Genomic DNA, 72,089 nt, shown 5'->3' with positions numbered 1-72,089 from the left:
GACAGAGAAGCCGGGCCCTTTGCTCGGTAGCTGGAAGAATGTTTACTTAAACTACTAGACAGGAATGCATTGGATAGGGAGCGGAGCAGATAATCTCGAAGGTGAAATACAGTTTTTGGCAGGCAACAGGCTGGAGTCAGGCACCGTTAGCCGCGCAGGGAATAGGACAAAGTTCATGGATACAGATGCAAGCTCAGACTGGAGCTTTCAGAGGCAGAAGGCAGGAAAAGGCTTAATGGCAGAATCAGGGCCTACTCGCCTGGACTGTAAAATGGGATAAATGAACCATATAAAGCCGGTGGCTTTTCATACTTAGGAATGGAATATCCGACCCATTCATGGCGGATCTGAAAGAGGACATGTTGGCGGTGGACGCACATGTGTTTGCGTCTTCATAACTGGAACTGGAGGGAACATACATGTACTTGTGATTTATACATGAAACCGTTGGGGTCCAAGATAGGGGACATAACTGATCATAAAAATCCATATTTCCACACTACAGTAACTCATGATTCAAAACTCAGCAGCAAGATTGATACTTTATCTACCTAGATAGTGCCACATGCCCCAGTATTTATAGACTGGCTCCCAGTTTAGAAAAAAGTTTTGTTTAAAACTTTAGATTCAGCTTAATGGTCTTGACATTAAGTCTATGCTAGGAAAAGTTAATTCTTACTGCCCCACAGAGTAATCTTTATTCTGAAAATGCTGCACTGCTCGGCATTCCATTGATCTTTCACAGATGTTGAGGTGTTCATGTATTTTGGTATCTGATGGCTCTTCCCATCTTGTAGTACCAGATGATCTGTATGCCACTAGCACTGGGGCGCTTTGTCAGAAGTAGCTGTGTGCTGTAGAAATCAATTAATATTATTTATAATTAATGGTATAACCTGCTCACATCGCTTTTGTACCTCTGTGGTAGGTTCTCAACTTCTGGGAGACTGACCTGGTATGAAGAGCTAAATATTGGGTCAGGAAGATAGCTTAGTTAGGACACATGAAGGAGAAACTCTCCCAAACCGGTTTAGAGAAGGCAGCTCTTCGGATCCACATCCTCTGTTTGTGAAAACCATATAAAGGTTGGAGCTGTTTACCACTTGCCTTTCCAGTTGCAATTTCTGTTTGACCAAGGAAGGGGACTCCACAGAGTACCCAGAGGACTACTGTGACTGTGCAACCAAGGGCTTGTGTCCTTTTCACAGCCAACTCTCAAGAGGACTCTGATCTGAAGGAGAAATTGCTGAGTTTGCCTTTGAACTGCCTATGTGAAGAAAAAAGAAGTGTCAAGCCTGTAGGAGGATGCGACTGTTAGAAAAGGGGGTCTTTAGTTGGCAGTAACTTTCACCCTTATTTTAAGTAAGGGGATTGAACAGTTAAGATAACCCCTGCTCACTCCCTTGGTAGCTTGGCAAGAGCAGTCAGGCTTATCTCAGAGGCAATGTGTAAGAAATTGTACATAAACACACAGTAACACAGTGAAAACACTACAAATGGACACCACACCAGTTTAGAAAAATAATAAATATTGATATGAGTAACACAAGAACAAAATGACAAGAAAACCAACATACACAAACAAATATATCACTTTTGAAAGATTCAAAACACTTTTGTCCACAGGAAAACTATGGATGTGTCACTTTTATCACAAAGTACCTGGGATGCGTCAAAATCAAAAACAAAAACATGCGCAGGGGAGCTGAGATGCCGGAAATACAAAGCGATGCGTTGGTTACGTACTCTAAGGGGAAGGTGATTTGTCAGTTTCCGGACATGCGACCTCGGTTCCTTACTGCGGGGCAACGTCGAGGAAGAACTTGGTGCACAGGTGCGATGCATTGAACAGCTGGACATGCTGGGTCGATGCGATGGCAGTGAACCAGGCACTGTCTCAATTTTCCAGCCACGAGCAGGTGATAAGTTGATTCCAACAGTCGCATAGCAGGACCTGCATCAAAGTCGGAGCGGGGGCCACAGACGTCGGTGACACAGTGCTCGGTATTTGGGCTGCGCCGTTCTTCTAGCCTCACAACAGGCACTGCGCCAATTTTTCAGCCACACCGCGGTGATGCATTGGCTTTTCAACCGCACAGCAAGACTGTGGCAGGAAAAACAGGCACTGAAGGTTGATGGATGGATTTTTTTCACTTATTTGCAGCAAAGCCACCTCCAAGGCCCAGAACTTGAATTGGCACCACTTGGTAGGTCAGAACTCCCTACAAGGTGAAGTAGTTGATGGCGCTGAGACTTTGTAACAGGAGGAAAGCACACACAAGCCCTTGGAGAACTTTGGCAAGCAGGATACATAAAGAAAATGCCAGTCCTTTCACTTCCCAAGACAGAAGCAACAAGCAGTAGACCAGGATAACACAGCAACAAGAAGAGTGGAAGAATATCCTCTTAGTCCAGAAGTGTTTTGAAGTTATGGTGTCACGGTTTCAATAGTTATACCAGTTTCTGCCTTTAAAGTATGCAAACTTATAAGGAAAGTCTTTGTAGTGCACAAGACCTGCCTTTCCCTGACATTGCTCCAGGCACACTACAAAGGGGTGGAGACAGCTTTGTGAGATGACAGGCACAACCCAATTCAGGTGCCAGTGACATTCCTCCCACCACTTGGTTTCAGGAAGACCAATCAGCCTGGTGATGAGTCATCAGGATATGCAGCTCTCTTTGTGTGAATGCACAAATAGCCCAACTGTCAGCCGAAACCAGAAGTGGATTCTGCAGAGAAAGGTAAAGTAAGAAAATGCCCATTTTCTAAAAGTGGTATCTTCAAACATGCAATTTAAAGACCAACTTCACTAAAAGATGTATTTTTAAATTGGGAGTTCAGGGAACCCAAACACAAAATTTCCATCTCTTCCCAATTGTAAATTACACTTGTAAGAGGTTACAAACAAGGCTGCTCCAATGATAACCCATGGCAGAGATAGTAATAGTAAAAAAAGAAAATGGCAGTAGATCACTATCAGGACATGCAAAGCACAACAGCACATGTCATACCTTTCAAATACACTGCACCCTGACCATGGGGCTACCTCGGGCCTACATTTTTGGTGCCTTACATGTAGTAAATGGGAAGGTTTGGGAATGGCGAGAGGGTGCAATTCCCAAGTCGACATGGCAATTTAAAACTGCACTCACAGACAATGCAATGGTAGGTCTGAGACATGGTTGCCGGGCTACTCATGTGGATGACGCAATCAGTGCTGCAGGTCCACTAGTAGCATTTGACTTAGAGGCCCTGGGCACACACAGTGCACTCTACGAGGGACCTACCAGAAAATCAGATATGCCAATTGTTATACCTGGCTTTTTCTGCAGGTTTATCCCTAGAATATTTGCTTCTTGGCATTCTATTTTTGACCCTGTTTTTTTTGGTTTTAGGACTCTGGACACTGTACAGCTGCTATTCAGTAATAAAGTGCAGATGATCTCCTTGTAAATTATGTTTATGGATTGGTGTTTCTCTGTTTGGCTTATTAGATTTACTACTAAATCCCTAGTATAGTGCATTTTGTGTGCAAAGGGCCTGTAAATCAAATGGATTGAAACTGTTGCATTTGGTTGTTTTCAGTATCACGGTAGCCCCGGACAGAGCTACCGACATCAATGAACTGCATTTTTGCAAAGTGCATATTTTGATTATTGTATGTTGGATTTTTGTCGTTTTGGTCTTCTTTGTTTTAAATAAAGAATACTTATTTTTCTAAACTGGTGTGGTGTCCATTTGTAGTGTTTTCACTGTATTACTGTATGTGTGAACCAAAAACAAATGAAGGAGTAAACCCCGTGGATAGAGAATATCAACGAGATGAGAAGGTAAACATGGAAGAAAATGAAAGAGTTCCTTTTCTTAAAAGACCCCTCACTCACCAACCTAGTTGGTGACATGCTTCATCATTGGGTTCTTACCCGAGTAGCTGAATGCTACCCGGGTGTGCTTCAACATCTGTTTACAGTGGAGCAGGTTTATTCACAACAGTGGTGTAAGTGAGTGAAAAGGTGAAGTTAAAATTGTCCTTATTTAACCCCCTAAATGTTTGATATGGAGCAGTAAGACAATGGTTAAAAACGAAGTGAGACACCAAGTTAGGTTAGATTGACCTATGGTGTCTATATCTAAAATAGTGCTCGCGGTGGTCTACATGTTTCAACCTGTGGGTGATATTACCAGGTTTTTTTCAGGACCTTTTACAATGGCCCGAGCGGTATGCACACGCTAAGGTGCACTCTACTCTGGGTCAATCAAGATCCACACCGTGTACTTACAGTGTGGCACCCTTCCAGCCTTCAGTGAAAGGAACAATCTGAAAATAAGGGAAGAAGCACACAAAACGCATGTTATCCATGTGTGCTGACCTTGATGGACCTCTCATTCGTGGCTCCATTGTGAGGTATTTAGCATGGGACATACCGTGCTCTATACATACCATGCATGATGTTCCGGTGTGAATTCACATCTAAATGACGGCAGTGAGCCATTGTAAAAAGGGTGAGAAACCCACCCCATTTCACAGTAATCAACCCACAATATGCTAATCCACGTGTGTAGGTGTCAAAATGCTCATTGAAAATGAGCGTGTTTCCAAATAGTAGCTGAGCAAATACACAAGAGCATGCAATCAATTCTCCGCATGCATAGTCATTGCAAATATTACTGCTGAGACATATGGGAGGAAAATCAGGCTTACTAGAAACTAACTTTAGTCGTCCCTCATGGAGACCGTGGGGACACTCTGGGGGTGTAAAATACATAATCAAATTGCAATTCGTGAACGCATACCATCGTTGCTGGAACTCGTAATGAAGCAGAGCCCACTCGCATGAAATCTGTACTCACTGCATCAAACCATGCCACCCGCATTCAAACCTATATGATCGTCCTACACAGAGTCCTGAGGATCTCCATCTCTGCGTTCCAATGGTCTTTTAACCCAAAAACGGGACGTAGTTCTTCCTGACACGTGACGCATAATGCGGTCACGTGTTAGCGGGATGACGTAGAGGGGCGAGGTTGGTGATCCCTTTTTATGTCATTAGACACAAATGCTTTACACACTGCCTCTGAGATAAGCATGTCTGCTTGTGCCAAGCTACCAAGGGTGTGAGGATGGATTGTCTAAGGGCGTAACTCCCTTATCTTCACTAGAAGCAAGGGTCCCTACTTAGACAAAGGTGCAAACCATTGCCAACTGGAGACCCCCATTTCCAACCCCAATCATGAATAACCAATCATAATCACAATTTACACAGGCCGCACTTGCACTTTAGCACTAATAAGCAGTGGTAATGTGCCCAGAGTTCTATAACAAGCAAAAGCAAAATGCAGCACGCAGTCAAAAACAGGAGGTCAGAAGCAAAAATAGACGAGGTAAAACCCGAGAAAGCGGACAGGTCTAACACTGACTGACTGCAGTAAATAACCCTGGCATTGGGTTGCATCCAACAGAGACTCACCATCTAACAGACTGAGGAGATCAGGAATAGTTATCTGTCTTTGCAACTTTGTTTTAGGAGATTCAGCACTACCAGAATGTGTCAGTTGGTCTCCTTGCATTATTCCTGTCATGGCAACCAAGGTTCCTGATGAGTAGGCCCAGATACAGTCGGGATAATTTCTTGTTTGAGACACTTACTGTGTATCCAAGAATGTGGATAGTGTGACAGTGGGACTGCCAATCCATGCCATGCATCTCAACTGGTCCCACGAAGCAAGAATTGTCAAATCTGATGTGTCCTGGGATGCCCCATATTGAGAAAAAGACAATGAACTACCCAGAAACGTCCCAGGTTGCCCTGCTGGGAAGATTCAAGGATGTTGCTTCATGGCACTAAGTGTGGAAAAGAGTGTCTGTCAGTCAAGCTGCAGATGACCTCAGTCCCCTGAATGGGTGACTGGCATTACATCCAAGGACAGCACCTAGATGTTGTCAGAGTGGCCTGAACCCGTCACAGGTAGAGAACTGCCAGCTGCCTCTGCCTGGCGAGGCCTTAGTATGACTAACCCACAAGAGACTAATAGGAGACTCAGGACTGGACTTGCCAAAGCCTCCAGGCTTGCCCACATCCACTGGTGTCGGAGCCCAGAAGAGGGCCAACATCAGTAGTACCTGGTCCTGCCACAGCCTTCTGGAGGACTCTGCTGGTCAGTTGTCACCTACTTGCCTATCGCCGATGAATCTTTCCTCACAGGAAAAATAAACACGGCCACTGCGTCACCCCAACTAAGGATGAATGTGATACTACAATGCCTTAAAAGTAGGAGGGATTGTGCTGCACCTTATTAGAAACTATGCCTCAAACTCTGAAGGCTCTGCGAAAGAGACAGATGGGGTAGAGGATTTAGCACCTAGATGTAGTGAACTCACTTGAAGCCTCTAAGACTCACACTCGTGAACCAGGTTATGCCTCATGATGATAGCATGTAATATTTCTGTTTTCTCTGTAATAAAATACTTTTCTTTTATAAAGAGAAGTACAGGGCTAACATTGATCTTATTGCACTGCTGGGCATGGTTTTGAGTTCTGAGCCCGAGTACCCCCACACTATCCTCCCTCAGAAGCCTGTGACCCCTCGCCATTGCTAACATTGAAAGTAAAGTGATGCGACTATTGCATTTGGCACAGTTAGGAGAACTAGAGTAGGCCAGTCATTTAGAAAGTAGAGACTAGCAACACTCACTCCCACGGCTGTGGGGCCAGTAGCTCCTGTCTACCCCAAGACCTCCTAAACTGAGCATAACAGTGGTGGTGAAGATGGTCGTTGAAGCATTACCCGTTGTGAAGACGTTTACGAGCGAAACCTGTTACCGCGGACACAGCGCAGCACTCACCTGGGCTCCTGTCAGCAGCCTGCACATCCTTCTGGCCGTTTGTTTTCCCCGCCGCCTCCTGCCATCTGAGGCCGCAGTAGGGCGAAACTACAGGCCCCAGCATTCTCCTCCGCCCCGCCCACTTCCGCCGGACAACGCGCCCGGAGGCGCTATATAGAATGAGGCTCCCTCGGTGGAGCTGGGGGTCATTGCAGCGAAACCTGTTACCGCGGACACAGCGCAGCACTCACCTGGGCTCCTGTCAGCAGCCTGCACATCCTTCTGGCCGTTTGTTTTCCCTGCCGCCTCCTGCCGTCTGAGGCCGCAGTAGGGCGAAACTACAGGCCCCAGCATTCTCCTCCGCCCCACCCACTTCCGCCGGACAACGCGCCCGGAGACGCTATATAGAATGAGGCTCCCTCGGTGGAGCGGGGGGTCATTGCAGCGAAACCTGTTACCGCGGACACAGCGCAGCACTCACCTGGGCTCCTGTCAGCAGCCTGCACATCCTTCTGGCCGTTTGTTTTCCCCGCCGCCTCCTGCCATCTGAGGCCGCAGTAGGGCGAAAGTACAGGCCCCAGCATTCTCCTCCGCCCCGCCCACTTCCGCCGGACAACGCGCCCGGAGGCGCTATATAGAACGAGGCTCCCTCGGTGGAGCGGGTGGTCATTGCAGCGAAACCTGTTACAGCGGACACAGCGCAGCACTCACCTGGGCTCCTGTCAGCAGCCTGCACATCCTTCTGGCCGTTTGTTTTCCCCGCCGCCTCCTGCCATCTGAGGCCGCAGTAGGGCGAAACTACAGGCCCCAGCATTCTCCTCCGCCCCGCCCACTTCCGCCGGACAACGCGCCCGGAGGCGCTATATAGAACGAGGCTCCCTCCGCGTCGCGGGACGCGAGCCCGGGCAGAGGGCGGGCCGTCTGTGGCCGTCCGGGGCCGAGGGAGGCCGGGCCGGGCCACCCCTCGTGGGTCACGAATCCAAGACTGAATACACGACTAAGTGTAAGACATTTAACTTTCTGCATCATTAATAATATTTAATAGTGTTATTACCTTGCATATAGATTGTGTATAATTCTTCCCCCCAGCTAATCGTGTGTCAATAATGTCTGTCACGTCGCCAGTAAAATCAATTAAAGGCAAGAATACATCAATGGGAGGCCCACGCAAAGGGACATTAGATCACTTCCTGGCTAAAGCCGTTTCGAAGTTAGTTCACCAAATAGCGGACACTGAACGCCGCCTGTCTTCTGGCCTATTTTCCAACAAACGTTCATCTTTGGGCCTTATTCAAACGATCCCCTCCCCCACACCACAACTCATGGCTAACCTGCCTATTCAAACTAGTGACCCGGGCATCCCTTTACTACTACAAGATCAGTCGTTGATAATGGATACCCCAAGGGAACTTGCGACTAGTAACACTAACATGGACCCTTCCTCACATTCCATCTTGGAAGAGGTCCCACCAAATAGGTCACCTAAAGTAAAATCAAAGCTTAAGAAAAATAACAAACCCCATAAAAATCCAAGACCTGGGGCCATAGTCAAGAGAAAACGGGGGGGGGGGGTGAGGACATGAAAGGCAGCCGTCCAAAAACACCAAGATTACATTCTAGCCCAATACAAGATAAAAATGCCCAATCATCCATTGTGCCTGATCCAACGGACGGTTTAACTCAGAAAATTGAACATCTAGTTAAAACCCTATTATTACCGTTATCTGAGAGAATTAAAAGGCTAAGCGAACAATTAGATACCTTAGCAGCAGTATCTACTTCGAACACCATACTACTGAAAGATCTGGTCAGTCTTCAAACTACCGAAAGTCAGAAATCTTCTGGCACCAGCTCTCTAGGTGATCCTCTACTACCACCTAAAGTCAATACACAGCTTCCGCTTAAACCTGTTAGTGTGCTGACTCCCACAGGAGAGGGGAAAAAGTTAGACCCACCTAACATCTCAGGATATAAAACTACAAATAACATCAGGGCACTCTCTCCGAATAACGCCTTGAAAGGAATGGTTGAGCACATTGATCTACCACCTGAGGCGGCACCCTATGTTGTCATACTCACAGGAGTACCAGAATTGACCTCAGGAAAGAAAGAGGGGTTTACAGAACTTAAAAATGAAGTAATCTATTGGCTAAGTAAGAACAGACCTTTACCTGCTAATATTAACGGTGAGATTTTATTTGTGAGAAGGCTGTCTTGGTTAGGGTGTAGGCCTAGGATATAGAGGGTGATTTTGTAACTATTAATTTCAAAGACCGGAGAGTAGTTACTCATATAGCGGATTGGTTTCTTGAGAGAGGAGGGGAGGGAATATCTACTCGTCTCCTGAGTTATTTCTACCCCCAATCTCTCCTCATCCCCTGTAACAACAGACCCACTCGTAAAACAACTAGAAATGCCAGACATCTTCCATTGCCTCAACATCCTAGTACATTCAGTCATCGGATCGACTTCCTCCCTCTTCCATCCCTCCTAGACGGGCCTCACTTCTACCAACAGAAACACACATACAACATACCTCAGTACTCACCATGGTCTGTCCCTGTTACAAATCGCTTTGAGGTACTGACAGACCTAGATGATCTGGATTGACAGACGGAAATTAACCCGGAAGTCCATCCTCATGAATCCCCTATTGTGGCACCTAATTCTCATATTAAAATTGTAACTCCTGGTATTGCCGCTTACAACCACTGTGATCAGGGAACTCAAATCGATGAGGCAACCAATAACCAGGTTTATATCAATTTTGATAAATCTCATATTGGACCCCTCCCCCAATCTGATTCCCTTATTGATCTTAGTCCCCTTCCTACCTTAAATCCCATATGTAGAGACAAAATCACCGATGATCTCCCAATAAGGAAGACATTGGATGCCCAAAATATTATTTCATGGAATGTTGCAGGCCTTCTTAATAAAATATCGCATCAACCCTGGTTAGACATAGTGATTAATTATAGTATCATCTGCCTTCAAGAAACGTGGGCCGTAGATGAACTACATATACCAGGCTATCAGACTTTTCATGCACCTGCACAAATAAGCCCACAGGGGAGAAACAAAGGAGGCTTGACCATATGTCTCTATAACACAGGGCATAAAAGTTATAAGACATCTATTTACTGAGTACTACCAGATTTTAGCAATTAGTTGGGGCCATGTAAAATTTCTGACCCTCATTAATTTTTATAATAATATTCCAAGCAACAGCCTAGAAAGCCAGATCGATAAACTTACGCAGAGTGTTGACACTTTTAAGTCCCAGAAAGAAGATGAGCTGGTTCTGATTTGGTTGGGTGATTTTAACTGTACAATTTGCCCATATGGCTCCAAAGGCACTTGTGGCCTTGGTGAACATAAAGATGATAACCCAACCCACTTCGTCCACTCTAATCTGGGAAATTCTTTTAATAATATGCTTTTTTATTTTAATTTGTCTTACATCAATGAATCATGCACGCCAATTATCCCCTTCCAGCCAACTTTCCATGGGCGGGGTTGCAGCTCAATCATAGATTTCACCCTTATATCCTCATCCAGTGCAGGGTTAGTTTCTAATTGGGAAACACATGATGTTTTTTTCCTTAGCGAGCACTACCCAATTTCTTTCAATCTGAAAATTAAAAACACCCATCAGACTTTTATAGATAAGTTTAATTACCATCCTAACATTTACTTAGCCACAAAAAATGGCTATTCTATAAAATGGGACCGGGTAAATCCCCCAGATTTCATACACAACTTATTGGAAATCTCCCAACCTGATATACTTGTCTGTTTAACAGAAACTGAGGAGTCTTCAGAAATCATGACTTCCTTTTTAAAAATTCAACGTGACCTTAAAAAAACTGCTAACTAGAGAGCATCGACCTAACTCGAAAAATAACCCAGGTTGGTTCGATAAAAGCTGCACTAAAGCACTCCAAGCTCTCAAAAGGGCATTGCACGAAACTACAAAATCTCCAGTTGAGATTCGCAAAACCAGAAAATCTTACAATTTGGCTGTAAAAATGAGGAAACAAACACTAAGGAAAGAGGCCTGGCTGGCCCTAATTGAAGCCTCTAAATCTAAGAACAATACAGCCTTCTGGAAAGCGGTTAATGCCCCTTATTTACAGAATAATCAAACAGACATTATAGATACAGCCATAAATGGGGAAACCTGGGTGAAGCATTTTAGAAATCTATATGATAAAACTGAAAATTCCAACTATGGTAACCCTTTGCTGGATGGGGTATTTATTCAGCAGCCTACAATCTTATTGAATTCATTCCCGTTAGGCATAACTTTCTCCTGCCTGGAGATTAAAAAGACAGCCCCTCAGGCAAAGCACCTGGACCAGATGGTGTCCCGACAAATGTATATAAAGCTGAGATCGATCTCTGGGCTCCTTTGTTAACTAATGTTTTAAATCATTCTTATTGACATGGGTTTCTACCGTCCTGGTCTGAAGCCATAGTCGTTCCAATTTTTAAAAAAGGAGACAGAAACGACCCCACCTGCTACCGGCCAATATCACTTTTAGATGCATTAATGAAGGTAGCAGCCCGGGCAATTTTAAATAGAATACAACTTTGGGCAGAAGAAAATAAGGTAGTATCACATCTACAATATGGATTTAGCCCTGGCAAAGGCACCATAGAACAGAGCGAGCCTAAACTTGGCCTTAGTCCTATCAAAATATACCCAGGCAAAAAAGGGAAAACTATTCATTACTTTTGTGGACCTGAGTTCCGCTTTTGATTGCGCGAACCATGAGACATTATGGTCTATTTTGTGTGAGATGGGCATAGATTTTAATATTCTTCAATTTATAAAAGCATTTTATAGGGACGTAGGAGCTAGGGTACGCTTTGGAAATAAAGGGGAGTGTTCCGATAAATTTTCCATTCAGAGAGGGGTGCGGCAGGGGTGCATTTTAGCACCCCTGCTTTTTACCCTATATATAAACTCTATTGGCAAACACCTAACGGAATCACAGTATGATTATCCGATGATTCGGGGAACTCCGGCCCCATTACTCCTCTATGCTGATGATGCGGCCATCATGTCTCGAACTAAGATTGGCCTTCAGAGGGCTGTCCTGAAATTTGCAAATTATATGGAAGAACGAGGGCTAAAAATTAACATATTAAAAACATATACCATGGCCTGTGGTCCCGGAACAAAGAAAGCTCCTTGCTCAATCTTCTTAGACAACAAGAGGATCGAGACCACAGATCAATTTTCCTATCTTGGAATAAACTTCGATAGGAAGGGAAACTGGCACGTAGCTATTAATGCCAGAAATTTAGCCTTCATTCGAGAAATAGGCGCCCTGAAAAAGTTTTCAGCTAAACTAGATGGTAGACCAGTGAAAGAGCTGACCGAAATTTATAAAGCTAAATGCATTTCTACCGCCATCTATGGAGCTGGTCTCTGGGGCATTGAAAACTCACATCTGATACAAAAATCAGAAAATCAGTTCCTACGTTATCTATTAGGTGTATCCAAAACAACAGCAACATATTTTATACATATTGAATTGGGCATGCCGTATATCTCAGATGTTATCAAAATTGCGCCTATACTTTTGTGGCATAAAATCTGGGTTACGCTCGAGACTTCATTAAACAGAGACTTAATCATAGATTTTCTCAGTCTCGATGGATTAACTAACATTAAATGGCTCACCTACGTAAAAAATATGCTGACTGATCTTGGTCACCCTGAGTTCTTCGTGAGGCCATCAAGCTTGGAAATGGTGCCCAGAAAAACGCTAAGAGAAATGGCTCTCAACCATCTAACAACCAAAAGATGGAATCTGGAAAAAATTAAAACAACAGTAACCGATTTCCAAAAAATAACCACGCATGAAGGCCTCCAAAGGTACCTCTTAACCTCTTCAGTGCCCATGACGAGATAGTCTCGTCATGGAGCACAGTTGCGCTGTGCCCATGACGAGACTATCTCGTCATGAACCCCACCCACTAGTGCAACGCCCGGCACAGGAGGGGGAAAGGGCGTGGCACTGAAGGGGTTAATCCAGCCAAATTGCTATGCACGAATGCTATTGACCCGTCTCAGATTTGGTAACTTCTTCCGCATGATTACTTTTCCTGCCTGTAATACTTGGTCTAATGAAATTTTACTATGTCCCTGTGATGACACTTCTGCTCAATCAAATATCCATTGTATTTTATTTTGTAAATTTTATCAGTTGCCCAGGACAGCCTTTCTGAAACCAATCTTAAAGGCTTGGGGAATCCGCACTTGCAAACTAGCCATGATTAGGCTATTACAACTAGAAAATGAACATATTATTTTTGCAGTAACCAGCTTTTTAAAATTGGTCATCAAGTTTCGGAACTCAATGCAACCATCCTAAAGTGTACTATGTCTTTGATCATTTTAATGTTTTTTACCTGTTTTAACTTGTATTAAATATGCACTGTATATTCTTAAATGTATGCTTTTATGATTTTACTCTGAAAATCGAATAAAGCTTTCTTGACTGACTGACTGACTGAGCATAACAAGTTAAGAAAATAGGGGCATATTATCAAGAAACGGCTTTAAAATTATCGCCTCTTTAGCAGCAGAAAACTGCCGCTAAAGCGGCGATAATGGGCTTGATAATATGCCCTTGGGAATTCCAATAGAAGCCCATGTTCTGGTGTCAACATGGGCTTCTATTGGAATTCTCTACGGCACATTATTAAGCCCATTATCGCCACTTTAGCAGCAGTTTTCTGCCGCTAAAGCGGCGATAATTTTAAAGCCGTGCTTGATAATATGCCCCATAGGGGCATATTAACAAGGGCTTTATCTCCGCTTTTTTGGCATTAAAAGCCAAAGAAGCAAAGATAAAAATATCGCCCTATCAACAACAGGGTGCTAACATGCAGAATCGCATGTTAGCACCCTTTTTCACTATGCTTCCCTTTGCATCTCTAATGAGATGCAAAGTGGGCGTTCCAGAGCAAAATAATAGGAGAAATGTCGCTAAGCGACATTTCTCTTATTATCAAGCTTCACGCTAACCCTGTTAGAGACAAAAAAAACAGCGCTAACCACGGTTAACGCTGATTTTTTACGTCTGCTAATTTTCAGATTTAGCCATGTAATCCAATGGGAGGTGGATTACATGGCTAAATCCACTATGGGCTATCAACAAGGATTTCCCTATCCTTGTAGTTTTATCGCTGAATTACCAGCGATAACCTCCCAAAATGCTGCTATCGCTGGATTTTTTATCTCCTAGGCGGGTAGCGTTGTTAATAACGCGGTAACCAGGCGATATTAGCCAGCGATAGCGGGCGTTAAAAAAATTAACGCTAAGCGCCCTTAGCGTTAATTTTCCCTGTTCCTTGTTAATATGCCCCATAGTGAGTTATTTATCACGCCCAGTGAATCCATTACCCGAAGATTGGGCATTCACGTGCTGAGGTAAATACCTACTATTACCAGTTTTTTGCTTGGAAATGAGGCATAACCTTGAGAATTAGTATTTATCCTATCGAATTCAATTTTTTGCCTATTTTTTGGTTCTTTCCAGATTGGCAGATTTGATCTTTTGAAATCCGTATGGGGAAAAAGTAGTGTACGAAGATTCTTGCTTGAAATTCTGATTACTGAACAAACTGCCATTTTCAACCCCTGCTTCTAGTCAGAGCCATTGTGTGGCTAATATACTTTTTGCAGGTGTAAGTTTAGCATTTTGGCTGTAAACCCACTGGGAATAATGCCCATAGACATTGATGGAGAGTCGGCAATAACGGATAGCTATTTCCTTGCCTCTGGAAGCCTTGTGTGCTTTTCTATTCAGAACTAGTGATGTTGATGTGGAATAGGCCAGTAGCTCAAATGTACTTCTTTGAAGCCCAACAGCATGATGCATTTAGATTCTGTTCTGTGTGGTTCTAATTTACGTATTTAGGAGTGCATCGGCATGTAAACAAGAAATGCTGTGCAGAGCAGCACAAGCAATGTAAACGACAGCAGCAATGTGTGTGAATACATTGGGGGGTTGATGAGGAGACGATGCACTGGTAGCACATAAGTTCCAATGGCACTGATATCACAAACTTTGAATAAATTACATATTAAAGTTGACTTTCCGTAATATTTGCATTTGCGGTGGAGCAGTTGAGCAGCTAGCGTATTCATTTTATGACAGAAAGTGTTATAATTGAGGGATCCAAGGGGAATATTATCAAGACAGGCGATAAAATTATCGCCGCTTTAGCGGCAGAAAAGTGCCGCTAAAACGGCGATAATGGGCTTGATAATATGCTCTATGAAATTGCAATTGAAGCTCAGGTTAGATGTCCTTCACATCTAACATGGGCTTCAATTGGAATTCCATAGAGCATATTATGAAGCCCATTATCACCGTTTGTAAAGCGGCGATGATTTTATCGCCTGTCTTGATAATATGCCCCCAAGTACGTTGGAGCTCTAAAAACCACAGAGTTCCAAATAAATATCGTGCTCTCTACAAAGGCAAGTACTGCCTGTGACAGCTCTTAAACTTCAATGAAGTAAAGGCTTGCGGATTGTACTGACCAATATATAATCAACCCAATATCTTACTTTAATAATTTGGCGTCAGAGTCTCCCGTTGATCTGGAGGTTAGAGACTACACTGCTCATTAGATAACACAATGTAGCAGAGTTAAATATAATAAACTATTGGAAGTAAAAATAATTGAGTTGTAGATCAAAGAAAAGGCAAAAAGTAGAAAATAATGCCTTAATCGCCATGTAGGCCCAAATACAGAAACACAGATAAATGTAAAATCATAAATGTATTAATCTCCAGCAGGATCTAAGCAGGAATTCAAACTCATAAAGAGCACTGACAGCATCTGTTGGAAATGGGGTTACTCACTGAGTGGGGTAAACCCCAACTCAAGTAGCAACGATAATTCCTGTCAGAGTGAAGTCACAAGCAACCCTGAATAAACCTGCACTTCATCCTCCGGTAGCTTGGCACGAAGCAGACAGGCAACGTGTAACGTATTTTTGCTGCACTTCAAACAGTAACTAAGTGAAAACACAACACTATAAAAAGCTCACACCAATTTAGAAAAAGAGAATTAACTTTAATACATTTTTTGAGACCACAGCAACAAACATCCAGTCAGTAAAACTGGAGATATGAAAGTTTAAAGATTTAAGTAACAATAGGGCCTAAAAGCTCAAAGAGGCAAGTGTGGTTATCTGGTCGTACTGAACTGTGACCAAGCCACAAATTCATGCTGACCACGAAGGATTGCGGGACGTGTACATGGACCAAGCTAGGCACAGTGAACAAAGTACCTTAAATCCTGTTTGCGAGATCTCACATCGAGGATACAACGTACAGGGGCTGTTCTGAGGAAGCTGCAGGGCTGTGATGCGGAGTCCTGCGTCAGTGTCGAGGATGCTGTCAATGAGTTGCTTGTGATGCAAAGTTCTGTGGCGAAGATGCCTTGCCCACAAATGGTTCCGAAGGAGGTGTCGGCCTGCAATGAAAAGTCCTGCATCGTTGTCAATGCTGCAGTCGATGAGTGGCTCGCATTACAAAGGCCTGCATCAAAGATGAGTCACTCAGCAGCGGCTCCAAGGGAGCTGTGGTCTGAAATGCGTGGTCCTGTGTCTGGAATCTGTTGCACTGCTGTAGATCCTAAGCTTCTGTGAGGAGATGAATCACGCTGTGTCAGTTCTGCTCAGGAACACAGCTGGGTTGGCAAAGCACCTCAGGCCCACTTCGAAGGGATCAGGACTGGGTTGACACCACTTAGGGGGCAATACTGACAGCAGGCAGAGTCCAGGTTGTTGGAGCTTTTTTTGTCCCTGAGGCTCTGATCAGGAGACCAGCCAACCAGCCCTTTGAGTCACTCTTGTGGTCCTGGGTTCAAGATGCACGTTTAGACCTTCTCTCTCAGGCAGCTTCAGTGCAACATAGTAGTCGTATTTCTGGCAGAGCAGTCCAACAGTCCTTCTGAGTCTTCCACAGATCTACGAGTGGACCGAACAGTTTGATCTGAAGGGTCCATTATATATACCTGGTACCCACTTTGAAGTAGGAGACAGATTCTTGAGGTGTTCACCTCCTGAGGTGTTTGGAATTTCCAGCCCTCCTGCCCAGGCCCAAGTTTGTCTGGGGTCACAAAGGACTAGTGTCAGAGCCCTTTGTGAATGTGCTGGGTAGAGTCTTTGTGATGTGCAAGTTTGGTAGGTGTCAACCCCTTCCCCTCATCAAGTCAGAGATGGCCCATCCATCTATCACCTATTTCCTCTTTGTCTCAGTGTCTGAGAGCAACACACAAAGGCCACCTGCCAGCTACGTCTAGTCATGTGACCCAGTGGTGGACCTGCCCCTTTTTGCAGGTTTGTTCCGAAACATTTTGCCTTCCTCCTGCATTGTTTCTGACCAGTTTTTGCTGGCTTAAGAACACTGGGCACTTTACTACTGCTAGACAGTGCTAAAATGGATGTGCTCTCCTTTAAACATGGTTTGATATGTGTACACCTGTTAGGTATATTTCATTTACTTGTAAGTCCCTTGTAAAGTGATCTCCCTTATACTCAGGGACTGTAATTACAATCTACTAATAGGTCTGCAGTGCTGCTTGCACCACCCACAGAAGGCCTGCCACTGCAGTGCCTACATGCACAGTTTACTGCCACATAGACTTGGAAATTAAAGTTGCTTGCCAAGCATGAACCTACCCTTTTACTACATATAAGATAGGCCCTAGATAGCCCCATGTGAAAGGTGCTGTATAAATAAAATGTAGGAAATGTGCCTTAATTTTGTGGCATGTCCTGGTAGTGACAAACACCCTATTTTGTTTTTCACTACAGCGAGTGCTGCTTTTCTCATAGGTTTGCATTAGGAATTGCCTTATATGTCTGTAAGTGGTCATTTCGGATCTGAAAGAAGTAGCATTGCCATTTTGGTATTCTTTGAATGGTGGTGATTAATCTGGCTTATTGTTGTAGGTGGATTTTTCATTACTTTTGTAGAAATGCCACTTTTAAACAATGGGCATGTCTATGTGTTTATGACTCGTGCTTTATAGCCTGATTTCAAACAACGTCTAGGACAGAGTGACAGCTAGGCTTTGTGCATACATTCCAGACAGCCATCACACAGGAAGGTTGGGGTATAACAGGGTTGCCTATGCCTTCATCTGCAAACTGCATGGTGTTCTTGGGCTGGTAGTAAGGGAGGCTGGGGACCCTTACATTTGTATAGGATGTGTCCTGAACTCACACAAAGGGCTTGTTTACCCCCTACTGCATGTCTGGAGCCAGAGTTGGATTGAAAGGGGATGTTGTACACGTCTAAGGTTCTTTTGAAGTTACCTCCAAATAAAAGACATTTTGAGTATAAGTACACGGGCTGTGACCTCATGATTTTAGACACTGCCTGGACTTGTATGAAGATGCTGCTGGCTCTACAGATTGCACCTTGCCAGAAGGAACTGTTATGCTGCCAGGAAGAACAGTCATTAGACTCACATGTTTTGTGCTGACCTGTGTCCCTCTGGGCTACAGGAAGGACTGCCTCTTTCTTACAAGAATTATGTACTCTGGCCTGCTGCCTATATTCCTGCTTGTGTTCCTCAGTGTTCCTCAGGCGCTTGAGGGCTTTCCTCCCTTCCCCCTGCACCTGTGAGGGATTTAATGGCCCAGAAAGACTCCTGTTACCTTGTCAGACTGCTGTGTGAATCATAGAATTCAGAATGCCTTTTGTTTATTCCTTTGCTCCGATCCATTGCGCACTGTGCAGAGCCCCAGGGGCACAAGCAGGGACCTACTTGAGTGCTTTTATTGTGATGCACAATCAGTAGACCCTCCGGGGCACAAGCAGTCATCCACTTCGGTGTTCCTTCATGTTAGGAAACCTTCATGTGCCCCAGAGACCAGACATCTCTCTATGGACTTTTGCTCTGCATTACCGGGACCAGCGTGTTCCTAACACTGTCCAACCATACACACCTGCACTAGAGGAGAGATCGAGCCAGGGGTACCCAGATTGCGAGGTCCCTACCCCCACTGGCAACCTCCTACAAAGTGCTGCCTGCCGCACAGCAGCCACCCTGTTTCAACATGGTCCGGCACCCCCCGCATGCAGCTGCTTGCTGCTATTCTCTTAATGGTCTGGCCCGAGTTGTCTGGAGAAGAGGTCCACACCTTGCAGCTGTTTGTTTCACTTTTGATTGTCGGTATTGGCTGATTGTATCTGGAGTGTGCCTCATTTTCCAGCACAGTGAGCAGGGCTTCCATCATGGTGAAACCATTCTGTTTGAGACACTTCTACTCATTAACCTGTGCTCCCTAAGGGGAGACCCCACAACTTTGGTAGCACTGCTACCCACTCAAGGATTTGTGCAAATTAATGATGGCTATTCTCACACGGTTTTACTCATTGTGAGTTCATTTTGTAGAGGATAACCAGGGTTATCCTGGAGTATGTATATGGTTCGAGTGTCAATAATACTGCATTGTCGGGATAACGAGTATTATTTCAGGATTTGCATTAGTATGTGCAGTGGGGGTGTTTTCATGACGTGTGTAACATAAACGTTTTATTTTATTTTATTGCACTAACTGTGATGTTTTGACTATTGTCTAATGGACATAGTAATTATTGATTCATGATGTTTTGGTCCATGATTTATGTACTATATATCTGAGTGTGATGCCCAAATGCTTTACAAATTGCCTCTGATTATAAGTCTGACTGCTGAACCAAGCTGCCAGACGGTGAGCATAAGGTATCTTGAGTGTGAAACCTTGTTGCCCTGACTATAGTGATGGGTTCTGGCTGACTTAGATGCATACCCTAGTCAACCAGAAAACCCATTTTAACACTCAGGATACAGGATGCAGACATGGAATGGTTGAGACAAGAAAATGTAAGAATTCTAAAAGTGGCATTTTTGGAATTGTGAATTAAAATCCTACTTTGCCTTTACAGAGACTTTTAAATGACAATTGTTTAGACACCAAACTTGACATACCTGCCTTCTCCAGATTGAAAGTTATCGCTCAATAAATGTAATAGGTTTAAGCAATGTTATCCTATTGGAGATGCAGGCCTTGCAGTAGTGAAAAACAAATTTAAGACTTTTTCGCCACCAGGACATGTAAATGTTAAAACCGCATGCCCAACTTTTTATATAATCTTCACTCTGGCCTATGTGCTGTTTAGGGCCTACCCTAAGGGAGACATGTATGAATTACAAAAGAAGGTTTGAGGCTAGGTTGAAATGGCAGTTTAAAAATATGCACACAGGCTGCAATTGTAGGCCTAATACATGTTCAAACGGGATACGAAAGTGGGTGGCACAATCAGTACTGCAGGCCCACTAGTAGCATTTAAAATACAGGCCCTGGGTACAGAACAAAACAACTTTCCTAGGAGAGGGCACAGTCTTTTTAGCACTGGTTAGCAGTAGTAAAGTGTGCAAAGTCCTAAGGCTAGGAGAAGGAGAGCAGCAAAAATAGAGGAAAAAGCAAAAGGCTTAAGAGAAGACTACCCTAAGGCTAATAGGTCTAACATGTGTCCCCCTCCCCCAGCTGAAAGTGAGGAGAACTACCCAACCACTTGGTGAAATAACCTGGAGAGACCATCAGCATTGGCGGGTTCTGACCTAGGACGGTATTCTACCATAAAGTCCATTCCCTTTTAGAAGATTGACCGCCTCAACAGCTTGGGATTCTCATCCCTCATTTGTACGAGCCATCTGAGAGACATGTTGTCTGTCTGAACCGGACAGTGAGTCACGAACAGGTATGGCCTCAGCGTCTTCAGTGCCCCAACCACAGCAAAGGCCTCCCTCTCAATAACACTCCACCTCTGTTCCTGTGGAAGTAACCTCCTGCTAATAAAGGCGACAGGTTAGTCTGGACCCTCCTCATTTAACAGTGCTAAGAAAGCCCCCAGGCTATGCTTTGAAGTAGCTGTTTGCACAATGAATTCCTTGGAGAAGTCAGGTACCTTGAGTACAGGTGCTGTACACATGGCCTACTTGAGTGTGTTAAAGACTTTCTGACAGGCCTCTGTCCAGGTCACCTTTTTGGGCTGCTTCTTTGAAGTCAGCTCAGTTAAGGGGGCAACAATGGTTCCATACCCCTTATCAAACCTCCTGTAATATCCGGTGAAACCCATGAAAGCCCTCACCTCTTTCTGTCTTTTGATGGGCTGCCAGGCCAGGATCGTCTCAGTGTTGGTCTGAAGGGGCTACACTTTGCACCCGTCCACTATATGGCCCAGATTAACCATGGTACCCTACCTTATCGGGCACGTACTGGTCTTGATAGTCAGGCATGCCTCTTGCAGGGCCTGCAGCACCCCCTGAAGTTGATACAGGTGTTCCTCCCAGCTGAAGTCGAAGATAGATATGCCATCTAGGTTGGTTGAATAGATTGCATCCTTCCCAGGCAGAACCTTCTTTACCAACCTCTGAAAGGTGGCAGGGGCATTCTTTAAGCCAAAAGGCATGATGCGGAACTGGAACTGGACCTCTGGGGTTGAGAATGCAGACCTCTCCCTTTCCTCTTCAGGCAGAGTAATCTGCCAGTCGCCTGATGTGAGATCAAAGATACTAAGGAACTTGGCAGCTCACAACCTGTCAATGAGTTCATCAGCTCGGAGGATGGCGTAAGTGTCAGTGATAGTGATAGAACTGGGTCCTCGGTAGCCCACACAGAACATAAGATCTGGGGTGCTGCCCCGTGGGGAAATCTTAGGCACCAGCATAACTGGACTTGAACAGGGTCTGTAGGAGGGCCCAATTACCTCTAACAACAGCATCTTGGAGACTTCCTCCTTGATACTGGTCCTCACCTTATCCGACAACCTGTGAATTTTATTTTTAACAGGTATCCTGCCTCCAGTATCAATGTTGTGGGTAGACAAGTGTGTTAGTCCAAGGGTAATGGAGAATAGACAAGAACTGCCCCAGTAACTGGTGACAGTCACTTTACTGTTCTGGGTCAGAGTTGCAGAGAGGTTAACACCCTCTACTGACCGATGATGCTCCTTGGAAGACAGGAAGTCAGGGAGAGGTTCACTCATTTCTTCTACTTGTTCATCTGTCACCTATGGTGTCATAGCTTTGGCTCTCTCAAAGTGGGATCTTAGGCGGTTGTTGTGGAGCGCCATTAATGGATTTCTAGGGGTCTTGCGGTCCACCAGGAAGTTGGTATCCGCCTTTCATTCCTTCATCTCATATGGGCCTTTCCAACAATTGTGAAGTGCTCTGGGCTCCACAGGCTTCATGACCCACACCTTCTGGCCTGGCCTCAAGATTGTCTTTTGCTTTTTTCAAGAAGTGCTGCATCTGGTCACGGAGAGCCAGCATGTAGCTGACTCCATCCTGAGGGGGATTCCTGGGAGCTTGCTCCCACCCCTCTCTTATAAAGCTGAAAGGTGTTCATAAAGAAACTCAACTGGACTAAACATAACCCCCTTCTGTGGCACCTCCCAGTAGTCGAATAGCAGGCATGGCAAGAGGTTGTCCCACTTCTGCCTTAAGGGCTTAGGTAGGCTCGCTATCATGCCTTTCAGGATCTAAAATGAGACTAGTCATTGAGCACATGCAATCATATATAAATATAAATAAGAGTCATCCAGTCCTCCTTATAGTTTCCAATTCTTTTCTTTTCTTGGATTCTGATTCCTCTGCCAGCCAACACGTGTTTCGTCAATGGGTAAGTCACTTTACAACTTTCTCAGGGCTGGAAGGATTAAATTAAAATCTGTTTTACAAAGTCATCCTTTGTATAGATTTAGAACATTACACCCAGTGCCCATGTCAGCTGATTCACATTGTACTCAATGTAGTGCAGTCCCCGTGGAAACCCATGATTTTCTCAACTTGAAAAAACATTTTACAGTAATCCCCATCCCCTTAGGAGTACAGTACTTTACATATGACATACTTTAGTACAGCCCTATTACTTCTGTTGGCACTACAACCAGCTGGTACAGTGTGCAGTTTCTGATGGAAACCCATGCTATTCTCAACTCAAAAAATAATTATACCACTGTCCACATCCCTTTCAGTGTACCATTCTTTACATGTGACATACTTTAGCACATTGCAGCATCCAATCACTTTAGTTGTCACTACAACCTGGAGAGGAAAATTATAATTGAAAAGATGTGAGCTGCAAACCCATGTATCAATGTGTAAAACAAATTCATTAATTGGGCAGATTATGTAAAGTAACATCAAGCAATTATATAAGGAAATGTATGTAAGGCATAAAGCTCATATAAAGATAAGACACTGTAGGGCTCAAAACACTGCAAGCAAAACCAGTGTATTATACTTCAAAGAGTCTTGTGAGTTCACCCAATTCAAAATGAGTGACCATTACCCTTGTAAGAGGATACCTGTTGTCGACAGTTTCTCTCTAGGTTTCTCTCTAAGAGGGAACAATATCCATAATGAAAGCTATTCTCATGCTGATACAGTATTAATACTATGTTGTATAGTATCTAAAGATCACATACCTTCATGGTGAATATATTCCCCACTTTGTGGGCATAGCAGTGGTATTCTTAGATCCAATGCTAATTTGTGTGCACCAGTTAAATCTTGCATCCTGCAGTGTACAAATATAGGAACCAAGCTAAATATGGGATCCATTACTTATATACTGTAACTAAAAATAAACATGTCAGAGGTTGCTCAATAAGTAAAGTTGAGGCGCCCTGTGCTCCCTAAACTACATATAATACTGGATTGTAACATTGAGGCACCCCACATTCCCCAAATCATGTGCTCTTCCTCAATGGAATCCTACGATTAAATTACTTTGAACATCCTGCATCCCCCGAGGCCCTAGTGCTTACCTGTGTACAGGTCAGAGTCTCTGTCTCTTCTTCGTTGGGCAAGTCTGCTCGTTTCTGTATCGGGGGGGGGGGGAATCTTGTTTGTCATATTTGTAAGTGGGCGTGGTCACATCAATGCTCATATAGAAGACGGACCACGTCTCTTAGTGGTTACGCCATCTTGTACTATGTCCAAATGAAGTATCGTCAACTTCTTCCACAGACATGATAGCAACCTATTCCAATAACCGACCTTCATTTTATTGATATGTGAACCTAGTGTCAGCACATCAGATACCTGGACTGTGATATTATAAAACAACTGTCATATAATGTGTACAACTATTATTAGTGCCTGAACCTAGATTAACAGACGGATCAGCCATTTTCTTTGTGTGAATCATACATGTGCTATATTCCTGGGTCTAGCCATTTGTAGGGACATCAAGTGTCCTATTATTATATTTACGTAAATTCTGACATCTAGAGTGTACAGTGGTCATTGTTGGCCAAGTTGCTATTCTTGGTTTGTAGTGGCAAATAATTACAAATCTCTTTGTCCACTCCATGCGATATACTCCGAAGTCTAGCTTTTATTAGGGACATAACTGAAATCAAGTGTTCTATTTTTAAATTTACATAAGTACTGTTATCCAAAGCATACAGTGTTTACTGTTGGCCAAATCACTATTCTTGTGTGTAGTGGCAAGCAATTACAAATGTCCTTGTCAACTTCATGCGTTTAGCCCAGGCCTAATATTCACATAATAATATAATACACTGGTTTGGGGCTGGTATTTTAGCTCTTTAGTATTATGCTATACATCTTACTCAATAGGATTCATTAGGGATGCAGGGATGACATTCATTCTATGTATAGCACTGCACTGACATAGCAACATAATAATTTTTGTATAGTGTGTCTTGATTTACATTGCTTAATGTATGCCGATGACTTAGTTATATTCGATCGTACCCCAATAGGACTCCAAAGAAACCTGAACGAACTAAATCAATATGCTAATGAAAACTTTCTGCTACCTAATATTACTAAAACAAAAGCTCTTCCATTCAGTGGTAGAAGGAAATCGTTATCTTTTACATGGTCATTAGGAGGTAAACCAATTGAGACAGTAAAAGAGTATGTGTTTCCGGGCCGTATTTTCACGAATAACCTACAAGATACAGCCCACCTTCAACATTTAAGTCATAAGGCAGAATCTCATGTAGAGGCTTCACAGAGACTGTATTGTACTACGGGTAATAGACACTTTAAAGCTATGTTGGAGGTTTATAGTATGAAAATCCCACCGATTCTATCATAAGCTATGGAATTTTCACAAATTAAAACATGGCAATCTATAAAGGTAAAGGAGGGAATCATTCTTCGAAAATTAGTAAAGGTGTCTCAGTCGGTACCAGTTGAAGCCCTTCGTTTGGAATTATCTCTAACGGGTATCTTCGCTCGAATAATTCCTAAGATCATAAGGTGGGCATACAATTTATTACATGCAGCACCAGACACTTTAAGGTATCTCTTAAAATTGGAGATTTTTAGAGAGGAAGCATCACAGTATACTTTTAATAGGAATTTGTCAAAGGCTGTTGAGGTCTCTCAATGCACTGTAGCACTTTTAAAGGAGTGGTCCGTAGCACAATTGAAACTTTTTAAAAAAAATATCTGACTCCTAGAATCAGTTCCGAAAATGATAAAGAATATTGCATTCAGCGAAAGCAGTATAAAGCGTTCGCTGAAGGCATAGATTTGAAAACCCATGCGCCCTATTTACAATTTCAATTAGAACACGGGGTAAGACGCTGTATTCTTCTTTTACGTATAGGAATACTCCCTTTAGCAACATACCTAGCCAGTTGGGGCGGTATAAATAATAATAAAGGCATATGTGAACTGTGTAAAGGAGGACCACAAGATTTATTGCATGTTTTACTAATTTGTCCAAACCCGAGAATGGTAGAGGCTCGACGAAGATTCATAAAACCTATCCAATTAAAGCACAAAGCGACTCTAGCTTATGACTTAATTACGTTGTGTAACTCTCCAGCTAATTAATTAGTCTGTCATAACTTGTTTACATTTTTTTTTAGTTTCTTGAAATTTCTTTGCACAGGCGGATTTTAAAGCATTTTTATTGTTTTTATAATGAATTGTTTGCCATTGTATTTCAATAAGGATGAGTTTATGTGTATGTATTTGTTGACCTCAGTAGAGGTCTGAATCAAATAAAAACAATATTGTATGTATTGTTGTTGTATAGTGTGTCTTGTGCTCTGAATTCCCTCACTCTACCCCTAGTGTGCCTTTCAGGATCTTGTTGAATCTCTCAACAACTGCATTGGTTTGAGGGTGATAAGGTGTGGAAAACTTATAGGTTACCAAATACCCATCCTCAATGGACCTCATGTACGCAGACATGAAGTAAGTGCCTCTATTGGGAACAGCTTCCTTGAGGAACCCTATGCGGGTAAAATCCTAGTCAAGGACCCAGCCACCACAGTTGCAGTCACCGACCTCAGGGGATGGCCTCTGGGAACCACATGGAGTGATCCTCCAAAACCAGAATGAACCTGTTGCCTAAGGCTGTCTTGGGGTCAAAGGGACCAACAACTTTGATGCCCACCCTTACAAAGGGGGTGTCAACTGCAGGAAGGAGAACCAGGGGAGCTTTCAGATTTTTCCCTTTAGTCCTGTTGGCCTGGTGGGTGATATCAAACCTACAGAAGGTATCCAAGGGTGTCTTCACTCTGGGCCAGTAGTAGTGGGGGAACAGGCCTGGCAAAGGTCATCTCTGGCCCCAGATGTCTTGCCAGGGGTATATCATGTGACAACCGCACAAGAAAGGCCCTGTAACACTAAGGAACTTCCCTTACTGTCCCTTCTTCTGGTGGGACACCTGACCAACCTCCTGGTGATTCCCCTGATATCTTTTTGGACACTATGGTGCTGACTAAGAGGTCCACCCACTTATATAGCTCCCTGAAATCTTACTGTCAACTAGGTACTGGCGCTGCTCTGTAAAACAGATATTGAACATGTACTCTCGTAGTAATAGATTAAACACACAGAAAAATTTGCTGCCCCTGCAGCCAACCATTTAGTGCCTTTCTGGCATAATCCAGAAAATCCACCCACCCCTCTTTGGCTATCCCTGAACCTAATGCCGTACGTCTCTGGGGTGAGCCCAAACTTTGTGAAAAGGATGGTTTTTATTGGGATGCACTTCATTTGGTCCCCCACCTCCAGTGTAAACCAGGTATCCATACCCACTATAGGCATATGTTTCCTTATGACCCTGTGTATTTTAAGAGCCACCTTATAAGCAGTAGACCACTTGTCTATGTCATCTCCTACCATAAAGTAGGGCACCAGATCTTTAGGTATGTGAACTTTCTTGTCCCCCTCAGACACTGTGGATATGCTGCCACCATTTTTGATGGACTCTGCTTGCCTAACTCTTGTATCAAACTTTCGGAGGCTCCTTTTATGAGGCAGTCACTCTAAGGTGCCTGGATGAACCCCTCCTCGGCACCCGACATCGCCATAGCCATCCCCGACGGCTACAAAATCATCCGGAAAGACCGCACCAACCGCACCGGAGGAGGCATCGCCATCGCACACAAAAGCTCCATCCGCATCTCGACCCACACCGACGACTCACTCCCCGACGCCGAACATCTCCACTTCACGATCCACAGCGACCCCAAGACCACCCTCAGAGGCACCCTCATGTACAGACCACCAGGACCTCGCACCAAGTTCAGCGAAGACATCGCAGACCTCGTCAACCCTCACGCACTCTCATCCACCGACTACATCCTCCTAGGAGACCTCAACTTTCACCTGGAGAACCTCACCGACAACAACTCCACCGCCCTACTGGACAACCTCGCCAACCTGGGACTGAAACAGCTAGTCAACACCCCCACCCACTACGCCGAACACACGCTCGACCCCATCTTCTCCTCCAGCAAACACATCACCTTCAGCCACACCACCGAACTCACCTGGTTGGACCACAGCTGTGTCCACTTCAGCTTCAAGAAGACCACCATGCACCACCACTCCCAGCAACCACCAAGAAGACACTGGAATCGTATCACCACTGAACAGCTCGCATCAACCCTCTCCCAGAACCAACCCACCAACACCACCGACCCCAACGAAGCCGCCAACAACCTCACAAGCTGGATCTCCGACTGCGCCAACCTCCTGGCCCCCCTGAAGACTCAAGCCAACACCAACAACCACAAGAAAAACTCCTGGTTCACCCCCGACCTCAAGGACTCCAAGAAAGAATGTCGCGCCCGCGAGAAGAAGTGGCGCCTCAACCAGACCAAGGAGAACATGTCAGCTCTCAAGGACGCCACCCGCCAACACCACCAACACCTCCGCGCCGCACGAAAAACAGCCTACCGGAACAGACTTGACAACAACGCCCACAACAGCAAGGAACTATTTGGCATCGTCAAAGAGCTCTCCAACCCGGACTCAGAAAACAACCCCATCCCTCCCTCACAAGACCTCTGCGACTCCCTCGCAACCTTCTTCCACCACAAGATCACCGATATATACAACAGCTTCACGACCACCAACGCGAACCCCCCCCGGAACCCGCCACCGACATCACCACCATCCTCACCTGGAGCCCAACCACCACCGAGGAGACCACCCGTGTCATGAACTCGATCCACTCCGGATCCCCATCGGACCCCTGCCCGCACCACATCTACAACAAGGCCGACAACATCATCGCACCGCACCTCCGAGACGTCATCAACGCCTCCCTCACCACCGCCACCTTCCCGGAGAGCTGGAAACACGCAGAGCTCAACGCCCTCTTGAAGAAACCCACAGCAGACCCCACCGAACTCAAAAACTTCCGTCCCATCTCTCTCCTACCGTTCCCCGCCAAAGTGATTGAGAAAATCGTCAATGCTTAACTCACCAGCGCCCTGGACACCAACGACTCCCTCGACCCCACACAGTTCGGTTTCAGGGCCAACCACAGCACCGAAACCGCCCTCATCGCAGCCACGGACGACATCAGAGCCCTGACCGACAAGGGAGAAACCGTGGCCCTCATACTCCTGGACCTCTCTGCAGCCTTCGACACGGTCTGCCACCGCACCCTGATACGCCGCCTCAGCAACGCCGGCATCAGAGGCAAGGCCCTGAAATGGATCGTCTCCTTCCTCTCCGGAAGGACTCAGAGAGTCCGCCTGCCCCCCTTCAGATCCACAGCCACGGAGATCATCTGCGGCGTACCTCAAGGATCCTCCCTCAGCCCCACTCTCTTCAACGTCTACATGACCCCCCTGGTGACCATCGCACGCAAACACGGACTTGACCTCTTATCCTACGCCGATGACACCCAGCTCATCTTATCCCTCACCGACAACCCCACCTCAGCAAGGACCAGACTACATGACGGCATGAAGGAAGTAGCGAACTGGATGACAGACAGCCGGCTGAAACTGAACACAGATAAGACGGAGGTCCTCATCCTCGGCCCTACTCCCACCGCATGGGATGACTCCTGGTGGCCCCCCGCTCTAGGCAGCACTCCCCAACCCACCGACCATGCACGCAACCTCGGCTTCATCCTGGACTCATCCCTCTCCATGACCAGACAGGTTAACTCGGTGACCTCGGCATGCTTCAACACCCTCCGCATGCTCCGCAAAATCTTCCGCTGGATCCCCACTGACACCAGGAAGACCTTCACCCACGCCCTCGTCACCAGCCGCTTGGACTACGGGAACACTCTGTACGCCGGCATCACCACCAAGCTGCAGAGGAAACTTCAGCGGATCCAAAACGCTGCAGTACGACTCATCCTGGACATACCCCGCCACCACCACATCTCCGGACACCTGAAGAGACTCCATTGGCTCCCAGTCAACAAGAGGATCACCTTCAGACTCCTCACCCACGCACACAAAGCCTCCTCCTGGTGATTCCCCTGATATCTTTTTGGACACTATGGTCCTGACTAAGAGGTCCACCCACTTATATAGCTCCCTGAAATCTTACTGTCAACTAGGTACTGGCGCAGCTCTGTAAAACAGATATTGAACATGTACTCTCGTAGGAATAGATTAAACACAAAGAAAAATTTGCTGCCCCTGTAGCCAACCATTTAGTGCCTTTCTGGCATAATCCAGAAAATCCACCCACCCCTCTTTGGCTATCCCTGAACCTAATGCCGTACGTCTCTGGGGTGAGCCCAAACTTTGTGGAAAGGATGGTTTTTATTGGGATTCACTTCATTTGGTCCCCCACCTCCAGTGTAAACCAGGTATCCATACCCACTATAGGCATATGTTTCCTTATGACCCTGTGTATTTTAAGAGCCACCTTATAAGCAGTAGACCACTTGTCTATGTCATCTCCTACCATAAAGTAGGGCACCAGATCTTTAGGTATGTGAACTTTCTTGTCCCCCTCAGACACTGTGGATATGCTGCCACCATTTTTGATGGACTCTGCTTGCCTAACTCTTGTATCAAACTCTCGGAGGCTCCTTTTATGAGGCAGTCACTCTAAGGTGCCTGGATGAACCCCTCCTCGGCACCCAACATCACCATAGCCATCCCCGACGGCTACAAAATCATCCGGAAAGACCGCACCAACCGCACCGGAGGAGGCATCGCCATCGCACACAAAAGCTCCATCCGCATCTCGACCCACACCGACGACTCACTCCCCGACGCCGAACATCTCCACTTGACGATCCACAGCGACCCCAAGACCACCCTCAGAGGCACCCTCATGTACAGACCACCAGGACCTCGCACCAAGTTCAGCGAAGACATCGCAGACCTCGGCAACCCTCACGCACTCTCATCCACCGACTACATCCTCCTAGGAGACCTCAACTTTCACCTGGAGAACCTCACCGACAACAACTCCACCGCCCTACTGGACAACCTCGCCAACCTGGGACTGAAACAGCTAGTCAACACCCCCACCCACTACGCCGGACACACGCTCGACCCCATCTTCTCCTCCAGCAAACACATCACCTTCAGCCACACCACCGAACTCACCTGGTTGGACCACAGCTGTGTCCACTTCAGCTTCAAGAAGACCACCATGCACCACCACACCCAGCAACCACCAAGAAGACACTGGAATCGTATCACCACTGAACAGCTCGCATCAACCCTCTCCCAGAACCAACCCACCAACACCACCGACCCCAACGAAGCCGCCAACAACCTCACAAGCTGGATCTCCGACTGCGCCAACCTCCTGGCCCCCCTGAAGACTCAAGCCAACACCAACAACCACAAGAAAAACTCCTGGTTCACCCCCAACCTCAAGGACTCCAAGAAAGAATGCCGCGCCCGCGAGAAGAAGTGGCGCCTCAACCAGACCGAGGAGAACATGTCAGCTCTCAAGGACGCCACCCGCCAACACCACCAACACCTCCGCGCCGCACGAAAAACAGCCTACCGGAACAGACTTGACAACAACGCCCACAACAGCAAGGAACTATTTGGCATCGTCAAAGAGCTCTCCAACCCGGACTCAGAAAACAACCCCATCCCTCCCTCACAAGACCTCTGCGACTCCCTCGCAACCTTCTTCCACCACAAGATCACCGATATATACAACAGCTTCACGACCACCAACGCGAACCCCCCCCCGGAACCCGCCACCGACATCACCACCATCCTCACCTGGAGCCCAACCACCACCGAGGAGACCACCCGCGTCATGAACTCGATCCACTCCGGATCCCCATCGGACCCCTGCCCGCACCACATCTACAACAAGGCCGACAACATCATCGCACCGCACCTCCGAGACGTCATCAACGCCTCCCTCACCACCGCCACCTTCCCGGAGAGCTGGAAACACGCAGAGCTCAACGCCCTCTTGAAGAAACCCACAGCAGACCCCACCGAACTCAAAAACTTCCGTCCCATCTCTCTCCTACCGTTCCCCGCCAAAGTGATTGAGAAAATCGTCAATGCTTAACTCACCAGCGCCCTGGACACCAACGACTCCCTCGACCCCACACAGTTCGGTTTCAGGGCCAACCACAGCACCGAAACCGCCCTCATCGCAGCCACGGACGACATCAGAGCCCTGACCGACAAGGGAGAAACCGTGGCCCTCATACTCCTGGACCTCTCTGCAGCCTTCGACACGGTCTGCCACCGCACCCTGATACGCCGCCTCAGCAACGCCGGCATCAGAGGCAAGGCCCTGAAATGGATCGTCTCCTTCCTCTCCGGAAGGACTCAGAGAGTCCGCCTGCCCCCCTTCAGATCCACAGCCACGGAGATCATCTGCGGCGTACCTCAAGGATCCTCCCTCAGCCCCACTCTCTTCAACGTCTACATGACCCCCCTGGCGACCATCGCACGCAAACATGGACTCGACCTCATATCCTACGCCGATGACACCCAGCTCATCTTATCCCTCACCGACAACCCCACCTCAGCAAGGACCAGACTACATGACGGCATGAAGGAAGTAGCGAACTGGATGACAGACAGCCGGCTGAAAATGAACACAGATAAGACGGAGGTCCTCATCCTCGGCCCTACTCCCACCGCATGGGACGACTCCTGGTGGCCCCCCACCCTAGGCAGCACTCCCCAACCCACCGACCACGCACGCAACCTCGGCTTCATCCTGGACTCATCCCTCTCCATGACCAGACAGGTTAACTCGGTGACCTCGGCATGCTTCAACACCCTCCGCATGCTCCGCAAAATCTTCCGCTGGATCCCCACCGACACCAGGAAGACCGTCACCCACGCCCTCGTCACCAGCCGCTTGGACTAAGGGGACCCCCTGTACGCCGGCATCACCACCAAGCTGCAGAGGAAACTTCAGCGGATCCAGAACGCTGCCGCACGACTCATCCTGGACATACCCCGCCACCACCACATCTCCGGACACCTGAAGAGACTCCATTGGCTCCCAGTCAACAAGAGGATCACCTTCAGACTCCTCACCCACGCACACAAAGCCCTTCACAACCTCGGACCCAAACTCATCAACAACCGCGTCTCCTTCTACACTCCTCCGCGCACTCTACGCTCTACCGGGCAGGCCCTGGCAGCCGTACCCCGCATCCACAAAGCCACCGCCGGAGGAAGATCCTTCTCTTTCCTGGCAGCAAAGACCTGGAACTCTCTGCCCAGCCACCTTCACGCCATACCTGATCACCTCTCCTTCAGAAGACAGCTCAAGACCTGGCTCTTCGAGCACTGACCCCCCCCCACCAGCGCCTTGAGACCCTTTATGGGTGAGTAGCGCGCTTTATAAATGTGAATGATTGATTGATTGATTGAAGGTGAGTTCTCCTCTATGGCCAGTTTCTATTCCTCTGTTTTGAGTTTGGCCATCTGCAACTGAAACTGCCTCTCTGCCTTCCTGTTGGCCTGATCCTCGAGGGACAGGCCTTGTGAAGACCCACTCTCCGCTCTGACAGGGAGTTTCAATTCAGGAGTCATCCCCTTCTCCTGAGTGCTGCATCTCAGGGTTTGCATCCAGGCCCTGCACCTGCTCCCGCATATCATCCTCCTCATTCCCCTCCCCTGTTGTTGCCAGTATTTTCGGAGCCTCTGCCGAGGCCCTCATGGCCTTCTGGAGTTCCAATTTTTCGACTGGAATCCCCCTCTCCTTGAGCTCAGCCAAAGTGTAGACTTCTATGTTAGCAAGCTCAAACTTCATTCTTGCAGATATGGTCACAGGCATAGACAGTCAGGTAAAATGAGTGTGGTTTTGAAAAAAAAGCAAAAGAACCAATCAATAAGAATTGAATAACTCAAATAGGAATCATACTATTTTTTAGATTTATAGTATAACACAAAATCACTGTATCGCACAGCATAGGCACAAGTCCAAATCCAACCTCTGAACACCAATGTCGTAAAACGGGTTGCTAGCTGAGCAAGGTGCAACCCTACTTAAGATGCAACCACAATTTCTTTCAGGTTGAAGTTCCAAGCAAGCCCCAAATTAACCTATGCTTAACCCTCTGGTTGCTTGGCAGAAAGCAGTCAGGCTTAACTTTGAGGCAAGATTTATGCAGCATTCCAAATGGGAATAGAGCGAAAACACAGCACAAGAAAGTTCCCACAAGACTTTAGAAAAATAGAGTAAAATTCAATTAATTATTTGAGACCAAAATGCCAAAAATTCAATCAGTAGATCCAGAGCTATGCAATTTTAAAGATGTAAGTGCAAATAGTGTGTCAAAGCAAAAAGAGCCAACTGTAGTTATCTAGTAACATCGGAACAGGACAAAGTAAAGCCAACCTCAATGGTGCATGGGCCGTACACAGGGAGCAAGTTAGGCCTACTGAACAAATTACCATCTATCCTGGTTGCCGTGGGTTGCGAGATACCGCGTTGAGCATGAAGCACACAGCAGCAGTTTCAGGGGAGCTGCAGGGCTGCATTGCAAAGTCCTGCATTGTCATCAAGTATGCCATTAACGAGGGGCTTGTGATGGGAAGTCCTGCGTCGAAGATGCGCCATGCACCAGCGGTTCTGAAGAAACTGCTTGGCTGTGATTCAAAGTCCTGCATCATCGCCAAGGCTGCTGTTGACAAGGGGCTTGCAATGCAAGGGCCTGTGATGAGGATGCATCACGGATTGGTGGTTCTGAGGAAGCTGTAATGTGAGGTTCCTACAGCAGAAATGCATTGCGCTGTGGTGGTTCCAAAGCGGCTGTGAGGAGATGCATCACTCTGAGTCGGTTCTGCTAACAGGACCACAGCTGGGATGGCAGAGCACCTTCAGTCCTACTTCATAGGGTCCAGGACGGTAATGCACCACTTGGGTGCAAGACTCACAGCAGAGAGAGATAAAGTGCTGCGTTCAAGGTGGTTGGAGTATTTTATCTCCCTGAGGCTCTGATCAGGAGACAAGCCAACTAGCCTCTGAAGTCACTTAGGTGTCCCTGGAACCAAGATGTAGGTCCAATCTTTCTTCCTCAGGCAGCACGGCAGTAAGATAGCGGGGCAACAGAATATCAGTCCTTCTTGCATAGCAGCACAGCAGTCCTTTTGAGTCTTCAACAGGTTAAGGGGTGTGATGAAGAGACAAGTTTGAGGGTCCTTTGTTTATACCCTGTGACCAATATGACATGCTAGAAGGTTCTGGAGGTTTCCACCCCAGAGGTTTTTGGAATATCCTGCCTCCCTGTCCTGACCATACCTAGTCTGTAGTTACAAATGACTATTGGAAAACCCTTTGTGAGAGTACTTTGGCAGAGGTTTTGTGATGTGCAAGTGTGGCAGATGATAGCTACTCCCCTTCATCAAGTTAGAGGTGGCCCATCCTGCCAACTCATACTCCTCTTTCTTTCACTGTCTGGGAGCAAAATACATAAATCAACTGCCAGCTGCACCTAGTCATGTGACCTACGATACAAACTTTAGGCACCAAATAGTTAAATAAAGAAAATGGCAACTTTCTAAACATGGCATTTTCTGAATTGTGAAGGAGGGTTTTACATGATATTTCTTTAGACACCAAACTCAATATTCCTACCTGCTCCTAATTGAAAATCTGCACTTATTAAACATACTAAGGTAACCCAATGTTATCCTACGAGAGAGGCAGGCCTCGCAGTAGAGAAAATTAATTTAAGAGCTTTTCAATACCAGGACATGTAAAAGTCAAATGTAGATGTCCAATTTTTCAGTACTTTGCACCTGCCCTATGGACTATCAGGGCATCCTAGGCATGAATTATATGCATTAAAAGGGAAGGTTTAGGTCTGGCAAAAGGTTTATTTTGGCAGGTCGAAATGGCAGTTTCAGAACTGCACACACAGGCTACAATTTCAGGCATGGCACATGTTTAAAAGGCTACTGAAGGGTGTGGCACAATAGGTGCTGCAGGCCCCCCATAGCATTTAATGTACAGCACTGGGTACATGGAAGGCCACTTTACTAGAGACTTACATGTAAATTTAATGTGCCAATCGGGTGTAAGCCAATTTCACCATGTTTTAGCACTGGTTAGCACTGGTAAGCATGGGTAAAGTGCAGAGAGTCATAAGGCCAACCAAACAGGATCAGCAAAAGTGGAGAGTAAGGTAAAAGGTGTAGCGGGCGGCCACCCTAGTGCTGACAAGTCTAACATTGACAAATTAATATACGCATCATGCTTAAGTTCAAAAGTTTAAGCCAGGTTCTGTCAACAAAGTAATTTAAGAGCAATATGCTCCCTGTACTTGACAATCCTGATATACTAATTCTAGACTGTGGTAGTACTTTGCTGATGTGAATGTAATGTTCTAACCGTGATTATATTTTTTCAGTCCTTTAATATTGCGTAGCTGAGTCCTCACTTTCAATACAGTTGGACCGAATGACACCACATTATTCTGGGAGTAGCTGAGATTGTTATCAATGTATCACAAAAATGTTATGGGTGGGAGTATGTTCATTTGTAATGCATGGGATGGGGCACTTCCATTGATAAGTAACCTTATAACCTGTCTAATATAATTTCAAGATGAGAGGTAAGGCATGTTTAAACATATCTGACACAGGCACTGGTTATAAGAATGTATCATTGTTCAAAGAGCACAACTTAGGATGGGCATTAAGGCCTGCTAAGCCAAACCTTGTACATTCAATGTTGTGTTTTCCGGCATGTTTGAACACAGCTCACCAAACTGTCAATTTTAGTTAATCATTATTTTCTAATTTGCAGAGTAGAGCATAGATATAGTGAAACACTTGATTAAGCTACAGTAAAGACTAGTTACTGACAAACTACTAGTGTATAATAATGTACATGCATTTTCCAAGCCCGACCAGGACCAGGGGCCACAACCCCTGGCCTAAGCAATACTACGAGGATAAGGTACTCCTCCAAACAACTGTTAGATTTTTGCCGTCTCTCTTCGCCAAATTGCCATGGCATTGTTTTAGACAAAGCCCCCGTCTACTGCCAGCATTGTAGCTTTTACTCTACTGGCGTAATTCACAATGCCTACCAAACAGGTTTCAACCCCTAGATAACAAGCCAGGTTTCTTGAATAACAGTATTCTGACAGGAAAGACTACACAGAGGTATATCCCCACTAAATCAAGATTTTATTTTTTATAGCATTAACTGTAATTCACTCCCGAGGCATAAAGATGATATTTTTGATCTTTTATTTAACAAATCAACCAGATGCCGTTTTATTAATGGAAATCTCGTTATATGATAGTTCAGGGCCTGATGTGGCAACTGCACTCCCTACAAACTATTCCATTTTTAGGATGGACAGAAAATTAAGAATGGGGGGCATTGCTACTATTCATAAAAGCTCTATTTACTGCAACTGCGAAGACTTATCTGCCAGTGACTGTGAAGCCTTATCATTCAAACTTACACTTACACCTTAGTTTACTGTGTCTGGCATACTTGTGTACCACCCGCCTGGCCTGGCTGACCTTGATCACTGTCCTTCCCCGACCTTATATCCTCCTATGCTTTGAATGCCACTAATTTCACCATCCTTGGCGGATGAGCCTGCATGTACAAAAAGCGCAGCTTTCATTGTGGAACTTGAAGCAATGAATCTCCATCAATCTAGCTCAGGTCCATCCTACTTGACCCCATTTTTTCTAACCTGTCGGATCTGATCTGTCACCCTGCTTTCCCCTTGTGTTGGTCTGATCACTTTGCGGTTACCTTTCGGCTCAAAGTTGTAGCAGGCCTTCCCTGCAGTCACTTCCGGTCCTAAACATAAAGGTGCCAATTACGATCCTGTAAAAACCGGGTACGAACCGTCGGACGGAGCATATTCTCCGTCCGACGCGTACCCGGTCGTCAAAATATACAAACATGGAATTACGATTCGCACGGGAACACCATTTCCGTACGAATCGTAAAAAACCCCGACCGAACAAAATAAACCTACAAATGCGATCCGGGAAAGCGCCGACCTGACGTCGGGACGCTCGCAGCCTGCCATTCACGATCCAGGAATTACGATTCGCACCGACGTCATCCCGCACGGTGAATATTTTCCGGCTGCCAAAAACTGCCGGGAAAGCAGGACGACGCGAACAAGGACTACCAGTACTCGACGGACAGACAGGACGACGCGATCAAGGAGTACCAGTACGCGACGGACAGACAGGACGACGCGATCAAGGAGGACCAGTACGCGACGGACAGACAGGGCGACGCGAACAAGGAGGACCCGTACGCGACGGACAGACAGGACGACGCGAACAAGGAGGACCCGTACGCGACGGACAGACATGGACCCGAACCTACGTGTCATCCCGGCCCTCATAGCAGTCGACCTCCTCTACAGGTTCCGACGCAGACACCGCAGAAGGTCAGAACAACTAAGGGAGGGGGGAAAGTGGGGTGGGGGTGGCAGGACCAGGGCAGGCCACAAACCCCCCAACAAAGTCACACAGCACACATGCCCTGGACATACCTGACTCCCATGCCCTGGTCACTACGAGGGGGTGGGGGCGTGTCCAGCTAAGCCAGCGACCGCCACAACGGAAGTCCGTCACGACGCGAACCGGCAACACAACCAGACAGGTACGTCCCGTACCCACGCCTGAAGAGCGTAGGTACGAGTCGTACCACGCCCACACCCACGTCACCCCAACAATGGCGGGACGGCTCGTACCCACGTGGCAAAGGCCTGGGGACGGCCCGCACAAGCATCACATAGCGTGGGGACGGATATGTACGGACCCTACCCCCACCCCTTATGCATGGAGCGTACCCCCACCCCAACAGTGTAAGTACGACCCGTACCCCCACCCGCGTACGTATGGAGCGTACCCCCACCCCAACAGTGTAAGTACGACCCGTACCCCCACCCGCGTACGTATGGAGCGTACCCCCACCCCAACAGTGTAAGTACGACCCGTACCCACACCCGCGTACGTATGGAGCGTACCCCCACCCCAACAGTGTAAGTACGACACGTACCCCCACCCGCGTACGTATGGAGCGTACCCCCACCCCAACAGTGTAAGTACAACACGTACCCCCACCCGCGTACGTATGGAGCGTACCTCCACCCCAACAGTGTAAGTAAGACACGTACCCTCACCTCGAATGCATGGAGCGTAGCCCCACCCCAACAGTGTAAGTACGACACGTACCCCCACCTCGAATGCATGGAGTGTACCCACATCCGTGTATGTCATGAGCGTACATATTGTGAAATTGGAGAGGTGGGTGCAGAGTCCTCCCAGCAGTGCCCTGAGACAGGAGGGGTGGGTGCAGAGTCCTCCCAGCAGTGCCCAGACACAGGACGGGTGTGTGCAGAGTCCTCCCAGCAGTGCCCAGAGGCAGGAGGGGTGTGTGCAGAGTCCTCCCAGCAGTGCCCAGACACAGGAGGGGTGTGTGCAGAGTCCTCGCAGCAGTGCCCAGAGGCAGGAGGGGTGTGTGCAGAGTCCTCCCAGCAGTGCCCAGACACAGGAGGGGTGTGTGCAGAGTCCTCGCAGCATTGCCCAGAGGCAGGAGGGGTGGGTGCAGAGTCCTCCCAGCAGTGCCCTGAGACAGGAGGGGTGGGGGCCTATCACTCCCAGCAGTGCCCAGAGACAGGAGGGGTGTGTGCAGAGTCCTCGCAGCAGTGCCCAGAGGCAGGAGGGGTGTGTGCAGAGTCCTCGCAGCAGTGCCCAGACACAGGAGGGGTGTGTGCAGAGTCCTCGCAGCAGTGCCCAGAGGCAGGAGGGGTGGGTGCAGAGTCCTCCCAGCAGTGCCCTGAGACAGGGGGGTGGGGGCCTATCACTCCCAGCAGTGCCCAGAGACAGGAGGGGTGTGTGCAGAGTCCTCCCAGCAGTGCCCAGAGGCAGGAGGGGTGTGTGCAGAGTCCTCCCAGCAGTGCCCAGACACAGGAGGGGTGTGTGCAGAGTCCTCGCAGCAGTGCCCAGAGGCAGGAGGGGTGTGTGCAGAGTCCTTGCAGCAGTGCCCAAAGGCAGGAGGGGTGTGTGCAGAGTCCTCCCAGCAGTGCCCAGACACAGGAGGGGTGTGTGCAGAGTCCTCCCAGCAGTGCCCATGGAACACAAAGGGTGGAGTAGTCACAGATACCATGCCCACAAATGTCAGTCAGGTGCACAAAGACCCTGCAGTACATGTACCACATGTGTGCGAGGCTGGGAGTATACGCATGCATAGCGCAGAAAAGAAAACATGTACACATGAAGTCATGTCAATAGGCCACATACACAAGTACAATGACTACCAAGGATGCCACGAATGATGCAGGTGGAGACATCGCTCAGCATGCATGTGCAAAGGTGAAGGACTACGTCACACACCCAGCTAATGGACACACAGCTCTGTGCCAAAGTCAGGGGACACCCTGCAGGGAAGAAGTCAGGGTACACAGAGGAAGGAATACACCTTGGGACAATTGCAACATGCAGCAACTGCTTACATGAATGGAGAAAGCTAGCTAACACCGTGTGATGGCACACAGATCCCAGGGTCCCCCCTATGAGCAGCACACTACTACATTTCCCACACACCCAACACATGACCAACACCCACAACCATGTAGCAGCCCCACCAACAGCAATGCCAGCAATGCAGGAGTGTTACAAGGGCAAAAAATAAATAGCTTTATTCAGCATGACCAAAAAACTAGTATGACGTAAGTCCAAGATTAACAAAGGCCATAGGGCAGTCCAGGAGTCCCAGCTGGATGGGGGACACAGTGGGATGCGTGTCCCCTAGCTTGCCTGCACAGTTACAATCCGTTGTCTTCCACAGGGGTGAGGGCATCATGTGGGGGGGAAGAAACAGGCACCGCAGGGACAGGAGGGTGAAGGGTAGGCGTTGTGGGTGCAGGGATGGAGGACTCCACCACAGGGGGTGGGGCAGGGCCAAAGGCGGAGGCCAGGATCTCGCTGCACACCTTAGCAAGGTCCTCCAGGGACTCCCCTGCACCCGAAGGAACCACAGGCCCCAAGGAGGGGGGGGGGTCAGAGGGATGGGTCACAGCGCCACTGGGGGAGGGTGTGGACAGGGGGGGGACTCAACCACCCTGACCGAGGACTTCCTTGACCGCTTGTGTGGTGGCGTCACTGTGGGGCTCAGGGACAGAGCGGCCATGAAGGAGTCTTTGGGGGAGATGTGGCCAGGAGAGCTGAGGGGAGGGGATTTGGAGGGAGTGGATTGGGTGGAATGCGGACTCCCACTCTGGCTGCGTGTCACACGTTTGCCCCCCGACCCAGTGGGTGTGCCTACTGCACCCTGTGTGTGCGTGTCAGGAGGTGTGCGGCGGACCTTCCCTGCTGGTGTGGTGCCTGTGTCTGTTGTGGTGGGTGCATGCTTACGTCTGGGTGTATGTGGGACAGGCATGGGAGTGGGAATTGTGGAAGGATCAGGGGTAGGGGGTGGGACGTAGCGCTGCAGGAGACCCACTGCTGCAGTCAGTGTGGAGTCTATGGACCTCAGCAAGTTGCGTTGGTCAGCCTGCGATGAATGAATGCCCTCCAAGTATGCCTCCATGTTGTTGAGGACCTGGCTGTGGCCATGGAGGACATTAAGGATCGCAGTATGACCAATCTGCAACTGCCGCTGGATGTCCACAGACTCAGCATTGGCGGCAGCAGTGGAGACAGGGGCAGGGGGTGCGGTGCCTGGCAGGAAGGAGACATGTGGTGACCGAGCACGTTGGGAAGGGACACGAGCACGTGGGAGGCGGCTGATGCCAATGGAGGGGGCGGTGCCAGATGTAGGGCTGCTGTCAGATGGTGGTGCAGCCACCGCCCACTCGGAGAGATCATCCTCGGACCCGTCAGCTTCATACTCTGTTGTGCCAGTCGACAGGTCCCCGGGGTCACTCTCCTCCGCCTCAGTCCCACTCGAAGTGCCAGCCCCGATGTCACCGCTGGCACTGGTGCTCGGTCCCTCCGCGCCGTCTGTGTCCATGTCTCCCTCCGTGTCCCCCGACGATGCTGTGGGCAGGGTGAAGAGACAGAAATTAATCATACACCTGTATACATATGTCACATGAGTCAAATCTACGTAGGTTACAGTGCATAGCCTGAAACAAAGGATGAGTTACAACTACAAAACAAGGTACATACGTAGGCCCTGCAAGACACAGTTGTGTGACCCACCATGCCATGGAAAAACTATGGAGAGCATGACACAATAGCAAATGAGATGACATGGTATTCTGACTGAGGAGCAAGGCCCTGGGGACAATACAGCACTGCATCTGCACCACACAGCGTGGCAGGAAATTGGGATGAGCAGGGACCAAAGCCAGGAACTAGAGGCACATGCAGCATAGGTAATACTGAGAACATGCCCACCCTGACTGGCACGCTGCACCTTGAGTGTATGTCCAGACAAACATCACACACTGGCCAGTCCGAGCAAGGTGATGACAGTTCTTGCCATGTAGGCCATGCCCGCCCCACCCACCCCCTACATGAGACAAATCTGTGGAGACACAGGAAGCACTTACATCTCTTAGTCTGGGTGAAATACACATGGGATGCAACAATTCAAGATTGCACACCAAATACCCAAGGTGCGCCTGTCCTAATAATAATCTACAAATGGGCATCATCAGATGATTGCAACAAGACACACAGGCAATGGCCACCGTGAGTATGTACTTTGAAAATCAGGTCAGGCTGGACAGTGGACACTTGTAATACATCTCCCGTCAAGGAACATGGTGCCAGGGGACAATGGCACAGAGCACAACCTATGCTGTAGACACAGAGATTGTCGACATACTCGGATTACACACATGATACCTAGGAAAAGATGCCCCTGGGGACAGTAGTGGCCACACCACTCCATGCTCCTGAATGGGAATGACTGCAACACACGCTAACATCCCTGCACTATGCCTAACGCACACTCATGCACATCATGTCACAGGCCACCACATGGGACATGCCTGCTGGAAGGCCTGGCACTCGAGAGATTAACTCCCATGTCTGGACTCAGCATTAGTGCCAACTGACATGGAACCCACAAGTCCAGAACTGGACAGGGCACAGGCAAGGTCACAAAACCTGTTACACACCACCCCCACACCTGATGCTGCAGGCATTGTACACTTGGAGAAGGTGTCAGGCTACATAACCTTGTGATGGAGTGATTACACACAGACCAGGGAACACATTGCAAGGAGGGGAAGGGAGGCAGGAGAGCACTGCAATACTGTGGGGAACAGGATCTGCAGAGCACCATAAACCCTGGAAGTGTATCCATGGAACAGTGCACTTACAAATGCTGGTGAAACACAACAAACACACACATGTACCTACCCCCTTCCGGCTGCTGCATGACCTGTAGACGCCTGTCTAAGTCAGGAAAGACCACCGCCAGCACACGTTTCTGGATGTGGGAGAGACGGCGGCGCCCGCGGTTCTTGTGGCTCTCAGGTGAGTCCCCCAGCAGGAGCCGTGCGATCCTCCGCGTCCAGCACCGGATATCCTGCCAGCGTTTCCTCACCTGGGACAGGTGCCGCCTCCGACCATCCGCACTCCTCACGGCGCTGACGGCGTCCAGCCATATCTGCTCCTTGGCAGAGGCGTCTACCTGTGAGGATGAACAAGTCACACTACATCAATACACCTTGCACATGTCACGGGGACACAGATTAGAACACATTTGCTGTGTACAACAAGGCATAGTGTGCATCCAACGCATTGCAACTTTGTCATAGGGACATGATCCTCTGGGGGAAGGCCAAAAGCAGTACGTGCCATTGAAAGGACACAGGTGGAATGAGGGCAACTACACAATCAATGAGCCAGGCTCACACTGTGCATCACACCCACCCCTCCTGTCTCAGGGCACTGCTGGGAGGACTCTGCGCCCACCCCTACTGTCTCAGGGCACTGCTGGGAGGACTCTGCACCCACCCCTCCTGTCTCAGGGCACTGCTGGGAGGACTCTGCACCCACCCCTCTTGTCTCAGGGCACTGCTGGGAGGACTCTGCACCCACCCCTCCTGTCTCAGGGCACTGCTGGGAGTGATAGGCCCCCACCCCTACTGTCTCAGGGCACTGCTGGGAGGACTCTGCACCCACCCCTCCTGTCTCAGGGCACTGCTGGGAGTTATAGGCCCCCACCCCTCCTGTCTCAGGGCACTGCTGGGAGTGATAGGCACCCACCCCTCCTGTCTCAGGGCACTGCTGGGAGACATCAGGCATTCCCCCCCTGGGACCCCCCCTACAGTACATAGCATGTGTGTCACACCTGGACACAATGGCAGAAGTCACAGTCACTAAAAAGGGACACAGTCTGTGCCAGTGGACACTGCACTCACCTGATAACCTGGTCGCCCATACAGCATGGGGTACCGTGGGAGGATCACATCCACCAAAGCCATGTTCTCCTCCAGGGTGAATGGCTGTGACCTCTCCACAGCCCTTGACATGGTTCCAGGGAATCAGTAGCAGCAGCTGGGTCGTGGAATACAAAGATGTGCAGGCAAGTGCTCCCTCATGGGACCTGGCTGCCTGATATCTGCCTTGCTGGCCCATCTCATGCACAGGAGTACAGAGTGATTGGTCACTCACATTTGCATCCTATGTTTCCTCCAATCCCTTCAAACCTAGCAGTCAGTGGGTTCTAATTCTGTTTTTTTCTTCAGCATGATGTCAACCCCACAAACACATTGCAACAAAGTAGATTAATTCCAACTGACTTCTGCTGTGCACCTTCCAGAACAAATTCAAAATTTGAACTTGGTCTCCATGACAACCAGCATGCATGTAGGCCTTAATACTTGTCCCTCATGTGTCCCCTATGTAATTTGTAGCTTCACACACAGGTATGGTGTGTTCCGGGGCCCTAGGGCACCCCAAATGCATTGCAACTGCCCGTACACGCGTGCCTACGTTCACTATCACGATGGGTGTCCTCACATATGCGTACACGTAGTGATAGTGAGCGTACAGGCGTGTGTATGGCCCGTACCACTACGAGTACGCATACGCGAGGACACCCATAGTGATAGTGAGCGTACAGGCGTGTGTACGGCCCGTACCACTACGAGTACGCATACGCGAGGACACCCATAGTGATAGGGAGCGTACAGGCGTGTGTACGGCCCGTACCACTACGAGTACGCATACGCGAGGACACCCATAGTGATAGGGAGCGTACAGGCGTGTGTACGGCCCGTACCACTACGAGTACGCATACGCGAGGACACCCATAGTGATAGGGAGCGTACAGGCGTGTGTACGGCCCGTACCACTACGAGTACGCATACGCGAGGACACCCATAGTGATAGGGAGCGTACAGGCGTGTGTACGGCCCGTACCACTACGAGTACGCATACGCGAGGACACCCATAGTGATAGTGAGCGTACAGGCGTGTGTACGGCCCGTACCACTACGAGTACGCATACGCGAGGACACCCATAGTGATAGTGAGCGTACAGGCGTGCGTACGGCCCTACCACTATGGGTGTTCTTGCGTATGCGTACTCGTAGTGGTACGGGCCGTACACACGCCTGTACGCTCCCTATCACTATGGGTGTCCTCGCGTATGCGTACTCGTAGTGGTACGGGCCGTACACATGCCTGTACGCTCGCCATCACGATGGGTACACATACGGCAGCACTCCCATAGTGATATGGGAACGTACACAGGCCCTCTTAGCAGCAGTACGGCGGTTTTCACACATCACAGTGGTGACAGGCGCCACACAGGTAGGGATAGGGCGGACATACTTGTCCATGGATGGACATACTTTTCCATGGATGGACATACTTGTCCATGAATGGACATCAAGGCATCGTCTGTGCATTACTACATGTGTGGGGCACAGGTGTGACGGGCTGTGATGTGGAACATTACTCCTGAGTCGAGAAGGCACCAGATGTATGATGAGATGTGTACACATGCACTGTGTGACGGTGCAATGTGTGCCAGGCATGCCCTTGACTCCTTTGACATGTGTGCATGTCGTACTGCACACTTGGGGTGAGCGTCACTGGCATGGCACGGACACCAACACACGGAAGTGTCCCCTGATGCCCGGTACAGGGGTTGCCACACCTGAATTGTCACTACCCACGGTGCACAATGTGACTATGTCATGTATGTGTGGGGGCTTCCCATCAGGTCGATGTTGGAGCACCCTCAAAAGCTGCAGCTGTTGCAGCAACCAACATGTGTCTGTGTGTAGATTGACATTGCACACTGTTCCGCATACCATGCCACATGTGGTACCGGATGTGAGGTGCACATGTATGCATGGGACACGGAGTAGCGTGACAAGGACATGTCTGCATCCTCACAATGAATGTGTGGTGAGTCATGACATGTGCACCTTCATGGCAAGGTGTGTGGGCTGTCCTAGTGTAATGTCATGTGACCTGTGGCTCTAGTGTTCCCCTACCAGTCTCTGCAATCGGCATCCTACTTCTGCTGATGTGTGGGCGTATGTCACTCCTGTCTTGCGTCTGGCTGTTCACTTGCACTGGGACACAGCTATTCCCATGGCATGGCATGGGGAGGTTCTCAATCTCCGTGTGTGGCTGGGTCTTGGTAGGAGTGTCACCTTGCATCCATACGTGTCCTGGGCATGTAGCACATACCTGACTCCCTATGTAGCATATGTGTATTGACAGATTAACATGTGCTCAGTACATATGAATTGTTGTCGTAGTGCACTCACTCTTCCTTGTCACTTCCAAATTACTGCAGAGTGCCGCCTCTTGCCCGACCTATTCCGGACTTGGCTGCCATGCGGGAGAATGACAGCATCCGGTGCTACCGCTTCCCCCAACCGTTGATTCTGGAGTTGACGGCGAGACTTGCACCACACCTGCAACCGCAGCACAGGTATCCTACGGCACTGACACTCCAGCTGAAGGTAATGGCTGCCCTACATTTTCTTGCCACGGGTACCTTTCAATATACCATAGCTCATGTTGGTAGCATGTCCCAGAGCATGTTCTGCCGTGTGCTGCATGATTTCTTAGAGGCCATGTTGATTCACCTGGATGACTTCATCAAGTTCCCAACCCCTGAACAGTTGACTGCGGTCAAGCGTGGATTCTATGCCCTGGGAGGGATGCCCCATGTCATTGGGTCCATTGATGGGACACATGTAGCTTTGGTACCACCACACGCACGGGAGGTGGCGTACCGCAATCGGAAGCACTACCACTCCATCAATGCCCTTGTGGTGTGTCAGTCCAACATGGTGATTTCACATGTCTGTGCTCGTTTTCCAGGATCAGCACACGATGCCTACATCATGAGGCGTAGCAGGATGCCTGAAATGATGATGCAGCTGCGCAACGAAAGAGCATGTGTTGTTGGTGGGTACAGTCTGTCTGTCCTGTATTTTGCATAGCCTAGCAGCACGACCGCTTCACCACTTCTAACGATGTCCATGTGCTTCCCATGTAGGGGACGCTGGCTATCCCAACATGCCATGGCTGCTCACACCTCTCCGCAACCCCATCACGCCGGCCCAGCTCCGCTACAACACCGCCCATGGCCGGACAAGGCGAGTGATAGAGAGGACGTTTGGCCTGCTGAAGAGCCGATTTCGGTGCCTCCACAAGACCGGCGGCACGCTCCCATATTCCCCTGCGAAGGTCTGCAAAATCTTCATGGTCTGCTGCATGCTGCACAACATGGCAGTTGAGAAAGCTGTGCCACTCATCCTGGATCAAGATGACAAGGACCATCCACCCGTGGAGGACGAAGGGCTTGGCAATGGGGCTAGTGATGTGGAGGATGTGGAGCCGCAAGAGGACATCCGGACTCGGCTCATACGCGACTTCTTTGCTTAGTGGTGAGTACCAGTGTCTGAGTGTGCACGCATTGGTCCCCGTATCGCATGTGTTGTGATGTGTGTCTCCACCTGCATGTATGGCACGTGAGTCAGAGGTGTGTGTGGGTGTGTCACTGGAGTGATGGTGGCAGTGATGGTTGTATTTCCCCAGTCATAATTGTGACCTAGCATGTTGTCATCCATACATGTGTCGAGTAAATGCACATGCAAGTGGCTGTGCTTTTTGTGGCTGACTTCTTGTGTGTCTCTCTTCCCCAGGTACTTGCGCATGCCGTCTGCTGGTTGCATTGTTGTGGCACTGCTATTCCTCATGGACACGTCATCGTGGGCTGACTCAGCGTTACAGGCACGGACACGTTTGGAAGTCTCCATAGGGTAAGGGATGCATCAGGGGTGTATTGGGTGTGGCAGTTGTTCACGATGTATGCACACTGCCCCTGTCGATGTTTGGTTCCTCTGCAGCCATGTAGCATCACCATGGGACACGACATGCAGCTGTGTACACCTGAATAGATGGTCTGCCTGGTTGACAGTCATCAGTGATGGGATAGTGGATTGTGATGATGGCATCAATGTGTGTGACACTGCCCTCGGACACATACGGTTAGCATTGGCTTGACATGGTGTGGGACTTCCACATCAGCGGATCAATGGTGTATGGCAGTCTCTCTGTGAGCAGCTGTGGGTGTTTAGCTGTTAGCCGACAATTGTGTGCCAGTTCCATGGCAAACACGCATTTGTGCTGCAGAAGGGGGTGCCAGTGTTGGACCCACATGTTACTCCACAAGATGTGTTCATGTGTACTTCAAGTTGCCTCTGCAATCCCGAAAACATGACTAATAAAGGTGTCCCTATGCCTCCAAGGTGCCTCTTCTCAGTCAATGCTGGTGTGTTGCCACGGTGCATCCAGCATGTCTGGCATGGTTTTCCCTGATAGTGGCTATGTGTCGATGTGTCGAGTAGCAAGATGCAAGCTGTGTGTGTGGCCTGAGACTGTGTATTGGGCGTGATGTCCATGACTGTGTGGGTATTGTGACATGTGCCATCCCCATGCATCCAACGTTGGCCAGGACCCCATTCTCTGCATCCACCGGACTCAAGCTTGCAGGACATGGTTCTGCCACCTGTCTACACATACCTGGGTGCCCCCCAGGACACTGGACATGATCCCTGACCTCTGCGCATGACTGTTGCTGTACTCAATGTGTCTGTCAGCACGGTTGTGCGGCCACCCCCTCAGCTGGTTGGGCCCATCACGGGTGTGTATGGTGCTCCATGTCTGTCTTGCCTAATACACTGTGACCCGTGTGTCCTGTGCCAGACTCAGGCCCCAGGGTGTGGATGGTTGGAGTCAAAAGAGAGCTCAGGCATGTTTAGACTTTACAACACACATGTAAGGTAATAATGCAACCAGCAGGCATCTTCTCTTCATGGTGTGAATTTTTATTTGGGGGGGGGGGGGATGAAGTGAGGGGCTTTCCGGGAGTTTGGAATCCAAAGTTCAGTAGGGGAGTTGGTGTCCTTGCCATTGGAAATCCTCATAGTCCATGCCACAGTCTTTGTCAACATTGGTCAGACAGTGACCAGCAGGGCCATGTGGCAGAGAATGTCTCTTGATGCTGTGATGCTGTTGCTCCAGTGGGCCAGGTGCCAGGCCAGGTGTCCTGGGAGATGGTGATGTAGCGCCGACCCTCACGGTCCTTTCCGTGGACGACCCGGCCTCCTGCGGGGACCCTCAGCAGCAGGCCGTGACGATGTTTGGGATGCTCCGTCGGATGTCTCCTCCTCCTCCTGATCCCTCCCTGTGGGTGGTGATGTTCTATGCCGTCTGGCACAGGGAGGGTTGCCCATGTTGTCGGCCATCCAACGGAGTGTATCGTGAATCCCCTGGAACACCGTCACTTGCTCAGCCTGTCTGTCCTCCATCCTCCGTTGGTGTTGCAGTAGACAGGCATGTTGCTCGGCATGTTGCTGGGCCTGCTGGGTCTTAATCTCATCGAGGGTCCCCTTGATCTCATTGAGGGTGGACACAACCTGGGCCATGCCCGTGGTGTCCTGCCGGTATGTGTCCATGATGTTACGGACATGGGCAAATACTGGTTCCCCAGCCAACTGGTCAGGCTCGCGCCTCCGCCGTCCTCCACTCCCACCACCCCTGCCCACTTGCACCTGGCCTGCCCTTGTGGGTACATCGGGTCTCCGGGACCCCTGAGGGGTGGCATTGGCGTTGTCGCCTGCCTCCTCCTGGGTGCCCGGGACACCGTGTCCCTCCTGGCCAGCCTGGCTGCATTGTGGTGGTGGGGCAGGGATCCTGGGTGTCTCCTGGGATGTGGCAGGAGTGGGGGTGGTGGTTGGCACAGTTGTACCTGACGCAGGTGCTGCAGGTGGTTGGACACCAGAGGTGCCAGGTCGGTCGGGGTCGTCCACAGAGTGGTGAGAGTCGTCGCTGCCGGTGGGATCGGGCTCCCGCAGATCCGGGTCCTGTGAGTCTTCCCCCCCAGTGTTGGGGGGTGAACCATGACGTTGACCTGTGTGTGAGAGAGACAATGTTAATTTTGGTCCATGCAACATCCATGTTTCATCGGTTTCAACGTTGGCACATTTCCTCTTGGAATTAGGATCTGTCTTGCATTCCACTCACAGTGCACTTGTGCATGGGTGTGTCCCTTGTGCACCACTTTGGCCCCTTTAACTATGTGTGGCACAGTCTTACTTGCTGCGTCAAGTGTGACTGCAGTCAGCAGTGGAGTGGGCAGGTGTGGCGAGCCATGCATTGGCGCCTTCCGTGTAGCACTGTACATGTGCACATGGAGTGGATCCACACACTTATATAATGCAGGTAGCTGTCGTTGTGCTCGTGAACAGGTTGTGACATGGCCCTGTGTTTTGCCATGGTGAAGAGGGGGGGTTCTGGCACTGGCCACCCTTGGCTACATGCACGCAGTCTACCTGCTGACGAGCAGACATTCCCACACTCCACACGGCTGATTTGCTCTCCCTGTGTCTCCCTCCCTCTCTGTCCCCCTCTCCCTCCCTCTCTGTCCCCCTCTCCCTCCCTCTCTGTCCCCCTCTCCCTCCCTCTGTGTGTCAGCCTCCTCCCTCTGTCCGCCTTCCTGTGTCTCCCTCCCTCTCTGTCCCCCTCTCCCTCCCTCCGTGTGTCAGCCTCCTCCCTCTGTCCGTGTCCCTGTGTCTCCCTCCCTCTCTGTCCCCCTCTCCCTCCCTCTCTGTCCCCCTCTCCCTCCCTCTGTGTGTCAGCCTCCTCCCTCTGTCCGTCTTCCTGTGTCTCCCTCCCTCTCTGTCCCCCTCTCCCTCCCTCCGTGTGTCAGCCTCCTCCCTCTGTCCGTGTCCCTGTGTCTCCCTCCCTCTCTGTCCCCCTCTCCCTCCCTCTCTGTCCCCCTCTCCCTCCCTCTCTGTCCCCCTCTCCCTCCCTCCGTGTGTCAGCCTCCTCCCTCTGTCCGTCTTCCTGTGACTCCCTCCCTCTCTGTCCCCCTCTCCCTCCCTCTCTGTCCCCCTCTCCCTCCCTCTCTGTCCCCCTCTCCCTCCCTCCGTGTGTCAGCCTCCTCCCTCTGTCCGTGTCCCTGTGTCTCCCTCCCTCTCTGTCCCCCTCTCCCTCCCTCTCTGTCTCCCTCTCCCTCCCTCTCTGTTCCCCTCTCCCTCCCTCTCTGTCCCCCTCTCCCTCCCTCCGTGTGTCAGCCTCCTCCCTCTGTCCGTGTCCCTGTGTCTCCCTCCCTCTCTGTCCCCCTCTCCCTCCCTCTCTGTCCCCCTCTCCCTCCCTCTCTGTCCCCCTCTCCCTCCCTCTGTGTGTCAGCCTCCTCCCTCTGTCCGCCTTCCTGTGTCTCCCTCCCTCTCTGTCCCCCTCTCCCTCCCTCTGTGTGTCAGCCTCCTCCCTCTGTCCGTGTCCCTGTGTCTCCCTCCCTCTCTGTCCCCCTCTCCCTCCCTCTGTGTGTCACCCTCTATCACCTCAGCCCAGCTTCCTAGACACACACTTTTTCCAGTCCTTTGAATGGCCCTTGGCTTGTTGCTGTGAGTTTGTTTCTGATCTCCAGGCACCCATTGGGTGTAGTGTCTGTGTGTGCGCTGCTGCTGTGGTTGTGTGTGCTGCCACTCTTTCACAGTGTTGGCTGTTCATTAGCTGCTGTCATGTGCAAAACAGTGCCTTCACCCCCATGTGTTGATGCAAGGCGTCCGCCATTTGCTGGCGAGTCTTTCCTGTGTGGGGACACACTGTTTGTCTGGCTGTGACCTGGGCCATATGGGCAGAGGGCATTGTTGTCTGCTTCTGAGTTGCACCCATCCGGGTTACTGTGTCATGTGTTGGTGTCTTCTGTGGCCTGTGACTTGACATTGTCCAGCTGGGGGCATGGTGGCGGCAGTGGCATGTGCGTGTTCATGGAGTGTGGTTGAGTCATGCGATAGGTTGGGGTGGTTGCGTGCCTGTTAGTGATTTTGGTTGTGGATGAGGTCCCCCCCATGTGAGGTGCGTTGTTCGTGTACTCACCCGGGTCTCGGAGTCCTCCTAATCCTTCGACTGCCTCCACCGGCTGTATGGCCATCACCCTCTCCTCCCAGGGCTGGTAGTGTACGGGTCTGCGGGAGGGCCCTCCTCCAGTGGCGTTGGCCTGGTTGTGTTCCTCCAGCATCTTGGCTTGGACCCTCCTCCGCAGATCGTACCACCTGGCTTGGCATTCCTGCCTGGTCCTTCTGGTGTCCGCAACAGCATTCACAGCATCGACGATGGTCTGCCACATGGCTGTTTTTGCTGCAATGCTGGTCTGTCTGACCAATGTTCCAAAGAGCTGTGGCTCGACTCTGAGGATTTCATCAACAAGGACCTCCAACTCTCGGTTACTGAACTTTGGATTCTTGTTAGTGGGCATGGTGAGGGGTGTGGGTGTGGATGGTGGGGGGTGTGTGTGGATGGTTGTGGGTGTGTGGGTGTGGTTGTGCAGGTGTGTGTGTGTGAATGTGATGAGGGGGTGTTTGTGGAGGTGGTTGTGTGAAGGTGTGCAAGTGTAAGGTGTGGTGAGGCTTGTAGTATGGTTCTGTGGTGTCTGGCAGCAGTGAGTCTGTTGCAAAGGCTCATGGTTTGTGTGTGTGGGCCCTTTTTATTGGTCCATGGGTGGGTGTGGCTGTGTTTGAAGTTTGGGTGGGTGTGTTATAAGGAGTGGTGGTGTTTTGGGCCTCTGTTTGTTTTTGGCAGTTGCAGGTCAGTGAATGTGTTTTTTTAGTGTTTGTTGGCCATGTTTAGTGGCTTTGTGCCATTCAAATAGTGTATTCTTGTGTTGTTTTGTTTTGTCCTGGTTGTGTATGTGCGTTTTGAGCGTGTGTACGGTGTGTACATGGGCCATTTGGTTGTACGGTGCTGTCCTTGTGTGTGGCTTGGTACGACTCGTACATGCGGTTGTGATGTTGGGGCCTGGGGTGCGCTCCGTACTTAGGAGGTTGTGTTGGGGATGTGACGGGAACGTACTGGGGTGTACATAGACGGTGGTACGACACGTACAGGGGTGGGGGTACGAATCGAACGTACTGTGGTGTACATAGACCGTGGTACGACACGTACAGGGGTGGGGGTACGACTCGAACGTACTGGGGTGTACATTGACGGTGGTACGACACGTACAGGGGTGGGGGTTCGACTCGAACGTACTGGGGTGTACATACATGGGGGTCAGACACGTACAGGGGTGGGGGTACGAATTGAACGTACTGGGGTGTACATAGACGGTGGTACGACACGTACAGGGGTGGGGGTACGACTCGAACGTACTGGGGTGTACATTGACGGTGGTACGACACGTACAGGGGTGGGGGTACGACTCGAACGTACTGGGGTGTACATAGACGGTGGTACGACACGTACAGTGGTGGGGGTTCGACTCGAACGTACTGGGGTGTACATAGACGGTGGTACGACACGTACAGGGGTGGTGGTTCGACTTGAACGTACTGGGGTGTACATAGACGGTGGTACGACATGTACAGGGGTGGTGGTTCGACTCGAACGTACTGGGGTGTACATAGACGGTGGTACGACACGTACAGGGGTGGGGGTACGACTCGAACGTACTGGGGTGTACATACATGGGAGTCGGACACGTACAGGGGTGGGGGTACGAATCGAACGTACTGGGGTGTACATAGACGGTGGTACGACACGTACAGGGGTGGGGGTACGACTCGAACGTACTGGGGTGTACATTGACGGTGGTACGACACGTACAGGGGTGGGGGTACGACTGGAACGTACTGGGGTGTACATTGACGGTGGTACGACATGTACAGGGGTGGGGATACGACTCGAACGTACTGGGGTGTACATAGACGGTGGTACGACACGTACAGTGGTGGGGGTTTGACTCGAACGTACTGGGGTGTACATAGACGGTGGTACGACACGTACAGGGGTGGTGGTTTGACTCGAACGTACTGGGGTGTACATAGATGGTGGTATGACACGTACAGGGGTGGTGGTTCGACTCGAACGTACTGGGGTGTACATAGACGGTGGTACGACACGTACAGGGGTGGGGGTTCGACTCGAACGTACTGGGGTGTACATACACGGGTGGGGGTGTACATACACGGGGGTACGTCTCGGACGTACGGGGGCGAGGGGGAGTGTTGGGCGCGTATGCGGGCACATGTCTCCATGGTTGCTATGGGAGTTCGGTGCGGACGGTGTTTTTTCCATACGGTTGTGACATCGGACGCACGGGATGGATTGTGATTCCTCGGTCGGACTTCACCTTTCACATTTGTACGGTAAATCGTCCGAGGACGTGTCGGACACATTTTCCGACCCGAGGACGTGTGGGAAATCATTCCCGATGCGGTTCGTATGGACTTTTTACCATGCAAATCGTGATTGCCAGTTCGTACGGCACTTGTACGATTCGTACGGTAAAAAGACCGGATACGAGTCGCACGGGCAATTTTTTTACCGGATCGTAATCGGCACCAAAGTCCGACATTGGGCTAAGCTGAATGTGGGAGCCCTAAACAATCTCTTAAATGACTCCAGACCAGCTTTAAAAAAGATTGCTACCTCGGATCTGGATTCCATTCAAAGTTGGATTGCCCAGGCAGTAGATACCTGCCTTCCTCTTTCCAATGAACGTTTAGGTCACCATCGGTTTCCTGCCCCCTTTACGGAGAAGCTCAAGATTGAGAAATCCAAATGCAAAACTTTGGAAAGGCAGTGGAGGAAACACTACGAGACAGATGTTAAGATAGCCTAAGGGATTATCACACTCTATGTAAAATGGCTTGGGCTGAGTTTGTCTCTCAAAAAAATCTTTAGCAAAGCAGTGCCCTAAAAGCCTTTTTAACATATTTAAAGATTGATTTATCTGGGTCTAAGACTTCCCCATGTGCACTACTAGAATGCAATGTGAAATCCTTGTTTCTTTTTTGCGGAGAAAGTTGAAAAAATATATTCTGCACTTGCTAAATACCCTACACACTAGCATAATTGCCCCTACTTCTACCAGTATGAGTCTGCCTATGATCCACGACAATGGTAAATCCACCACTAGGTTGGAATCATGGTCCCTTTTGGAATTTAGCACTTTCAACCATCTCTTGGCTGGTGAGCAGTCTAAATATCGAGTTTTAAATTTCGACCTACAAGTATATCGAGTTGTAAATATCGTAGGTAAAGAATATCGAAGTCAAGAATATCGATGGACAGAATATCGACCCCAAGGTAAGTATTATCGAAGTTAATAATATCGAAGTCATTAATATAGATGTAAGTAATATCGTAATCAAAAATTTCGATGTCAAGAATATCGATATTTTATTAGTGTAATGTATTTTAATATGTATTTTATTTGTATGTGAAAGATTATTGTAATGTATTTTAATACATTTAAAAATAAATGTTTAGAGATTAATAATTATTTAAAATATAATTTAGCGTTTTAGTATCAGAGCGGGTTGTGGGTTTATAGGGGAATAGGGTGGGAAGTAATTTAATTATAATTAATTAATTAATATGTATTGTTTAATTGGTATTTATGATTAATTAATTGCTAATTAATTACTAATTGTTAATTAAATATATTAATTGATTAATTAATTGTTAAATATTTATTAATTGTAAATTAATTTTATTAATTGGTTAATTATATAAGTTATAATTAGTTTAATATTAATATTTCTTTATTGGTATTGTTAATTAATTAATTGTTAATTACTAATTAATTGGTGATTTAATTGTATTAAGTGATTAATTGATGCTTAAATTAATTATGTGAATTTTTATGTGTAGTGAGTTTTGGGTTTATAGGGGAATAGGGTGGGATGTAACTAAATTCAAATAATTACTGATAATTTTTATTTATTTGTAATTATTAATGATCATTTGTTAATTAATTATTAATTGGTAATTAATTGTTATTAGTACGTTAAATATAGTAAATATAAATAATTTATTATTTCATGTTATTTGTTGTTATTGCTAATTAATGTATTGTTAATTAATAATTAATTTGTGAATAATTTTAATTTGGTAGTTAATATGTATAAATTTGAAAAATAATAAGTATATTAATTATAAAGAATGTATTATTAATTGTAAATAATAAATAAACTGATATTTAAATGTATTGTGTATTTTGTATGTGTAGTGTGTTGTGTGTTAAAGGGGGAATAGTGTGGGATGTAATTTAAAGTTATTTATATACATATTTATTTTAAATAATTGGTATTTAATAATACATATTTTGTAAATTAATTATTAATATGCTATTTTTTTATAACTAATTATTTAATTGGTTATTATGTTTATAGAATCCCTATGCTATCCAGTGCTTTCCCAACTGTTTTGCTATCTGGAGTTGGAATAGTAATTTTTAACCCTACGCTATCCAGCGCTTTCCCTACTGTTTCACTTACTGGAGTGGGAATAGTAGTTTGTACCCCTACGCTATCCAGCGTTTTCACTACTGTTGCACTCTCTGGAGTGGGAATAGTAATTTTTACTCCTACGCTATCCAACGCGTTCACCTTCTGTTGGACTCACTGGAGTGGGAATAGTAATTTTTACCCTTACGCTATCCAACGCTTTCCCTACTATTGCACTCTCTGGAGTTGGAATAGTAATTTTACCCCTACGCTATCCAACGCTTTCCCTACTGTTGCACTCTTTGGAGTTGGAATAGTAATTTTTACCCCTACGCTATCCAGCGCTTTCCCTACTGTTTCACTTACTGGAGTGGGTATAGTAATTTGTACCCCTACGCTATCCAACGCTTTCCCTACTGTTGCACTCTCTGGAGTTGGAATAGTAATTTTTACCCCTACGCTATCCAGTGCTTTTCCTACTGTTGCACTCTCTGGAGTTGGAATAGTAATTTTTACCCCTACGCTATCCAGCGCTTTCCCTACTGTTTCACTTACTGGAGTGGGAATAGTAATTTTTACCCCTACGCTATCCTGAGCTTTTCCTACTGTTTCACTTACTGGCGTGGGAATGGTAATTTGTACCCCTACGCTATCCAGCGTTTTCACTACTGTTGCACTCTCTGGAGTGGGAATAGTAATTTTTACCCCTACGCTATCCAACGCTTTCCCTACTGTTGGACTCACTGGAGTGGGAATAGTAATTTTTACTCCTACGCTATCCAACGTTTTTTCTACTATTGCACTCTCTGGAGTTGGAATAGTGATTATTTTCCCCACGCTATCCAACACTTTCCCTATTGTTGCACTCTCTGGAGTGGGAATAGTAATTTTTACCCTTACGCTATCCAACGCTTTCCCTACTATTGCACTCTCTGGAGTTGGAATAGTAATTTTTACCCCTACGCTATCCAACGCTTTCCCTACTGTTGCACTCTTTGGAGTTGGAATAGTAATTTTTACCCCTACGCTATCCAGCGCTTTCCCTACTGTTTCACTTACTGGAGTGGGAATAGTAATTTGTACCCCTACGCTATCTAACGCTTTCCCTACTGTTGCACTCTCTGGAGTTGGAATAGTAATTTTTACCCCCACGCTATCCAGCGCTTTCCCTACTGTTGCACTCTTTGGAGTTGGAATAGTAATTTTTACCCCTACGCTATCCAACGTTTTCCCTACTGTTGCACTCTCTGGAGTGGGAATAGTAATTTATACCTTTACGCTATCCAACGCTTTCCCTACTATTGCACTCTCTGGAGTTGGAATAGTGATTTTAACCCTACGCTATCCAACGCTTTCCCTACTGTTGCACTCTTTGGAGTTGGAATAGTAATTTTTACCCCTACGCTATCCAGCGCTTTCCCTACTGTTTCACTTACTGGAGTGGGAATAGTAATTTGTACCCCTACGCTATCCAACGCTTTCCCTACTGTTGCACTCTCTGGAGTTGGAATAGTAATTTTTACCCCTACGCTATCCAGCGCTTTCCCTACTGTTGCACTCTTTGGAGTTGGAATAGTAATTTTTACCCCTACGCTATCCAACGTTTTCCCTACTGTTGCACTCTCTGGAGTGGGAATAGTAATTTTTACATTTACGCTATCCAACGCTTTCCCTAATATTGCACTCTCTGGAGTTGGAATAGTAATTTTAACCCTACGCTATCCAACGCTTTCCCTACTGTTGCACTCTTTGGAGTTGGAATAGTAATTTTTACCCCTACGGTATCCAACATTTTCCTTATTGTTGTTTTTGTTGGAGTTGGACTAGTAGTTTTATTGTGTCTGATATTTCATATGTTTTGTATTTTTTTTGCTATTGTAATATATCATTAATAATAAAAATCATTCACATTAAAAATATTGATTATTATTTGCTATATGTAATTGTTAAATATTTATTAATGTTATTATTTTATGTGTATAGATGTATTGGTAATTTTTAAAAACATTTAATAATTTATACGTTACAGAAATTATTAGTAAAATTAATTATTCAGTAACTATATATATTATATATTATATGTACATGTTTAATTAAAGTTTTATTAAATTATATATATTAATTATACATTTTAAATATTATACAATATATTTCATTATGTTTATTTAATTTCTAAGTATAATTTGGTTTATTTTACATATATTTTTAAAGTAAAAGAACAACGATATTTTTAATAACGATATTTTTGACATCGATATTTAATTTTCGATATTTTTGTACTTACCATGTTGTAGATAGGATGTCGATATTCTTGAAATCGATATTTTTGTTGCGATATATTTGTAGGTCGATTTTCTGTCTGTCGAAATTATGTCATACAACCCTCTTGGCTAGTATTAAACCAGGTTTTCCTTGTGACCTTCTACCTATTTCCATGATGAACCAGCTTGAGGCTCCCACGCTCTTGCTGATCATGGACCTCCTTAACGCCTCCCTACAGGAAGGTTTTGTCCCTCCTGAATGCAAACATGCCATGGTGCTCCCTCTTTTAAAAAAGCCCAATACGGATCCCACCTTGCCATCTAACTTCCGTCCCATCTCGCTGCTCCCAGTGCTCTCCAAGATTCTCGAAAAACATGTCAATCTCTTCAGTTGACTTCTTTTGTCGAGTCTCAGAATTGCCTTCACCCCTCCCAGTCAGGTTTTAGAGCTAGTTTCTTGACTGAATCCACCTTACTTGGAGTTGCCGAAGTGTTGAGACATCGCCTGGACCACGGCCCTCATTTTACTCGATCTCAGCACCACTTTTGACATGGTGTCTCACACGGTCTTGTTGAAAGCTTTACATTCCTTGGGCATTAGTGGCTTAGCCTTACAGTGGCTTTGCTCTTTCTTAGCCGGCTGTACTTTCCAGGTTTTCTCTGCCTTGGAAAGCTCTAATCTCCATCAATCTCCCAATGGAGTTCCCCAGGGCTCGGTGCTGAGCCCTCTGCTATTTAACATTTATGTTCGCCCATTGGCAGATATTGCCGAAGGGGCAGGGTTGTCCCTTTTTTCCTATGCTGACGACACGCAGATTATCTTTTCCCTTACTCCTTCCAGGGGGTCTGATTCATCTGCTCTTCGGGTTGGTCTGAGGAAAATTGCAACTTGGATGCTAAACAACTTACTTAGACTCAATGGAGATAAAACTGAAGTCATGATCCTGGGAAAAGAGCAAGAGCTGTGGGGACCTCAACACTGGCCTGTCGAAATGGGCAGCTGGTTCAACAAGTTTGCAATCTGGGTTTCATCATTGGCGACCACCTGTCAATGAAACAAAAAATTACGAAGGTGGCCTCAACCTGCTTCACCATTTTAAAATGGTTAAATAAACTTTTTTGTGGATGGTACCCCTCTCTGTTCAACGTACCGTAGTCCATACCCTGATTACGTCCAGGCTGGACTATGGCAATGTTCTATACTTAGGCTTCAACAAAATGACAGTACACAGGCTGCAGGTGGTACATAATGTAGCTGCCAGACTGCTGTGTCGGGTCCCTAGGACTGTATCAGCTACCGGCTCCCTTCACAAGCTTCACTGGCTTAAAGTGGAGAAGCGTGTTAAATTTAAGGCCTTGTGCTTTATGTTAAAAATCAAATCTGGTGCAGCCACACAATAATTGCAATCGTTAATTCCACTGTATTCACCTTCCTGCCTTCTGTGTTCAGCTGGACAATCCAAATGTGTTATTCCCAGAATCAAATTTATGAGGATGGGTGGCAGGTCCTTTTACTTTCTGGGTCCTACCCTATGGAATTCTCTTCCTATTTCTATACGTGAAGAAACCGCTCTTGAAAGCTTCAGTAAAAGAGTAAAGACATTCAATTCTCTTTTTCTCCCTACCTAGCTGGTGACAGGAAACCCTTCGGGGTAGCTGCGCGCCTTAGAGGTTTAGATGACATAACATATAGGGAAGAGCTTCGGATTGCATGGAGTGGGGTAAATAACACCCCAAAAAAGAGTGATCAGCTGGTGTATGGACCCCATGTAGCTTTGCCACTCCCACTGCTTCTACTAACTTCTGGTTATGGGTATGGTACTCTGCCATTCAAGAATTGAGACACATTTCTATTACGTATATACATTTTCAGTCTGTTTTGGGATCTACTCAGGCTCAGAGAAACCTCCCTGCTTATCACTATGGTGTTACATAGGTGATCTGGATTGATGTTTATAAAAAAACACATAAATAAACTAACAAACTTCTGAAAGTTTCTATATATTTTTGAAATATAATGCATTTATTTTGGCTCAATGTGTCATTATTCTGCTGTACCTACACTTTGAGTGGAGTTAGTGAAATTACCTGTATTGTAAAGAAGAATCATGATTGTGACGCAAGTTATGCCTGGTAGTCACCTGTGTGAAAATCAGAGTCAAGGTATGAAATAGTGATGAAATGTCTCGCGAGACAATAGCCCTAATTTTTGGTCCACCCTGTTTCTAAGGTGAGGCAGTGAATGTTGCCAGGGTAGCGCGTCACCCTAGTCATGCAGCTCCGGGCCCCCCCGGAAGGCATTGCCTGCTCGAGACAATATTATGCGATCAGAACAAGTGTACGGGAAACAGAAACTACACATACCCGTAGTCCAGTAATTATCATTGGACTATTTTAGCAAAGTGCTACTTATTTTTCAAAGCGTGGTGTTCAAATATTTCTGCCCCAGCACACAGTATTATGTTTCAAGAAATCCAGAACCATTAGAGTGAGAACAAAGGGAGGTGGGAAGCAGCTGCCTATAATTATCAGATATGCATGCACAGATGGCTATTTCCAGAATAATAAATACACAGGTCACTGATTTATTTTTCCATACTATAGTTACTTCTCTCGTGTGCAAGCTAATTTATTGAAATGTCCCAAGCTCACCGGCAGCCAGCAATCACCACCACCTAAAACGTGTCACATTACAGCATACTTTTAAACCCTACCTATAGCTTGTGCATCGGAATAATTTAGCTGACACAATGAGATATAATTACCCCATTCAACTGTGCCTTCTAAGTGGTAGTTCGCATGTAAATTACTTTGCATTAGATCAAAGTTCTGTGGTATAATTATCGCCTTTCAACAGCCATATTTTACAGTGCATGCTCATTCTGTAATCTCATACACGCTTATGTTTTTCTTTTCAAAATATCTGCCAACGTGTTCCCTATGCACGTCTATTGTGGGTGGTTAGTCATCTTGATAATATAGGGCCAATATAGAATGGAAAGGTGGCAATCATACAACATGGAGACAATTAAACACTCTTCACTGCCAGACCATGTAGGCTCATGTTTGAATCTATAACAAGAAGCAAATATCTTGAAATTATCGTGCACAGATTTGATAAAAAAAAGAGTACATTTGATGAAAACACTTTATTATATGTATACTGATTTCAAGCTATGAAAACATAATTTTCCAGCAATTAAGATTCGAAAGTCGAAACTACTTTGCTGTCATTAGACAAAATCATTAAACCTGACTCCTGATTTCAAATATGTGTAATTAATGAGTGCTGAATATTAATATCCCTATGAAGGATATTCACTCGGAATAACTACAAGATGTTTGCATATCCACGGATTACATTTAGATAAACGCCCAACACTAAAACTTGTACATAAGGCACCCATGAAGTCAGATAACAGAAACAAATAAACAGCATACCAAAGTGAAAGCACATCAATTACCTAAAAAGTAATGATGTAAACCAGACTGCTTAAAAGAACCGACGTGGTCATCAGGCTAGACAATTTATCACCTCATCTAAAATGTCGTGCATGGAATCAAAACGAATTTGAAGCATTACAGAGAAACCAAACAAAGGCCCGAACACCAGAGTCAGCATGTGAAATACTATGAAATGATCGACACGGGAAACGAAATATGTGCTGCTCCTTAATAATATAGCCAAGAATGCATTAGCATTATACTTAGAACGGTGAAACACAAAACTTACCACTTAACAAATGAATATTCGCTAAATCACTTAGGGGCATATCAGCAAGGGCTGGCGATAAAATTATCGCCGCTTTAGGGCCCCGAAACCGGACCTAGGATGCTTGTTTTCAGTCCAGGGAGGACCTGGCCTGGCAGTTCGGGCTGGACTGTTCCCATAGGGTACAGGGTCAAGACTGATTTGCATATGGCTGGGTCCAAACTGGAATGGCATGGTGTGCAAAAAAACGATGGATTTAGGCCCGGATCGCTGTACTGGGGTGAATGTATGACATTGTTCTGTATTCTGTCCATCAACAGTTCTTTTTGCATTTGTCACCCCGAGTGGGATGGGTATGCTCAGACGTGAGTCCCGTGCTCTCCATGTCACTGGAAGCAATCTATTCTGGCTGAAGAGGGGTGAAACCCCAAAACAGGTGCTAGGATGCTTGTTTCCAGTCCAGGGAGGACCTGGCCTGGCAGTTCGGGCTGGACTGTTCCCATAGGGTACAGGGTCAAGACTGATTTGCATATGGCTGGGTCCAAACTGGAATGGTATGGTGAGCAAGAAAACAATGGATTTAGGCCCAGATCTCTGTACTGGGGTGAATGTATGACATTGTTCTGAATTCTGTCCATCAACAGTTCTTTTTGCATTTGTCACCCCGAGTGGGACGGGTATGTTCAGACGTGAGTCCCGTGCTCTCCATGCCACTGGAAGCAAGCTATTCTGGCCGAAGAGGGGTGAAACCCCGAAACCGGTCCTAGGATGCTTGTTTCCAGTCCAGGGAGGACCTGGCCTGGCAGTTCGAGCTGGACTGTTCCCATAGGGTACAGGGTCAAGACTGATTTGCATATGGCTGGGTCCAAACTGGAATAGCATGGTGAGCAAAAAATTGATTGATTTAGGCCCAGATCTCTGTACTGGGGTGAATGTATGACATTGTTCTGCATTCTGTCCATCAACAGTTCTTTTTGCGCAGTGGTGTGTGCAGATTTATTATCACTATTTTAGAAATGCCACTTTTAGAAGTTGATCTTTCTGTGTGCTATGTGTCTGCCTGCCTGATGTGTATTGCATGTCTGGCTCTGAAGTGACAGGGTCTGGTTAGGTGTGTGTGGCTCCAGGGAGGGCAGGGTGAAGCAGTGCTAGGCTGAATAGGTTATCTGCATTTGGAGTAGTGCGAGGAGTAGTCCCCTGTCCCTGAATAGGTCTGTACCTGCCTGGGTGAATGCTGGCTCTGCTCCCCTGTGGTGGTCTGATGACCGAACCCCCACCTGACAATGTTAAAGAGGAGCCCTGTAAATAGAGTGCTCCAAAAACCCTCAGAACCAGTTCAGGCTGGTTCTCAAAGCCCTGTGCCAAGGACAGAACAAAGGAAAATGGGGTGTATATGCAGGGGCTGTGACCCATGAGAATGTGCTTCCTTGCTACTTGGGGATTTGCTGCTGCTGGGCCCCATGAGGAACTGCCACGAGGGACTGCCTCCCTGCTGGAGGGCCAGCCTTGTGCCCCTGAGACTTTGGGCTTAGCACCTGGTGAGCGCTGTATCTTTTTCTCCCAGGACGAGGAGAGTGTTGGGGCCATGCAGCGCTGTGCTTCGACGAATTTGGAGGGGATACCGACATGGGGATTCCCCCGCATTGCTGGCTTGGAGGCGGAAGTCCACCCCGCATTGATGCTTATTTAGTAGTGGGATCCCACCCCGCATTTTTATGCTCCCAGTAATGGGAGCCCAACCTCCATTTGTGTGCTCGTGAAGCAGGAGCCCACCCCGCATTTGCCAGGAATCACCGCCACGGCCCTACCCGAAAGGAAGAAGGTAGAAGTCCCAACGGGGACTTCGCTCCGTAGAAATCGCCGTAGCCGGAAGTCAGGAAGAGATTGACCCTAGGCATGGCCACGGGATCAGCCAATCACCTATGCTGTGACCAGAAGTCAGGCGCACTTGTGCATGCTTAGAGGCAGGGCTCCCAGGATGAAAGGGAGAGCCCTGCATGTTTCCTGGTGACCGACAAGATGGAAGGAAGGTCCGGAGCCCTGCGGGCCCCCCTCTGCTGCATCCTGCTGTTTTGCTCAACCGGAGCCTCAAGGGCCCTGAGCGCCGACAAGCAGATCTCTTGGCGCCCCAAGGAGGAGTCCAGAAGGAGAGCACAGTGCGTGGGGGCTGAACGGAGCTGCGTTGGCGCTCCAGGAGGCACTGTGGTGCCACAGTTGATCCCTGCTGATTTCTTTTGGGGGAGATTTTCGGATTCCCTGAGTGGGACTGGAGAGGCACAGTGGTGCCAGGCCTCATGATCACAGCTGCACCGCTCAAGTGTGGGCAGCTGCAACTTTAGGCAAAATTATTGTAGAGTCCCAGTAGGGACTCAGGAGGCACAGCGGTGCCAAGGCCCATTCTCACAGCTGCACAGCAAGAGCGCAGGCAGCTACAACATGGGGGCGTTTTTGTCTGCTTCATTATGAGGAAGGGGTGAGGTGCACCCCATGCCCCCAGCGCATTGCACAGTGTTTTTTGTTGCATTGGCAGCCAGAGGGCTACTTGAGAGGCCCTACAATTACGCCCTGACATTTTGGACAGAGGGCATTTGTGTACCAGGAGGGCGCAAGGCCCTAAAGGAAGGTGATGTATGCACCTAGGGAGTGTCACTAAGGTGCCCTCCTCATTGTGATTTATGCCTAATGTGTTTTATGCCTAATGTGATGCAGACATAATGCATTTATGTTGGAGGTGTTAATGCTAAGTATAGTATTTTACCAGTAGTCACTGGTTGTGTTTTATATGTGCTACTAGTGCTTTCTAAAGGTTCTGACAGTGGCCTGATTGGCCCTGTCCTGTATAAAATCCCCTGTGAATATTGCCTAGTGCTAGTTGGCACAGTGTATATTGTGCGATTACTATTTTTTATATAACCTTGTGTGGAGTTTCTTTTGTGGTGTGCTTAGTGTGTTACTGCTATGTGTGTGTTGCATAAACACTTCACACATTGCCTCTGGGAAAAGCCTGACTGCTCGTGCCAAGCTACCAAGGGGGTGAGCAGGGGTTATCTTCAGCGTGTAACTCCCTTGCCCTGACTAGAGTGGTGGTTTCTGCCTGGCTTAGGTGCATGCCCTAGCCAACCTGAAATCCCATTTCTAACACCCAGTGATATTAGTAAACGGGTTAAGAACAGAATTCCTGGCATCACATACAAAAGATACTGGTCTTTTAGAGATATAGAGATATACTGGTTTGAAATGCTTTAGCAACTAAGACTGGGATGAATAATTTAGAAACAAAATGTGGTGTACCCCATGAATCTGGAATCACCAGACCTCTGGTGGGCAAGTAAATTGACGGTTGTGTCAGAGGGATACCATTTTCTAAACATCTATATTGTTAGGTAGGAACAATGCACATGGGAACGAAACTTGACTCCCCTGATGGTGCAGCTGCAGAGTGACCTGGGGGCATATTATCAAGCACGGCGTTAAAATTATCTCCATTGGCTCCTAGTTAGGAAGCAATTTTCCTTCAAGGCTTTGTGCTTTGCTTTTGAAGCTCTACATCAGATCGGTCCCATAATAATGAATGCTCTATTTTATTAGTACATTCCTGGCAGACCACTTAGACTTTTGTGCTGCAAGAAACTCAGGATCCCAGGTTTCGTAAAACAAGATGGGGGAGGGGGCGTAACTTCTCGGTTCCAATCGTCAAATTAAGCAACACTGCATACCCACATTTCTGAAGCGTATCTCCTTATGGCCTAAAATTTGGCTTTTCTCATCTCATAATCCTTGATTTCTTGGCTGGTCTGCTCGTGTCTATCCTGCTATTGCGCTTGGCACCTGCAGGTTTTAGTGCGCTCTATAAATCTTATCCTATCCTATATTGTCCTTGGAATCCTAATATTCTGGCAACAAGGCTATAATGGGCTTGATAATATGCCGCAGAGAATTCCAATAGAAGCCCATGTTGACATCAGAACATGGGCTTCTATTGGAATTCTCTGCGGCATAATATCAAGCCCATTATCACCGCTTTAGCAGCAGTTTTCTGCCGCTAAAGCGGCGATAAATTTAACGTCGCTTCTTGATAATATGCCCCCTTGTGTTTTGGCATCCTCTCCCATTATCACTAAATGAGGCACGCTGCCATTTTCAAAATGATCTTGCCTCCCAGGAGTCTGTAATAATTGCAGAATTCTTCACAAAGAGGTCCGCAACACTCCTTGCAGATTAAATGGTTATCTCCGTTTTGTGGGTGGGAAAAGCACCAGTTATCACCCTAATCAATTGCTATAAGTCCTCCTATAACAGTGGAATAGATGCGGCAAAAGGTTTGTCCTATTATTGCACTGTGTATTTAATTAGCACCCAAACCAACCTACATTGGCCTCCGAAAAATAGAATATGGAAAGCACCCCTATGCTATACATAGGCTAAACATTGCAGTTGCCACCTATTGCATTCACTCATAATAGCCAAGTGTGATAGTGTACAAAAATGGCTGAATGTGGAACTCTCCTTCTATTGCTTGACAGGATTACAGTGATATTAGTACTGTTACTGTGTAACTGAAATGGCCCAAGGGAGAAAAAGCTCTTTTGGCCAATCAAATGACCACATTTTTCAAGGTCCACCTGGAGCATCTACTTAAGTGCAAATTTCTTTAAAACGCCACAATGGATTTACACTAGATCACAAAAGGCACACTTTCTGAGTAACGTTTTGCTAAATTTGGTGAAATTCCATTCCAATTGTTTCCTGCATCTGAGAGCAACCAATGGGAATTAACAAGGGGAATGGATGCTATGGGACACCTGCCTTTCCCTGGCCCTGCTTAGCTGATCTACACAAAATGGTGCATAGCAAAATAATGGGGACTTTCACCTAGGTGTAGGATTAGATCTATATGCCGGCAAATATATACATGTATTTTTACCTTTGTGAATTGCCAGAAATTGCTTCTTGAATGGTCTATTAAGAGAGGAACTTCTGAAAGGTCTATATAGAACCTGAAGGACAGTCAAAATAAAAACATTGAACCAAGACCATGTATGGATGTTTTAGGATCAATGCATAATGTGGTTCCTTAGCAACATAATAATAGCTTTATCCTGTAAGACACACCATTCAGTTATTTTAGCCAGATTTACTATGCAAGTGAACTTGCTGTATTGTGTTGCCTGAAAGGGAGAGATATGGCACACTCCTGCTCCCTCCTTGCATTGGTGCACTGTGTGCACCCACGTGCCAATTCAGAAACCCTTTCACCATGCTGCCTGCATTACGAGCAGGATTGTTTTTGTGCAAGATGGGACACCTTTGCACAAAAACAATCCTGAAAGACATTTCCCTTTTTCTTTGTGAGATGTAAAATGCATCAAACATAGAAAAAGAACGTAACAATAATAAATAAAGATATTTCCCCCTTTACACCTGGATCTTGGAGGTGCACCATTTTTAATTGTTTTCGGGTTTAGAAGTGTTTGTAAATATGCGAAAGTGCCAAAATCCATGGGTGGATGCTTATTAATGCCCATACTCTACCTATGGAAGGCCTCATTGGAACAAGGTAATGCTATGCACTGCGTTTCGTTACTTTGCTTTTACAAAGTCACACAAGGCAGCGCAAATCACCCCTTGTGTGACTTTGTAAATATCAGTTAAAGAATTGCATGGGCGTGCGATGACTAAGTGAAGTGCCAATGGCTCCTATAATTACAAAATGCCTTCGTTTTTCAGTTTTCTTATGTTCCAAATTTCAAATACTTAGGTTTAGAGCCAACACGTATTTCATTGTTGCATTGGATACACCTGCAACTTCATCAGGGCTAAAAGTTCTTTCATCTCATAATGTTTGCTTTAACCCCTTAATAAAGTGACATTTGTGACAAGTTAATTAAAAATTGCATTGTACACAATCCGTGACTGTTCAATGGATACCCATGCACCGTCATCAATTTTACTAATTTCAAATACATTTCCGTGAGGTAAAACATAATTCATTTAACACTTATCGTCATTAAACATAATATCGTTGGGTAGTACTGAGTATCTACTACACCTTAGTAATCGTGTCATGTTATCTATTATGTTATTTTATTCTCGCCTCAAAATTGTTCTCAGTGGTGGAGTCTATCTCACCCATAGATCCTCAATTAGTAAACCAGTGTGCTGAAAGAGATCCCAGGTCTAAGCGGGATATTCACAGGGACTTATCTCCGATTTATCGCTACCTTAATGCATCAAAAGTGGAGGTAGATGTAACACCCCATTCACACGCTGGTGCAAACTGCAGACATCGCCAGTATTCCCGCGATAACTGCCCCAAAATTTATCTCCATGGTGGACACCACCAACTAACTCTAATGAGATGCAGAGTAGGCGTTCCCGTGCAAAAACACATGACAAAACCACAACACCACTTTCACAACGAACTGCCAGATCTGCGAAGCGAACCAAAAACAGGCGATAAGCCGCGGTAGTTCCAGGGATTTAACACCTGCCTTTGCTGGTGCTAAGCAGGATGACTACCCACATCATGAAAGGGAGTCCAGCCAAGAGCCACACCTGAAGATCCACAGATGCAATGGAGACAATGATCATGGAGCTCTGATACCCATGAGGGTCACAACACCCACCGCCACCACCCCCAGCCCCTCCATCCCGCCCCCCCGGACATACACATACCGTGCACGACACAAGAGCCTCAAAAAGCGCATGTTGACACACACTGCCAAAAAAAAAACACAAATGTGTGGCCAGAAAAACGAGAAACAGTCACACAGCACTGAAGTAACAACCAAAAACGTTATTGAAATACAACAAAATTACCAATGGGGAAGACTCCTGTGCGGGTCCGTCAGTGACAATCTCGATGTCACAGGCTGGAAAATAAAGCACAAAATCAGGACGTGTGTCATGCACACATCAAAGGAGCGAGACACAGAAAAACAGAGAAGGAAAGAAAGCCAGAGAGAGAAAGAGAGGGAAGGAAAGGAAGGGAGAGAGTGAGAAGGAAAGGAACGGAGGGAGAGAGAGGGGAAGGGAAGGGAGAGAGAGTGAGAGAGAGAGAGAGAGAGAAGGAAAGGAAGGGAGAGAGAGAGAAAGGGAAGGGAGAGAGAGTGAGAGTGAGAGAAGGAAAGGAAGGGAGAGAGAGAGAGAGAGAGAGGGAAGGGAGAGAGAGAGACACCCCCGCCCCAGCGCACGCAGGCCCTACTGCTCACCTGCTGCCACCGGTGTGTCCATCAGTGGGCACACCACGTGCCCGTGCAAGGTCCAGGCCCCGGTCCCGCCACCATGGCATGGCCCACATCATGCGGACCGGCCCCACGGCCCTGCAGGTCACCCATATGACACTGAGTCCTGAGTCATCAATGGCGGAGACCACATCAGTGCACACGTCACCATTGCAGGCTGCACACCCGCTCAGCTAGTTTGGTGCCACTAACCCTGTGCAACGCCAGTCAGCGCCACGTGGTGGTAGGCCTGTGGCAGCCACAAGTCTTCAGGTGCCACTAACCCTGTGCAACTCCAGTCAGCGCCACGTGGTGGTATGCCTGTGACGGCCGCAAGGCTTCGGGTGCCACTAACCTTTTCCGCAACTACTTATGGGCCCATTATGATTGAGAACCATGGAGCGTCCATCATCCAGTCACCACTGGCAGAGGGGAATGTGACGTTGTCGGCCCCTTATAATTGCAGGATTACATAGCCTGTGATGCCTGTGCCGGATGGGTGTGGTGTGTGTGCAAACCTGCCCTCAGGGAGTGGCCGAGAAATGCTGACAACTAGACCAGTGACCTGCACTCCACCAGCGAGTACGCCTGCGACAGGTAGCTATTTGGGTCCCCCCTCGGAGCATGAGCGGAGTGGGCTGGCCTGGCATACGCCGGACCAGCTCAGGGCTTCAGTCCATGTCCAGACAAGGAAGTGACTAATGTGTGTGTCCCTGTTGTAGTGTCCATGGCACCCGGAACACAATAGGTAATGTAGCACACTGTGACTGGCCTCCCACTAGATGCGCATCATTGATGTAAGGGAAATCCCTGTCCCTACATCTATCCACGCATTCATACATGAATGATGAAAGACATGACACAGCAGTGCATTACTGGATGTTTATTGCACATCCAGTGGAGTTTTGTAGCTGGACTGGGACAGGGCCATGCCAAGCACACCACACAATATGGGCCTGTGGAGGGCCAGCCAGAGTCCATCCGGGGATGACAAGTACTGCAGAAGAGGAAGGGTACAGTCTGCAGTCTGGTCACCGTGTCATTGGTCATCGAACAGGAAATGGCAGTCCATGTTGCGGTCCAAGGTGAGTGCAGCGGAGTGTATCGGTGGTCAGTGGAAGGTCATGGGGCCATGTGCGGCACCAGGCAGAAACAGGCCAGGTGGCAGAAATGAATGCTAGTGCCTCCTCCTTAACTCAAACCCATCCACGTCCTTGTCCTCGGATGTGTGCTCTGCCCCCCTGTGGGTGTTGCAATACCGGCTGCGGCACTGTGTGCCACTGACACTTCAGGGGGCCGGAGTAGGATTGTACGCCGCACTGTGTGGCAGTGACACATCAGGTGCCAGAGTAGATACACCTGTCGCACTGTGAGGCACTGAGGGGGCAGAGATGTGGATGGTGTGGGGGCAGCAGCAGTCATCCGCACCATGCCATGTGGCAGCAATGCCATGATGAGGATCTGCAGGGCATGGTAGATCCCAGCTACATTTCGCTGATGTGCAGCGGTGGCTGCCATCCTTCCGCCTCCATGCGCACCATGTCCTCCATGAGCCTCCCCATGTGTGCCAGCTCATGGCTGGCATCGCTGGAGCCACTCTGAGCAGACAGGTGTTCTTCTCTCTGCATCATGACTCCAGCGATGTCACTCAGGGCTCGTTGGAGACCATGGAGCGGGCCTAGACACCCATGGATGGCGTGCAGTTTGGTAGCCATGATCTGGAACCCAACCCACACCTGCTCAGCCGTCTCCCTCTGGCCCTCCAGCACATGGCGTTGAAAGGCCATGTGTTGTTCCTAAGGGTCTTGGGAGACTGCCAGGGCTGTGGGTGTCTCCTGCTGGGTGGTTTAGGTAGTGGGTGTGGTCTCCTCGATGCAGCGTGGCTGCCCTGATCCTGGAGGTGAGTTGCGGATGATGTCAATGATGTCTTGGAGGGCTTGGGCGTCGATGCTGGGGGTGTCCTCCTCATCATCAGTGAAGAGTGGCTGGGACTGCTCTGCAGGAGGTGTTGACGGTGCCCCTGCAATGTGAAGGGGAGATGGTGTATTACAATGTGTCCACATATATGTAGCCGCATGGTACATGTTGACATTCAGACAGCATGGCATTGTACATTTTGACAGTCTGTAGTTCAGGGCCATGACCCAGAGTCATTGTGGGTGTGGGTGTGCACTGTGCTCTGCTTGATTGTACATGTGTGCCATTGTGGCCATCTCCACCCGTCCCCCCAGTACCGGGTGGTCACTCACCCTGTTGCGGTTGTGTTGTGTCCTGTCGAGCAGTGTCTGGTCCCCCGACTCCGGTCACAGTCTCCACAATGATGACTGTTGATACCAGCTCCTCCATGTCATCCAGCATGAGCTGTGGCGCTGGGCTCCCACCTGCAGCCTGCATTGCTGCCTTCTGGTTGGCTGTGAGTTTTTCCTTGGTCTTGCGCTTGATGTCAGTCCATCACCTCTTGACGTCGTCCATAGAAAAGGCAGAGTACGCTGTCCGCGCCACGTCCTCTGTAGCTTACATGCCTCAGATTGTAAAAGGTGCGGCTCCTGAAGACATACTATTTGGGCCATGCAACGATGTATCTGGGCTACTATTCTG

The sequence above is a fragment of the Triturus cristatus genome, chromosome 2_2 (genome assembly GCF_964204655.1).
Source record: "Triturus cristatus chromosome 2_2, aTriCri1.1, whole genome shotgun sequence".
Taxonomy (NCBI): domain Eukaryota; kingdom Metazoa; phylum Chordata; class Amphibia; order Caudata; family Salamandridae; genus Triturus; species Triturus cristatus.
The sequence above is the reverse complement of the archived record's forward strand: the minus strand, read 5'-3'. Positions refer to the sequence as shown.